The following is a 71,032-nucleotide window of genomic DNA, read 5'->3' on the forward strand; positions in this document are numbered from 1 at the left end:
ACTTATCATCGAGGGGAGCGGATGGAGAGGGGGTGCAGGGTGCCAGCTTTTGCTTTGTCCTCAGTCAGCCTCCTGCTCCCTCATCACCAGGACCCTGAGATCAGGACCTGAGCCGAAGGCAGAGGCTCAACCCACTGAGCCACCCAGGGGCCCCTCAAGTAATTTGTTTTGCAAAGAATTTCTATCTCTTGAAAATTAGCATCTTCTTGCTTTACTATTGTGATATTGTGATTTAAAATAAGAGATACTTTTGGTCTCTGAGCCTTTTCTCTGGCAGAACTCCTAAAACCTTTGAAATTTCTGAAGTCATAAGCATTATAAGGGTGTTTTTGGTTATGTTGATGAAGTGACTTGAAAACCACACCTAAACTGGGGTGGTTGCCAGGAGAACCAATTGTTGACTAGAAGTTTGGAATTTTCAGTCCCACCCCCTTATTTCCAGAAAGGAGAGAGGGGCTAGAGTAGAAACAATCACCAATGGCCAATGATTTAATCAATCCTGCCTATAGAATGAAGCCTCCTTGGGTTCAGAGAGCTTCTAGTGAACATGTGATGTTCACTGGAGAGGGCATGGAAGCCACATACTTTACCCTCCTCATCTTCTCCACCTGAAAGTTCATTGGTAGCCTTTATCCTATCCTTTATTATAAAGTTTATTATAAAAAATTATTATAAAACTTATATAAAGTTTATTATAAAGTTTATTATAAAGTTTCTTGAGTTCTGTGAGCCACTCTGGCAGATTAATGGGACCTGGTAGATTAATGAGAGAATCCATGGGAACCTCTAATTTATAGCTGACAGGTCAGGAGCACAGGCGACAACTGGGATATGTGATTGCCGTCTGGTGTGGGGGCAGTCTTGTGGGACTGATCCTTTAACCCATGAGATCTGATGCTATCTCCAGGTAGGTAGTGTCCAAATTGAGTTAAATTGTAGGACACCGGCTGGTGTCACAGAATGACCTGGAGTGGGAAAAAACACATACACAAAAAACAAAAACCCACACATATGGTGACCAGAAGTGTCAGAAGTGAAGGGTTCTGTGTAAGTAGTAAGGAAAATTTCACAGATAGAAAGCTGGGTTGCCTTTTTTTTTTTAACTCAATTATTCTTCCTTTAAGTAGTGAAGACATCATGAAAGACTATCAGGGAAAAAAATGTTAACACTCAAGTCAAACCTGAATTTAGTCTTTGGCTGAAAGGATCCACACAAAAGGATCCACAGGTCCAGGAAGTATAAATAATGGGAAAGAACATGGACTCTGGCACCAGGTAACTTGTGTTAGAATCCCAACTCTGTCTCGTGTGTGACCTTGGCCTCAGTTTCCAAATCCGAAAATGTAGGTAATAAAAGCACAATCTTAAAAAAAAAAAGTATATTCTTCATTGGGTTGCTGTAAGGCTTAAATTTGATTATAGAAAGTATCTGAAAAGTGCCTAGCACATAATCAGAACTACATGTCTCTATCTCTATGTCTTTGAATTTTTACTATTATTATTATTATTATTATTATTATTTTCAGTCAGTTCCCTGAGGTCACAGGTGAAATTAGTTAAATGGTGACTTGGTGGGAACCTGGGTCACTCAGTCATTAAGTGTCTGACTGCGGCTCAGGTCATGGTCCCAGGGACCTGGGATTGAGCCCCATGTCGGGCTCCCTGTTCAGCTGGGAATCTGCTTCTCCCTCTCCCTGCGTACCTCCACCCCACTCATGCTCTCTCTCGCTATCTCTCTCTCTCTCTCAAATAAATACATAAAATCTTTTTTTAAAAATGGTGACTTGGTGGGCAAATGTTCAGCTTAAATGGTGCTAGTCAAAGCCATGGCCCTCAATGCCTTGTTAGTGGTTTATAAACAAGCATCTACTGAAGTCCTCCCCAGCCCCATAATTGAACCAATACCAACAAATCCAGTGGACATGGAAGAGGATTAAAAAGCAAATCCTTCCATCATTTGCATCTCCAGATTTAGAGCTAGGAATTCTGAGATAAACAAATGGAGTGAATTTGGAAATGATGCATCCAATACTTACTCCTGTGACATGAACAGTGGGAACTATCAAAGATCTGCCTAACAAATGCTAGAGAGACATTTTCCTCCAGACACCAAAGAGGGGTAACAACTTAAGATGACTGAAACCTGCAATCCCCCAGGAAATGAATTGTCACCATTTCAGATCTTTTCAATTTTAACAATTATAGGCACTGAATGCATCGCTGGTATCATTGCAAATGGATTCATTATGGCTATAAATGCAGCTGAATGGATTAAAAATAAGGTAGTTTCCACCTGTGGCAGAATCCTGTTTTTCTTGAGTGCATCCAGAATAGCTCTCCAAAGCTTCATGATGCTAGAGTTTACCTTCAGCTCAACATTCCCACATTTTTATAATGAAGACCTTATATATGACATGTTCAAAGAAAGTTTCATGTTCTTAAATCATTGTAGCCTCTGGTTTGCTGCCTGGCTCAGTTTCTTCTACTTCGTGAAGATTGCTGATTTCTCCCACCCCCTTTTCCTCAAGCTGAAGTGCAGAATTTCCAAATGGATGCCCCGGCTTCTGTGGCTTTCAGTGTTTATTTCTTTGGGCTACAGTGGGCTCTTCTCTAAAGACATCTACAGTGTGTATTGCAACAATTCTTCTATCCCTTCCTCCAACTCAAGTAAGAAAAAATACTTCACTGAGACCAATATGGTCAACCTGGTTCTTCTCTATAACTTGGGGATCTTCATTCCTCTGATCATGTTCATCCTTTCAGCTACCCTGCTGATCATCTCTCTCAAGAGACATACCCTACGCATGGAAAGCAATGCCTCTGGCTCCAGGGATCCCAGCATGGAGGCTCACATGGGGGCCATCAAAGCTACCAGCTACTTTCTCATTCTCTACATTTTCAATGCAGTTGCTCTATTTCTCTATATGTCCAACATCTTTGATATCAACAGTTCCTGGAATATTTTGTGCAGATTTATCATGGCTGCCTGCCCTGCTGGACACTCCATTCTACTGATTCAGGACAACCCTGGGTTGAGAAGAGCTTGGAAGCAGCTTCAGTCTCAAGTTCATCTTTACCTAAAAGAGCAGACTCCATGACCAACACCCACAGAGTACAACAGCACCCAGCCCAACAGCTCTACATTTCCCTCACCCATACTCCTCTCCTTCTACCTTCTTTCTTTCCCAAACCTGTTCCTTTTATCTTCTACCTATGTATTTTTTTAATACAGAAGGCTGATTTTCACTTTTCTTTTTTGCTTCATGTGCACAATCACAGTGATGCTTGACATTATTTACCTGAGCCTTCTATTTCTACCTCCCCTTGCTTCATCTAAAGCAGTGATTCTATACATTAAATCTCTGGGAGAGATTTTTAAAAATACCAATGTCCAAGCCTGACCCCTAAATTAAGTCAGAATTTTTGGTGTTAGAACTGAAATAATTCTTTTAAGTTCTCAAGTGATTATTTTCTAAAACAAAAATTTTTAAGATGGTCAAACTGGCTTATAACAAGAGAAAAATTAAGACTACTTTGAAGTATAAGTTTTCACCTTTCAGATTAGCAAAGATCAGAAAGTTTGGTAACACATATGTGTGATTATGGAGACCAGGCAATCTCGTAAGTTGATGGAAATACTAATTGCTGCTTCCTCAAGTACAGTTTAGTAATACTTCTGAAGGAACATACTTTTAATTGGCAATTTTACTTGGGGGAATTTATATTTCACTACATAAAAATTGGCAGGTACCAGTTATATATTGCAATATTTTGCATCTAAGATAGCCATATTTATTATTAAATATGGAACCACATTGAGGGTAGCAACCAATGTTGAATCACCAATCTATGATAAAAACTTACTCTACTTTCTCTCCCTATCTGTAATAACTGGGTTAAATTCCTCCTGAAATAGAAACATTATTTCTTTTTCTCTTCAATAAGATGCAGAGACTCTTCTTAAAGGGTCTTGTTTTCTGAATTTCTATGTCCATGGGGCTCTAAGACAAGGTAAATAAGGTAAAAGAACAAAATGTAAGGAAGACCTTGAAATTTTAAAATGTTCAATCCGGGAGAGAGACGCCAGCACTTGACTCTATTCAGGGCAGATCTGGACTTTGGGCTGCTTTATTACTCATGACCTGTAGTGGAAAGAGCCACCCTGAGAGAAGAAAGGGTAAACTACCCTCACCCATTTCATAACCAGTCTACAATCTGTAGACATGGACACCTCTGGGGCAGTCCTCACTGGGCCAAGTACTCCTCACATGTGCCGTCCTTAAAAGTTACCAGCAAGTAAATATGACTTGCTACTGAAACCATGAAAGTCTTCCAGGAAGGAACATGACTGTTTCAGCTGTGAGCATTAGATGTTCATCACTGCTTGTCATTTAATCCTTATCAAGTATTTTTTGTTTTAAAAAAAAAAAATGTTTGATATTCAAAATGATGTCATCCTTCCTTGTACATTAACAAATGGATTCTGGAAAATAAACTGAATGCTAAGAAAACTGGTAAACCTGTTTTGTAAACATTCTCAGGGGCTGAAGACATTAAGTCAGTGAGTATCAAAACATAGTTATCAGGGTCCCTGGGTGGCTTGGTTAATCGGCTGCCTTTAGGCCAGGTCATGATCCCAGGGTCCTGGCATTGAGCCCCGCATCAAGGACCCTGCTTCTTCCTCTCCCTCTGCTTGCCATTCCCTCTGCTCGTTCTCTCTCTCTTTCTCCCTCTGTCAAATAAATAAAATCTTTAAAAACAAACAAACAAACAAACAAAAACATAGTTATAGGCAGCTGGAAATAGACCATCAAAGCCATGACCGGTGAGAAAATATTGATGGAAATGATTAGATTGCTCACTGAGCAGCTCCCAAAACCCAGTAACAGATAATTGGGGAAATACATATCACGTGTCACAATTGTTTGTCACTATTTCTGGTAATGTGGTAAGGTTTATTTTCTTGTGAAAGAGCCTGATTGCTACAAAGCTGTCTATTAAAAGCATCTTAACTCAATTCTCATGCCTGGCTTTTTTTTTAATGAGATTGTCAATATTAACAAAAAACATAATACTGTTACTCATTTCTAAAACTCCACCCAAAGATTACAGAATTAAGAAATTAGAATTATTTCAAATTAATTTTTTAAGTTATTATTGTTATCAAAGTAAAATAGCTTTTGGCAAACAAACAAATAAATCCTGAAAAGTTATTTTGTGAAAAGTAAGTCTCCTGCTCACCCTGATTTCCACTTCCCACAAGCAGCAGTTCTATTGATTTCTGGTTTTAGCTTTTGTGGTGGCTACTTTTCTAGCTCAGAATGCAGACACACACATACACGCACGCACGCAGGCATTGTTTTATCTATCTGTGAACAACACCCATTGACTCATCACTGTAAAAGATGAGGACAGAAGTGTCTCTTATATTGTCCTCAACTGTTCCCTTGTCCTCCTCCCAAATTTTGAGAATTGCATTACTACTTTGAGCTTATTCTCATTGCTTTTAAATTATTGAGTGATCATTTTACATTTCAATGTTTCTTTCTAGTATTTATAGTCAATGCCTATCAACTCAGCACTAAATAGTGTTGGTGCTCCTATCCTTCCCTCTACTACTTCTCCCTTTTCTGCCTTCTAACTTCGAAAAGCAACATGCTCTTTTTACACTGTCATATGCTATTCTGTGACTATAGTTCAGTCTTCTGTGCTTTACCTATGAATTTATTTTAAATGTAGAAAAATCGGGCGCCTGGGTGGCTCGGTGGGTTAAGCCTCTGCCTTTAGCTCGGGTCATGATCTCAGGGTCCTGGGGTCAAGTCCCGTGTCGGGCTCTCTGCTCAGCAGAGAGCCTGCTTCCCCCCCTCTCTCTGCCTGCCTCTCTGCCTAGTTGTGATCTGTCTGTCAAATAAATAAATAAAATCTTTAAAAAAATAAAAATAATAAATGTAGAAAAATCAATAAACAGCATTTCTTTCTTTAAAAAAAGATTGTATTCACTTATTTGAGAGAGGGGGAGAGAGAGAGCAGGAGAGCAGGGTGAGAAGAAGAGGAGGAAGCAGAATCCCGGCTGAGCAGGGAGCCTGCTACAGGACTCAATCTCAGGACTCTGAGATCATGACCGGAGCCGAAGGCATAAGCCTAACCAACTGAGCCACCCAGGCACCCCAATAAATAGCATTTCTAATGTTATTACTAAAGCTATTATTGAACTCAGGACCAAAAAGTACTTTCCATTAAGTTCAATGACACAATCCAAAGACCCAAGTAAAAGGAGACTATTTCCAGCATAAAAATCAGATACATTTTATTTTCTGACACTCCATCACTTACTCAATAACATGCAAGAGTTTAGTTTAGATTTATGATAATCCTGCTCAATTGCCTACCTTTATGTTGTTTAGACCACCCTCATCTCCCAGAGATAGTATATTCCTTACACCTTCTCAAAGGAATTCAGTGCTTTAATCATGGTGCTTTCAGCTGGATATAGTCCACTAAGTAATTTCCTCAGAAAAGTCCTTTGGAAAATGGGAAATGTTTTCCTTTTTTCCTCACTTTTGATTGGTAGTTGATTGAAAATATAATTCTAGGTCTAAAATAATTTACCTTAAGTAATTAGAAGAAATTTTGTTATCTTTTCACATTTGTCGTTACTAACTGGAAGTGTGAAAGCAACCTGTGCCTTTTTCTTTTTTCTTTAGAAGTTTTTAGAATCTTCTTTTAATACTTAGTGATTTACCAGGGTTGCACAATTGCATATAACAGAAATCTGACTAAAGTGACCACATAATGCTATTTTTTTTTTTTTACGGACCAAATTTTATTTTTTCACTGTTCCAAGATTCATTGTTTATGCACCACACCCAGTGCTCCATGAAATACGTGCCCTCCACAATACCCACCACCAGGCTCAGCCAACCCCCCACCCCCTCCTCTCCAAAACCTTCAGTTTGTTTCTCAGAGTCCACAGTCTCTCTTGGTTTGTCTCCCCCTCAGATTTCCCCCAATTCACTTTTCCTTTCCTTCTCCTAATGTCCTCCATGTTATTCTTTATGCTCCACAAGTAAGTGAAACCATATGATAATTGACTTTCTCTGCTTGACTTATAATGCTATTTTTTTAATATAACATGAGTTCTAGAGGCTGAAAAAAATGCTCTAGGAAGTCACCAATGACCCAAGATCTTTCAAGCTTCCTTTCCAGACAAATCATACTGCTGAAGTTCATATTCATGGTCACAGGATGGCTGCTACACGCAGACATCACTTCTACATTCTAGGCAGAACTGGGTCATACGGACACCCCCACAAGGAAATTTGTAGAAGTTATTTTTAATTTAAAGTGCACACTTCCACTCTAATCCACTCTAAACAAAATCAGGGTACTAATAATGAGGAAGAGGGAAGAATGATCTTCTCTGAAGATATAAGTTCAATTTTCTTTTAAGTGTTCTTCTTTGATTTTTATTTCTTCAGGGGTCATTTATTTTGAATATTTATCTTGCTCTTTCTCTTTTAGGCTGTGAATTTTGCTCCTATTTCTGATAATCCTTGATTACTAATTCATGAAGGAAAATGAAAGGCTGCCTTTTCAAATAATAAGTAAGAATTATTTCCCAGTAGGACATTCTTTTGACTGGAAAGGCTGATTGGGACCTCCGTTTTGCAACTGGGCCATTCAGTTCATCGGGATTAGCTTCTGATGGTTTGGGGGGGGGGGGAGCATTGAGGTTTTTTTGTTTTCTCTGTGTGTGTGTGTGTTTTAGGTATGTGGGTAAAAAATCGGACATTAGTCTAGAAATCTAAAATGTCATGATAACAAAAGAATTTACTCTCTGCAGACAACTGCACTGGAAGCCCTAGTTCTTCCTTGGAAATGTGTTCAATTTCTCTAAAAAAGAATTGTTAGTATGGGGGCTGCCAACGGTTCTGTGTGCAGTGGTGGGAAAGGGTTGAAAGGATACACTGAAGGAGCTACATGACGGACAGAATTATAGCAAAGACTCTGGTTTTACACCCTGCCTGCCTCACTCCTACGAGCCAAAGCTAGTAGCCAAAGCTAAGAAACATACATCAAGGGACCTCAAGACTATCAGCAAGCTGATCAGCCACCACGTTCCCAGAGGTCCACCATGTGCATATTCTGAGTATCCTCTATGTCACTTCATCCAAAATATGTTTTCGTTGATAGTTCACATCCAAGAGATGTGATGAAATCTCTAGTCTGCCCTTGGCCAACCCCATACCTCTTTCTTAATTATTATGGGATTATTATATTTTTTCTCAGTGGAGTCTCAGAAGAATGGGAACTTAAGTGCATTTGTTTGGTCTAATATTTAAAATCAGAACCCTTCAGAACCCTTATGCATAACATTTTTTTTATTACACCTCTAAGCCTATTTCAAAGTTCAATCTTTGATGTCCACAATGTTTTATTATGGACAATCTTGAATTACCCAAATCTTAATTTAGGGTCATAAAAATCCCTGAAACTGGTTTTCTATAGGAGATTTCTGAACTGGAACATTAGCTCTATGGATAACAGGCTTATCTTATTTTTGTTTTATGCTAGTGTTTTACTTACCCGTTAAGAGACCTGCTAATTTTATTATGTGACTGACACTTTGGGAAGTTTATCAGTCCCTCCAATTGATTAAACAGTGCCAGCACCCAATTCCTTTTTCTTAATGATTTCGTGGAAAATTTCTAGAAAGCTTAAATTGGTGAAAGCTGATTATTGGGCTAGAAATGAGAGACTTTCATCAATAAACTAAGTGGTCAATATACTTAAAATAAAGGAAAACATCTATATGGACCTCCCTGCGTGAACTCCACATAGCTGTGTGCATGTCCTCACCATCATCTTGGGCATTTTTTCATAAGAACAAACACAGAAAAGATAAAAGCAGGGTTTAGTCTATCCCAGCCAACTCTAACTTGCCTGCCAAGTAGATAAAAAGATATGGTAGCTGATTCCCTGGGAAGACTTGTGCCTGTATCACCATGGAGACACTACTTCAACCACCAAGTAATGGGATTCTGTACAACAAACATAACTGAACACAAAGATGGAGCTGCTAGCACCAGGAGAGTGAGCAAGAGAAGGGGCAGGCTAAGGTAGAAGAAAGGGCACCAGGCTGAACATAGGTGTCACAGTGAGAGGAAAGGGGGTTGCAGCAGTGACTGTATATGGGAAGGACATGGCTGGTGACTGGTCACTTGGCTTGGAGACCAGCCCAAACCACCTTCCTTCCATGTTTAAGGAGTAGCCAGGCTCAAAGCGGGAGAGAAAATCTTGAGTGGGCTGAGTGTAACATGAAATGAGTGAGTCTACCCAGAATTATGTTTTCACCCACCAGGTGGATTGGGGGAAGGGGGGGCATGCAGCTATTAAACTAATTACTTTTATTTATTTTTTTAAAGATCTTATTTATTTATTTGACAGAGAGAGAGAGCACAAATGGGGGGGGAGGGGATGACAGGTAAATGGAGAGGGAGAAGCAGGCTCTCCACAGAGAAGGGGGAGCCCGATGCGGGACTCAATCTCAGGACCATGACCTGAGCCAAAGGCAGTCACTTAATCAACTCAGACACCCGGTCACCCTAAACATAATTACTTTTAACATACAAGTTGTTCTTCATTCCCTCGGTTTGCAAAGTTTAAAATTCATTCCTACTTTATGTGGGAGCTCACCCAGGATTTTGAAATATCCACACAGAGCATATAACTCCACATAAGCCAATTCTAACCCTGGACTGGAATTTGGAGTACAAGCATCTCCAGGCAAGGCCCAGCACCAGCAAGAGAGGAGACTAGAGACTGAGAGGTGGTTGAGAACGGAGGAAATGGGCTCTCAGGCACCACCACTGATGTCAGAAACAGGGATGAATTCTAATGAGACTGACTTTAAGAGAGAACAGAATGCTTAAAATGCCCTCAGAGGTCCAAAATGCATCTCTCTATTTCTCCCTACATGCTCTCCCTGAACAAGTCCCTACATTCTCATTGTTCAAGTCCCCAAAAAGCTAATGTCTTCCAAATTTGTGCCTGTCTCTATCTCACTCCTGAACCCCCAGCCCTCTCTATCTCCAGAGTCCCCTTTACTTATCCCCTTTTTGGTCCAGATTTTTGCCAAACTAATGACTCTGTCTCTAACTATCCTCTGCAAATGAAAGCTCTTTCGGTTTTAAGAACTATTATGGACCAGCATTTATAGCTGAGATTAAAAATAACTTTCACCAGACTGCCTGCGTAAGAAGTGATTTCCTGAGAACCTGCAGGCCTTGGGAATGCAAATCAGAATAGGATCCAATTGCCACCAACACTTACCAGAGAAAACTGCCATTTGCATCTGCACTCCAGATCCTGGATGGCTACAAATAAATCAGTGGCTCATTCAAACCAGAACCAGGCACAGATTGAAAGCCCTGGGGGAGGTAGATTTGGAAGGAAGAGTGAAAAGGACACAGCTCTGGAAGTTGGGACTGATGAGTCCCTATCACTGCCAAAATAGAAGGCTGGGCAGTAAGTTCCCAGGTATCTAACCCTAGGCTGACTTTGAATGTTATGGACAGCATTCCTTCTGCTTAGAGAGTGTGGTTTCCAACTGCTAGCCCTCCTGCTGCACCCAAGGATAAGTTCTTACACTTTTGTTAACTACACTCTTTCTAAGGTCATCCTTGCCAGTGGCCTGGATATATTTTCAGGCCTGGAGAAAAACAGAAGTGATTTTACTGGAAACATGGCAATATCATATGATAGTAATACCTACTGCAGGCACAAAGTAGAAAAAAGCGTCCAGTTTTATCTTGATTGGGAAACAGATTTTCCTGAAATTACTTCTCTCCATATGGTAATTCCCTTCCCATAAACCTGTATCTGGGTCCCTAAATATCATTTCATATTATATTATTATGATATGATATATATAATATGATATATATTATACATCATATTATATCATAAAATATCAATTAAAGGATCAAAACCCGTTTCCCTTAAGATTCTAATCTCTCAAATTCTGAGCTGGTTTCCTTGAAAAGACTTTGTGACCTATGTTCTGCTGCTTCTCCAGTCCCTATTAAACCTTCCCCATTTAACAATGCCACAAAGGTTGTCTGTATTGGTCTAGAATAAGCTATGCTATGCTGCAGAACACATGACCCTAATGTCTTTGTTTTTGGGGAACACATTGAAGTAGTTACAGATGAAGGGGCATCATATCTGCAGCTTTCTCTCAAACAGTTCAGAAAAAAGTTACTTCATATATATACATAGAAAGAGAGAGAGAGAGAAGAAACAATGCAGTAAAACAGCAATATTTGGGCAATCTAGGTAAAGGGTATGCAGGAATCCTTTATGCTCTTCTTACAATTTTTCTAGAAGCCTGAAATTTAGTCAAAATAAAAGTCAAAAGAAAGAAAAATTACCTTAGCAGCACAGTGAACTTTAAAGGAAACATCTATGAAAATATGCTCCATAAAGTGCCATGTAAATGTTTTTAAACTAAAAGTTATACTATTTAAGGTATCCGCTTAAATTCATTTTCCTTAAAAATTAAAAAAAAAGTTTCAATGGCTTAAGAAAAAACACATTAAAAAAAAAAAAGAAAGAAAGAAAACACACATTGATTCCTTGCACATTCAAAATCCTCTGCAGGTCCAAGGACTCCAAGAGTAGCTGTTCTCCACACAGTGTCTCAGGGATCCAGGCTGCATAGAGCTAGTGAGCCACCATCACAGAACAAGGCTCCAGGGTTCACCTCAGCAGATGTAACTTGTGAAGTTGTCCCACTTGCTTCTTGGTGCCCTAGGGAGGATGTCACACATCACCTTCCACTCATAGCCCACTGGCCAGAGCTAACCATACAGCCCCAGCTGACTGGGAGCAGGCAGGAAATCCAGGGAATGTCATGCCAGATTTGTGGAGCATTCTTGTCTCTGCTCCAGGATCTCCTTGAGCTCCCATTTTCTGCTGAACAAAAAAACACTTTCTCACAAAATGTGAAGAAGAATGGGGCTCAGACTGTGACTGTTTGCTAAGTAAAGCGAAATAACCAAAAACAAAACAAAACAAACAAACAAAAAAAAAAACACAAAAAATGTGAAGGAAAGGGAGAAGAAAGGTATCTTACATATCTTACTTTATTCCCTCCTTTCTCTTCTTATTGGCTTCCCAGTGCTCCAACCTAGACTCCTTACCTGACTTCCAGTCACAGAGAGGAGGCAGCTCTGCATTCTTTAGGGATCACCCAGACTATGCCACACTTCCTCAGAAATGTGGTGGCTTACACTTGTCAAGATAGAAAATGTTCCTCTTGATCATGGGGATCAAAGACTTCCGGTCTTGACTGGAGAACAAATGAAGACAGCATTAAGGACAACGAAAGGCAAATAGTAAAGAAGCAGCATTTAAGTGTTTTCAAGATCCACAGATATTGACCAATGCCCACTTTACACCTAGATTCTTCACATTTAATATTCACAACATCTCTTATTTACACCCGTCCAAGTTCCAGCCACCTTAGAACAGACCCATTTGAAAATCTTAGTACAGAGCCAAAGGTATTTGTGAAATGAGACCAAAGCAATCTCTCTGGGGATCACAGGATATAGACAACCTCCCCCTCAAAAAAACCAAGTGCAGAGTACAAGGCTAATAATGCCCAGCATGCAGACAGGGCAGAACAAGGCTCCAGGGGGAGGATAAAGGGACCTTAAGGCAGGCCAGTAAATGAAGCAAGCATAGGCTCCTTGGGTTTAACTGTGTTTATGCCCCCAGAGACAGGTGTTTTGGCAGCTCTTGGGGAAGATCTGCATTACCAGGGTCCATGAGCTCACAGGTCACAGGAGCATTTCTCAGCCTCACTCTCAGAATAAGGACAGCTCTACACCCCCAACCAACCACCAACACACACCTTAAATATCTGGCACCAAAGTACCCTCCTTGCTTCTTCTGTCATAACTCAAAGGTTCAGAGTTCCCTGCACAGAGCTAACCTTCTCCATAATCTTCTGTGCTACTTCTGGAAGCAAATCCATGTGACAGAGCATGGAAGGACACACACAGAAAGGCAAGTCTTTATTTCCTCCCTCCTTCTGTCCTTTGGTTTACTCTTCCCTCCATTTTCCCATCCCTCTCTCCTTTCTTTCCCTCTTTCCTTTCCTATTTCTTTCCTTCCTTCCTTCCTTCCTTCCTTCCTTCTTTCTCTTCTTCCCTTTTTCCCTTTCTTCCTCCCTTCCTTCCTTCCAATTTTCCTTCCTCCTACCTTTCCACCTTCCTTCCTTCCTTCTCTTCTTCCTTCAACAGATTACTTATGGAGAGCCTCATATGTGGCCAGGGACAATCTCTTTAATTTAGAAAATGAATCTTTACTACATTCAGTTTAAAAGTAAAAAGCACCTGTGCCCAGGTGGATTGCTACAAATACATGGAGAGAGACAGAATCCAACTTCAGTTGGATACTTCTAACCACTTCTCTAAGGAAAAAGAGGAGAAATCCCAGGTCTTTTTGTTGCCAGACAATCCTGGGTAAGAATCTGGGCATGAAGACAGCATGAGGGAAGCACATAAACAGCATCTGACTTCCAAGATGTGCAGTGAACCTGGAGTAGAGTTTTAAAAGTTCATTCCTATTTAGCATCTAGAGAAAGGTGAAATTCTGCTTAAGGTCCTGCCCCCTCCCCATCTCTCCCCATGTCAGTCTTGGGTGTGGTTCCTCTCTCTGGACATGCAGTTCTTTTTAGGGGTGGGCCCTCTTCTCCTACTTCATAGCTCCCTGAGATCCTGTACTGACATGGAGGACACTAAGTACTCATTTGCATTACTGAATCACCTTCATCACCAGCTCCACTTTATCTTAACTAGTCTACCCCACTCAGACACATCAGTGACTCTTTTCCTGCACAACACACACACCCAGGGGCACCTGGATGGCTCAGTCAGTTAAGCATCCCACTCTTGGTTTCAGCTCCGGTCATGATCTCAGGGTCTTGAGATCAAGCCCTGCATCAGGTTCTGTGCTGAGTCTGGAGCCTGCTGGAGATTCATTCTCTCTCCCTCTCTCCCTCTCCCCATTTGCACATGGACACTTATGCACTCTCTCTCTTTCTAAAATAAGTAAGTAAATCTTTAAAAAAACATACACACACACATTTTTGGTGCTCCATAATCTTCCCCCCTCCTCCAAATTTTTCTTACCCCTTGATAAGTATGTCATTCTTGTATTCTTTAAATGGTCATTATAATCATATACAAATAAACCATATATAATTCAAAATTAGAGGTAATTTTTGTTTTAGCCTGATTGGCACTCAAAGTTTTGAATCTTTGTATGTGGCCTGCTCCACTGTGTGTCCATGTCTCAGGAGAGAAGGAAGCAGGCTCATCCAACCATGAAGGGAGAAACCTGTGTTTGGATATTTAATTGTTGTCCTCAAGAAATCCATGAAAGTTTTCCAGTTACAGTTTTAGGGCTCAGGCAGGTCTTACACTGACACACTGGGAAGCACTTTAAAGTCTGACTCAGAGCCACAGAGCTGCAAGCTGTATCCCTCTCCATGCAAGGGCCATATGCCCCAACTTCTCTTGCCAGCACAGATTTGAAACACTGTCTGCTCAATCTTACCCACACGAACGTTGGTAGTTATCAGCCCAGGTCTGTCTACCTTTTTCCCACTCTTTCCTCTCCTTCCTCTACCTCTCTCCTCAAATTTCTAGGCAAAAGCAAGATCATCCAACATTCCTGGGAGAGTCATGGGTTTCCCGAGGCCCCCACATCTCTTGGCCTGTGGGTACAGACACATTTAACACTCTGCCACCTCTCCCTCTCTGAGAAAAGGATCTTCTCATTCATGGGGTGATGCAATAGAACTTTGAAATCCTCTCTCCCCCAAAACCCTCTTGTAGCAGGTTTATCCAAAGAGCTGGATTCTATGAGGGACTGTGAGCAATGACCTTTTTCTCTCTCCATCACTGCCTTCAGTTTTACTGATTAACAGACTATTTTCTAGCCATGAGTGACCTTCCAGGTAGAGCCTGTGGTCTTCCAGACAAGTGGGGAATTAAAATAACATAATTTTCCATTTAAAAAAAAAGTTCCATCCTACTGTAATCAAAACCATTATCTCCCAAATGACCTCGAGGTCTCTCCCCAGCTAGACCTGAGCACACCTCAGCATTTGGTCCCAGTGATGGGGAGGGGTAGGGTGAGATCTCTTTTTCTCACTTTCTTTTCCCACTTGCTCAACTGCTTCTAGCTCCTGGGAGGAGGCAGAGGGAGAAGGAAGTAGAAAGCCTAGGGTCTTACTTAACTACTGCTGGTACATCTGGCCACTCAGTGTCATCTGGTTGGCATAAGCCCAAATACTGACTGCGGTACACAGAATGCCTTCCCCAAAGATGTCCGCATCCTAATCTGTGAAACCTGTGAATACATTACCTTCCATGGTAAAAGGGGCTTGGCACATGTGATGAAGTTTAGAACTTCCAGATGGGAAGATGAACCTGGACTACCCAAGTGGGCCCAATGTAATCAAAGGGTTTTTATCAGAGGGAGGCAGGAGGGTAAGAGTCAGAGAAGATGTGATGCCATTGCTGGCTGGGAGCAGGGAGTCAGGAACAAGAGCAACATTGAAAAGCTGTCAAGGAAAGGCATTTTCCACCAGAGCTCCCAGAAGGAATGCAGGCCTGCCAACACTTTGATATTAGCCCGGTAACTGGGGTTGCATTTCTGACCCCCAGAATTGTGAGATCAGAAATGTGTTGTTTTAAACCATTTTTTGGCAATCTATTGTAGAAGCAATAGGACACTGATAGGCTGATGTGTGGTTCTCTGTGGGGTTTCTTTGTGGGGCTCCTTCTCAACCAGGGTCAATTTTTGACAGCCCCCTCTCCACGGAACATTTGATAATGTCTGGAGATATTTTAGATATCACAACTGGGGGAATGTCAGTAGCACCTAGTGGGTGGAGGCCGGAGATGCCAACTATCCTACAATGCATAGACAGGCTCCTACAACAAAACATCAGGTCCAAGATGCCAGTAGTGTCAAGGTTGAAAATCCTGATCTAAAGCAGGCAATGAACTCTTTGGCCTATTGTAATCTCTCCTGTCCAACAGACAGTCTCTCCCCCACTTCCAAGAGGGTCCTTTCAATATAGCTGGAGCTTGATTCACTTTTACATTCACACCAGCGATGTGTAAGCGTTCCAATTTATCCAAACCTTGTCAACAATTGTAATTGTCTTTAGTTTTGCCATCCTAATGGATTTGATGAGATGTACTTTGATTTGCATTTCCCTAATGACTAATGGTGCTGAGTGCTTTTTTCATGAGCATATCGGCCATTTGTGTATCTTCTTTGGAAAAAACTCTATTCAAATCCTTTGCCCACTTTTTAAATGGGGCTATCTTTTTATTGTTGAGTTGTAGCAGTTCTTTCTAAATACTAAACTCTTATCAGATACAGGATTTGCAAATATTTTCTCCTGTTACATGGCTTGTCTATTCGCTTTCTTGATAGTATCTATTGAAACACAAAAGTTTTTAAATTTTGACAAAGTCCAATTTCTCCATTTTTTTGTTGTTTATGCTTTAAGTGTCATATCTGGGAAGCCACTGCATAGTCCAAAGGCACAAAGATTTATACTTCTGTTTTCTTCTAAGAGCTTAATAGCTTCAAGTCTTACATTTCAGTCTTTGATCCATTTGAGTTCATTTTTGTATATGGTATGAGGTGGAAGTCTAACTTCATTCTTTGGCATATAGATATTCAGTTGTAGGTGTTCAGTTTTGAAAGGACTATTCTCCCCCCGTTAAATAGTCTTGGCACCCTTGAAAATCAATTCTTTACTTTTTTATGGTAGTTATTATCCGAAATTATGTCATCTGTTTACTTCTTTATTTTCTGCCCTTCCCAAACTCTCTCACTCCCTTTCCCCTCTTCTCCTTCCCCTCCCCTGCCCAGCAAAACTAAACTGCAAAATTCATGAAGACAGGAATTTGTCTGTTTACTATTTCTCTCCAGTGTCCCAGATATAGTAGGTACTTATGTGTTTGTCAAATGAATAAGATTCCAGTTTTGTTTAGAAACAATGGTCATTGTCTGTATCTAGACCTCCTAAGTGCAGGAACTCATTTAAGGGGGGAAGAAAAAGGTTGGTGACCACTGGGTCTAAGTGAGCTTTCATCACCATTTCCTGGATTGGATAGGAGCCTAATTAGTCAGGTAACTATGCATTAGTAAAGAGAGAGCTGAGAAGTTAATAGAAATCCAAAGGCAGGGGCGCCTGGGTGGCTCAGTGGGTTAAAGCCTCTGCCTTAGGCTTGGGTCATGATCCCAGAGTCCTGGGATCAAGCCCCACATTAGGCTCTCTGCTCAGCAGGGAGCCTGCTTCCTCCTCTCTCCCTCTCTCTCTCTCTCTCTCTCTCTGCCTGACTCTCTGCCTACTTGTGATCTCTATCTGTCAAATAAATAAATAAAATCTTAAAAAAAAAAAAAAAGGAAAGAAAGAAGTCCAAAGGCAAGTGTAAAGGGACCACCCAAGAAGCATTACCTGATATTCCAGTAATGAGCGCAACAGGTGAGTGGCCTTGGGCAATTCTCCTCCCTGCTTAAGGCCTGCATTCTCTCATCCCCAACACCAGCTCTTGAGTCACCTGTAGTATTGGTATTCTGGTATTCTGATGTTCCAGAGTCTTTAGAAATAGGCTCTGTAGGCAACTGGAGTTAGCCCATTTAAGGGATACAGTTTTTATTTGCAACTTATCTTTCAAAAGTAAATATTAACCAAAAAAATTGCTTTAAGAGACAATATGAGTTTCCTCATGAAAACTGGCCATGACCATAACTTTGACCCTGAGTATAAAGATTCAGAGGTCTTCCTGAAAGTAGATGGAGAAAACTCTTAGCCAATTCCCCAAAATAGAAAAGGTTTTCAAAGGTTTTCTAGACGCGCCTATTTAAAAAGAAAGAACATGCCCGCCCACTAGTGGAAAAATTAAGTAACTGCCCTATTTTCCAAGGATTCCCAGGCTCCACCTTATGGCTGCTAAGCTTTAGAGCCATCACGTATCTGCCCACACAAGACACACATTGAAGAGGTCACTGAAAACTCCAGGGTCTAAAGAAGCCAGGGACATAAAAGTCTATGGGTAAACATGGAAGAGGTAAGAAAAACAAAACTAGTGCCAGGAGCATAATCAAACTTTATTTTTCTGAACTATGATTATGACCATAGCACATAATGCATGCACATATGATATTCATGATTGCAACATAAATTCAAAATTGGGGGAAAAAACATAAAACAAATATTTTACTTTTAACATTTTCTTTCACAACTTGTTAACTCTTGTTTTGGAACAAGAAATCTGAGGCTTTTTCTTTAGCCTGTCATGGTTAAATCTTGTACCAAGTTCAGTGCCAACGCAGAATTCATCCTTGACCAGCAGCCTTAACTAGGAGTGATACTTAGTCTTACTTCAATAACTGAAAAGAGCTGTTCACAAACGTAGGCATTTCCAAAGATTTTTTTTAACAATCTTCGCACAATTGTTCAGATAGTTGCAGGAGTTTGGTGTTCTGGTGTCCCTGTGCTTAATGTCCAGTCGTGTATCTCACCGTGGATCACCTTCCACACTGCAGGTATGAAGAGATAAAGGAGCACTGGGCAGGGGGAGGTCATCTTCACAGAGCTGGAACCAATAAGCTACTGGGCATGCCATCAGCCTTCAGCCTAACAGAATTCTCATCGCAGGGTTCAGACCATCAGTTACAGTGCTAGAACTAATTCTAGACCAGAAAAGAGGACCAAATAACACTATGCCAGATAACTTTCTCATAATGTTTTATAACTACAGTGGATGCCTTTGCAGGGCATTCAAAGTGTTAGCCAATTATGTGATAACAATCTTTGCTGCTTAGCATAAGCAGAGATTTTATTCCTCAGTGATGAAGACATGAGCTCATTTCAACAGTTTAACACCTCTCCTTAGCTTCTGCGCTGGCTGAGCCTCCTAACCTATGTGCAGTGAGCAGGCCGCTGTGTTAGGTGTCCGATTCATCCAACAGTGCCTGCAATGCTCCATGGCCCAAGCCCCAGGGAGATCCAGCTTACAGGTAGTAAGCTCTGTGTCTGTGATGGGTTCCACTTATAACTTCTAACAGAAAGCAATTCCTGCTGAATAATGCAAATGAGTAGAGGTAAAGTTGTGTCCTTGCATGACTTGCCACATGGAATTTAAGTTTTACTGCAAGTCCAATATTAGCACCATCTATCCCAGGAACATCATCTATATTAAATTTTTTGAAAGTTTCCTCTGTTACAAAAATGAATTTCTTAATTACTTCCTAGTGTTGTGCCTGTCATGGGCACACTGTCTAAAATATTTTCAGTCATATAAAAATTCTCAAACCCACAGTGAATAAATAGAGCTAATTATTACATCTAAGTATTACTAAATATGTACCCTCATCAGCTGCAAAAGCAAATGTCACAATGTTTAAGACTTTTTTCACACAATTTTTCTTTTTAATTTCTCAGCCATATTTCTAGTACATTGAGCAACAGTGTTTCTGATTACACTTGTATTTGCACTTGCTTATATCTTTTCAGGACCCACAATTTCCATCACATTCAAAAGACACTCTTTTACAACTTGCTCTCTGTGAAGAAGGTCATGTCCTGGCAGATTTTTCACTGAAATATATAACTGCATGTTTTATTAACAACCAAAACAAACCTTGTCAACTCTTCTGTCTCTTTGCAGCTCATTAGGATTTGATCACACCTTTCCCACATTCCTGGTCTTTGTACTTATGGTGGTTTGCGTCATAATGGCATCATAATGGCTGTTCTAGTACCTTACACCCTTTGCCAAATAAGCACATAGGAGTGGTTTTCAGTTTACAAAGTAGAAACCTATGACTCTTTACATCTATGTTCTTTTCCCTCCTTTTCACAGAGATCTGAGAAATATTTGCTTTTCTAATACTTTACAGTAGAAGTGACTTTCACAAGGCAAAAACTCAGTTTTGCAAAATATTATAACTGTTCTCTGAAATTCAGCCTCTACCTGATCTCCCTCTACCTGATGGAAGGACATGTCCTCAGTCTTGTCCAGGAAGTCATTCAGTCACCTCTACAGCCATGCTGAGTGCAGGGTTACTGTTGTCCCAGAATTGGCCTTAGAGCCCAGACCATAAACCATGTGAGTAAATACCCAGTGCCCATAGTGGTTCTCAACCCTCCCCTGCTCCCACTGGAATTGCAATGGGGAGCTTCGGAGATGCCAACACTTAGCTTTTCTCCAGAACAATTACTCAGAATCTTTGAGGATGGGACATGGGTATGGATGTTTTTTAAAGCCTCGCAGTGTTAATTCAGGGAACTCTGGTATATACACGATGTTGAGAAGGCCAGATCTAAAACAAGCAGCCAAGGATGGGGCTAGACACTGACCTGCAAAGCTTATCAAGAGGTGGCAATGCCAGCCCTACTGTAAGCAGTGGCAGCCCGTCATCTAGAGCTAGACTTATCAGAGTAGGAGGGAAGGGTGGCTGGAATAAATAAGGACTGACTCCAGTGCTGCCACGGAGCCCTCTAAAACTCCCACATGCTCCTCACGCTACAGCCAGTACACAATGCTTGGCCCTCAGAGGTACACATAGCCAGATGGTGTCAGGACAGCAGTGACAACCACCAGAGAACGCATTTAGTGCAGCAGCCAGTAAAATAAAGAGATAAAATAAATCTGTCCCCTCTCCCACAGCAGCACCCTGGAAGAGGAAGAGGAAGAGACAGGTGTCCCAGACCCATCCAGTCCCCTCTGATCTGAGCAGATGAGGTCTCAGCTCAAACTGTGCTTGGGTAAAAGGGAGATGGTAAAGATTCAACCCACACATGAAACCAAACTGGATCAAATATTAATAACCCCAAAAGACCAGAAAAGATTAAATCTGCCCAAGATGTCACTATGGGTTGGGAAAGGGAGAATCAGCAGCACAGAGCAGGGCACTGTGATTGAAGGAAAGAATCTTGGTCAGGTTTTATCCTGCTCACTGAGTTCACACCACCTTAGGAGCCAATTATACTTTAGTGTTTTCTCAGTCATACCAGGTTTAAACACTATGATTACAAGATTTTCTCAGGATTTCTCCTTCCTGTCCTCCAGGAGGTGACATCCATGTTCCATGATCATCAAACGGAAGTGGAGGGAGGTGGGGAATAGGGAGCCTCTTCCTTGGCCATTCCTCTGTCCTTGCACTGGCTTCATCTGAACCCAAGCTTACAAAGCCTCCTGGCTAAGACCACCACACACCCCTTTAGAATCCACCAACTCCCTCCGCAAATTTCCAAACCCTTTGTGTGAACACAAGGAAGGTTTAGCGACTATCTCAAGTATGCCTGGGGAGACTCAGGAGCAATCCTGCAGCCCCACTCTATCTTTGCCACCCCATGCAGCCCCATGGTGTGCCCCACACAAGGCAGGATGTGGGGTCACTTTCATGGAGATGTTTCAAGATACTCCAACTTGTCCCTGCACTTTTCACCCCTCCCCAACTGAGAAAGCTTCCTAGTTTGCATGGCAGTGCTTGAGAGAGAAGTTAGAGGAAATGATTTCCCTAATAACATATTCTTCCAAATCTGATCTATGCTACAACGGCACCAAATTTTTTGAACCCAATAGCCAAGAATATGAAGCCTTTGGTCTTTGGTTCACCCAGGAGAATTTCCCTAGAATAAAGGAGACTCCATTCTAGCTCCCTGAATGAGAAATGATCACAGTCTAAAAAATGAATTGGCCCCACATCCCTGTTAATATCACACCTGCTCACCAGGCCCCACTGCTCCTGCGTATTAAAATAGAGGAAAACGTGAATGATCATCAACAGAAGTTGGTACCAGAACAGCAGAAATCAGCTATGTGCAAGAACTTTAGGAAGATATTATTTATCAAAAACTTACATAAGTTGAAACAAAATACACAAAAAGATGAGTTTGCTGCATTGGAATTCGTGAAAGCTGCTGATAAATACTACTCTCAATTATTTTTTTTAAGGCTTTGTCTCTTTATTTTAGAGAGAGAGAGTGAGAGCAGGCGTAGGGGCAGAGGGAAAGGGAGAGAATCTCAAGCAGACTTCCCAATGAGCATGGAGGCTGACTTGGACTTGATCTCACAACCCTGAGATCATGACCTGAACAGAAATCAAAGAGTCCAACGCAGGGCACCTGGGTGGCTCAGATGGTTAAGCGTCTGCCTTCAACTCAGGTCATGATCTCCAGGTCTTGGGATCAAGCCCCATGTTGGGCTCCCAGCTCAGTGTGGAGTCTGCTTCTTCCTCTCCCTCTGTCTCTCCCCCTGCTTGTGCTCTCTCTCTGTGTGTGTCTCTGTCCCTATATCTCTCTCAAATGAATAAATAAAATCTTTAAAAAAAAAGAAAACAAGTCCAATGCTTAACCAACTGAGCCACCCACACACCCCAATATGACTCTCTCTATTAGTAGAAGTAACCGAAGTTGATTCTCACTGGATATGTAGAGCTTGTCTAGGAATCTTGTTTCTTGTTTCTGACTATTATGAGTAAAGCTGCTATGAACACTCTTGTACAAGGCTTTGTGTTGACATGAGCTTTAATTTCTTTTAACATTTTTTTCATAATTTTGCAATATATTGCTTTTTTGGTGTTATTTTTACACAAACATGATTTAATAATAAAAGGCAATTTTATAATAAAAATATATCTCTGGCTTTAATTTGAAATAAAATTAATTTCTGAAGGGAAATGCATTTTCACCATCTCTACACTTTTATTATAGAAGTTGTAACAGGGTGGCTCAGTTCACCGTGTTGGAAATCAACACGGTGCCCAACTCTTGATTTCTACTCAGGTCCTGATCCTCAGGGTTGTGAGATCGAGCCCTGTGTTGGCTCTGCTCTCAGTGGGGAGTCTGCTTGAGATTCTCTCTCTCTCTTCCTCTCCCTCTGCCTGCCCCACCCCCACTCATGCTCTTTCTTTTGCTAAAATAAATTTCTTTCTTTCTTTCTTTCCTTCTTTCTTTCTTCCTTCCTTCCTTTTTTTAAGTTATAACAGGGCCATCACACTGGCATGAAGCCTCAGGGTCAAAAGATACTAGGAATTGGTGGATACTGTGACAAACTGAAAAGTACACATATACCTTGTTTAAATGTATAGCCATTGTTCCAATTCACCACACAGCCCCAAAATTGCCCAATCTTCTAATTTTTCAAGGACTGATTTTTTTGTGCATATACGCAATCTCCTAAATTTAAATTGTTGACCAATAAGAAGTATTAAGCACTGGTGGGCTAATGCTGTCCAGGATTAGGCTGTACAAAATAAAACACAATCGCAGGCCAGATTTGGTCCTAAACTCATTAGTATCTAGCCAAGATTTCGGTTCTCAATCTGGTAATGAGCAATACGAACGACTTTTAGCTTTTTAAAAATACAACCTGCCTGGGCCCTATCTCAGATTCTACCTTACTAGATCTGGAATAAGTCCCAGACATCTGCATATTGTTTGAAAATGCCAGGGTTCAGTGTGTTTCACAGTGTGAAGAAGTAGGGAATTAAACTTCAAGATAACAGTGTTTGGTCACATGTCCAAGTTCAGCACTGTGTTCAGCACACCCTGTCACTTTCCCAGGGTAATTCTACCTGTTTCAGTGTTCAAACACTGATGTGCCTATCAGTAAATTATAATTGGTGATACACAGGCAAATAATGAAACTGTAACAAGGCAGTTTTTCTCATCTCTAATTCACCCAAATAGCATCAAATTTTGGTTCTTCTTGTTTGGGTACATTATAATAGCTGAACTTTGTGAAGGAAACTTGATTCTAAGTAAAAATGTCCATATACAAGCTGATGGGAATTTCTTACTCGTAAACATGCTAGCTGTAGGATAAAAACAACTCCACCCCAATAAGAGAGAAAATAAAGGAAGCCAGAGAAGGCAGATCAAAGGAGCTGTTGCATTTTAAAGACAATTTAGCAGGTAACAGGTCTTGTGAGATGAGTACAAAGGCATGGGAACAGTTAAGATTCCTAATCTGGGACTCTTGCCTGTCAGGTGAATATGGGCTTAAAGTAAATAAGGTAGAAAGATGCTGTGATAGGAACCTCTTCCAAGTTTTTTTTTTCCAATGAGCCTCTGCAAGCCCGAGGCAGATGGGTCTTTCTGAAAAATGGAGACAGCCAGTAACAAGATCCTTCCATCATTTGCATTTCAAGCCTATGACTTGTAGACATGCAGCAAGCAAATGAAGAAAAACTGGAAATAACCATTAACTGGGGGAAAAATTACAATAACACCGAGTGAGGGTCAGAAGGTTGCAGAACAGGTACCAGTCCTTGGTGTGGAAACCTGAAAGTGAGGGCCAAGGAGAATGGCCATGGTGAGCACAGATGCCTCAGATATAGACACATCCAGGTGTAAAATCATCCTCACCTTGGTGGTCTCTGGAATAGAGTGCATCACTGGCATCGTTGGGAATGGCTTCATTACGGCTCTCCATGGGGCCAAGTGGGCCAGAGGCAAAAGACTCCCTGCCAGTGACTGCATTCCTCTGATGCTCGGATTTCCAGGCTCTTGCTACAGATCTGGATGATGCTGGAGAATACTTACAGTCTACTGTTCCCTGTCACTTATAACCAAAACACAGTGTTTATACTCTTCAAAGTCGTCGTCATGTTTCTGAGCTATTTCAAACTCTGGCTTTCTGCCTGGCTCAGTATCTTCTATTGTCTTAGAATTGCAAACTTTGCTCACCCTTTGTTCTGCATGAGGAGAAGGAAAATCACAGGGGTCATGCCTTGGCTTCTGGGACTATCACTGTTCATATCCTTATGCTTCAGCTTTCCCTTCTCTATAGATACCTTCAAAGTGTATGGAAATAGTTCCATTCCTATCCCCTCCTCCAACACCACTGAAAGGAAATACTTCTCTGAGACCAATATGGTTAACCTGGTTCTTCTCTATAACCCGGGGATCTTCATTCCTCTGATCATGTTCATCCTTTCAGCCACCCTGCTGATCCTCTCTCTCAAGACACAGACTCTACACATGGAAAGCAATGCCACTGGCTCCAGGGACCCCAGCATGAAGGCTCACATGGTGGCCATCAAAGCTATCAGCTGCTTTCTCGTTCTCTACATTTTCAATGCAGTTGCTCTATTTATTTCCATGTCCAACATCTTCAACATCAACAGTTCTTGGAATATTTTGTGCAAAATCATCATGGACACTTCTCCAGCTGGCCACTCAGTGCTACCGATCTTGGGTAACCCTGAGCTGAGAAGAGCCTGGAAGAGGTTTCAGCACCATGTTCATCCTCACCTGTAAGAGCAGACTCTGTGACTGGAACCCCGAGAACCACAGGACCTGGTTCAACCAGTTCTGCCTCTCCCCACCTAGACCTCTCTCTTCACCCATCACTTCTGCCCTAATCTTGCTCTGACACTTCTTCTCAGGTAACTGGGCCCTTTCATGAAAGGGACACTGAATTTTTAACATGAGATTCTAAGAAAAAGTAGCTAAGCAACTCTAAGATGAATCTGTGAAATCTTCTCAATCTGTGCTCATTCAACTCCTGCCCTGAGCTCCTCCTTGTATCTCCTCCCCTGAGCCTGAAAGGAGAGGTTGGCCAGACATCTCCATTTGCCTGGGATGATCTCAGTTTGTGCCTGTTGTCACTGAGCACCCTTTCATTCTCAAGGATATCTTGGTCTGGATGAAAAATTACATGGTCACCCTAGCTAAGGCACCCTACTGATCCACAGTGAAGAAAAAGGAGGGCTAGTGATGACTGTAGTATGCAACCCAAGAGGTAGAAGGGGAACTGGAATATAGGGAAAAGGGATTCTGGAAAGAAAGGCTGGCCAGAATTATCAAACGCCACAGAGACTTTAAAGAGAATGGAGGCTGCATACACTATTAGTGGCATGACAGGTGGTATTCCGACTGCAGAAGTTTCCAGAGAAGGTGAGGAAAACAGTGAGGGAGTTTGTAAAGACCAATAACTCCAGGACATTGTCTGGAGAGAAACATGAAATACAGGGTGGCAGGTGGGGTGAATGGATGGTCAACTGAATGCTTCATTTTTCCAAATGGTAGGGGGACGAAAGGAGAAGAGAGGAAGACTGAGGGCAAGAGTCGCGTGTGCAGCCACAGAGAGAAAATAGGAGGCATCCTGAGTAAAGAAATGTCTGTTTTGCTGTGCTCCTGAGTCTGTGGCTATGCAAGTGTGGTCTGCCTCTGGCGTTGTCAGTTCTAGGTCTCCTTGAAGCGATGGTTGGTGCAGGGCCAGGTGACCAGGGAGGGCCTGTTTGAGAAAAAGGAAAACATCACACTTCACTGTCACTCTGTAGAAAAATGGCATAAACACTGTCTTAAAGGGCTGTGCACAAAATAGGACATCCCATTCCTAGATATCTTGGAACCAGAAAGTTAGGAACTGGGGGGTTTCTTGTATTTGGTGTTTTTAAAATCAAAATTATAGAGGAAAATGTGAAAAGAAGGCTACTGATCATACCAAGGCTCCCAAATGAAAATGAAACATCAGTAGCAAAGACTAAATGCTGAGTATCTGGGCACTCAAGCACATTTTTCTGAGAAAGTTCCTTACATCTGTGAACAGCAAAAAAATTATACACACACATACACACACACACTCAAGTACATCTCTTTAAAGTTCCAACAGCGTGGGATTTATTCAACTAGAAAAGAAAAGATTCATGAAAATAAACAAACATTTTTCATAGTTTCCCTAACTGATATTTATTTCTGTGACTATTTAAGGCTGGGTTGGTTGGTATGATAAGACAAATCAGATTCCGAAGTGTCATTCCAACTCCTAAACAATAGAGAAATATCTTTTTTCCCCAATAATACATGTATACTTATCTACTGAAAAACAGAGAAAAACAAAATTTAGAGCCACAATGTGATTGATATGAACAATCCCAAGATGAGAAACTATATAATCCCTCCCCATGCTTATTATGAGGAAATATTATGTCATTGTTTTCAAAAGCCAAAAGCAGCAGAGAGCTAACAAGAGCTTCAAGGACAGAGACGTCAATACTCCTAGTTGCCCTACCTTCAACCAGATAAAGTTCCCTCCAGTCCATCCATCCACCCATCCTTCCGTCCTTCCTTCCTTCCATCTTTTCTTTTTCTTTCTTTTTGTACAACACACCTAAATTTCCATAATGAGCCATAACACCCTATCTTCAAATTGGTTGGCTTTAGACAGAAATCAGAAGTCCTAGGATGCCTGGGTGACTCAGTCAATTAAGCTTCTGCCTTCAACTCAGGTCATGATCTCAGGGTCCTGAGATCAAGCCCCATGTTTGGCTCCCTGATCAGTGGAGAGTCTGCTTCTCCCTCCCCACTTCTCACACTCTCTCTCTCTCTCTCTCTCTCAAATAAATAAATAAAATATTGAAAAAGAAAGAAAGGAAGGAAGGAAGAAAGAAAGGAAGGAAGGAAGAAAAGAAATCATAAGTCCTAAAGGATCTGCTTTGCAAACTCTACGTAACAGCACTATATCCTGAGAGCGGTTCAAAAGTTATGGTGTGAAGAGTTCCCTTACCCACAAAGTCACTCTGGACATTCATCCACCATGTGGAGCAGCAGGGGGACTTTGGTTGTCACAGGACTCCCATGTAGAAGGCCCAGAACAGGGCAGGGTGTCACAAACCTGGTTGAGTCCTGGAGAATGAAGACTAGAGTAGCAGCCAGGGCCCATCTAAGAGCTGGGACTTGAGAGGCAAAGAGTTGTTCCACAATTCCACAACAAATGTTGCCTCCTAACACCTCAGTATCTGCTCATTCCCCTGTGGTTCCTGCTTTTCTGGGAATGCACTCTGCAGAAATTTTCTCGTATTTTTCTCTCATACATTCTTTAATTTGGGCTGCTGGGAAAGAACCTTCTATTGAATAAGGGAAAAGGAACTACACATTCAACCAACCAGTGAGTCTTGAGTTGGGGGTTGGAGAGCAGAAACCAAGTGGAAAAATCTGGAGCAATCATGGCAGAATGGGAAGAAAGACTGAGAGTCCCATTAGACTCCTGTTTCTTCCCTCTGGACACAAGTGGACTCCTTAGAAGAGAGGTGGGAGGAATGTTAATTCCTTACACGCTCAGAAGGGTTGCTTTGTGGGAGAAGGAGGAAGGATAAACAAGCTGGGGCACCAGTCCTTAGTGCTGTAAGGCTGAGGGAGCTCTCTGGACCCCTTCACTAGACTGGGGACAGGTTGCTTCAGATACCAGAGGCAAAAGTCAGAGGAAACTGTTCATCCCCATGTTCTCTGAGGAGAGGTGACATGTTATATGATTAGAAACTTCTTCTGGAAGCAGGACAGAAGCATCTTAGAGCCTAGAACGTGGCCCGGGAAGGGCAAGCGGAGGCAGAACAGAGCAGGGGGCAGCACAAGAGGTGTGGCGTGGAAGGCCAGAGCGGAAGGATTGGGAAAGGGAAAGGGTGAAAGTGCTAAGTGCTTGGTTCAGTTGGAAGAAGTACTCTACAGATCCTACCTGGCCCTTGGGAGTGATCCCTGCAAGCAGTAAAAGGTCTTCCAAGAACTTTCCAGAGGAACATTTCTGGGCAGGGCCTTTCAGAGTTCAGCATGCTATACCGACCAGGTACTCTGTGTCTGTGAAGCCAGCCTGTCAGCCAGCCTCACTGCGGGGGAGGGGGGGGCTGGATTTTTTGTAAAGTTTCTTGTTTGTCTCTCATTTGATTTTTCTTTCTTTCTTTCTTTTTTTTTTTTTTAAGCAAAGTGTCTTATAAATATTCTGTCCTATCTCAGTTGTGTCAGGAAAAAAAATAAGAGAAAAGTGATTTTGGAAACAGTTGAAAAGAAAAAGAATCAACAATCCCCTGGGTTGGGTTGGGTTGGGTTGGGTTTGGCTGTGGGAGCAGAAATGAAGGCAATCCAAGGAAAGAATTCCAAGGCAGACCATTACTGGGAAAATCTCGCTTCTGGGCAGCTGCCCCCTCCCCTCCTGCCATGCAGTTCCTGGAATCACAATGACTTCAGTCTGGGGTTGGGCTTTGCTATTTCCTGGCATTTGATGCAGGCATGTTATTGTACCTTTCTGAACCTCAGCTTCTATATCTGTAAAATGGGAATAATAATAATAATACCTCCCTCCTAGAATTATCTATCTCACCCTAAGAAATGAGAGAGATAAAGCACAGCATAAGCTCTCAACAAATGGTAGCTGTTACTATTCTAAAGGGAAGGGATGCCAGGCTGAGAGGCCAGGAGTCTAGAATGAGGATATTTAGAACAGGCCAGTTGTGAAGAGGCCAAGACCTGGGAAGGAGGCGCACAGGGGGCTTAGCCTGTCCCACAGACTCAGGGGAAAATGTGGCACAATCCACAGCAGCTCATTACCCCAAGCAGGGTGGGCAGGGTGGTGCCCTGAAATACTTGGCTCCTGCACACCCTTCTGGCAACACCAGAAAGACATCCAGTATTCCAGAGTTTAATCCCCTGGCAATTTTGAATGAAGGAGGGCACTAGGTCAGGGCTCAGCAAACTTCCTGTCAAGGGCCACACACAATAAATATTTTAAGCTCTTGGGCCACATACAGTCCTGGCCACAAGTCCTCAACTCTTCTGTTGTAGCACATGAGCCACCAAAAGCAACATGTAAACGAACAGTCATGGCTGCACTCTAATAAAACTTTATTCACAGACACTGAAATGTCAATTTCGTACAATTTTCACACATCATGAAATATCCTTTGATTTTTTTTAACCATGTAAACATGCAAAAAGCTTTCTTAGTATGCGGCCTCTACAAAAACAGGCAGTGAGTATAATTTGATCCCCAAGCCACAGTTTGCCAACCTTGTACTTGGTACTTTCTCCAACACAAGGAGGGACCAAAACCCACCACCAAATCCCAGCTACCTTCACTGAAAACCAGAGACACGCATCATGGCAATTTTGCCATGTTTTGAATGCAACTTCCTGAATATTTCGCCACTTTCAATTCCTCCAGCTTTGGCCCACCCCTTGGTGATCCCTAAACCACAATCCTTTCGTTCTTTGTGAGAAACAAACAAGGAGTGCCTAGTCCCTTGCTCCTACCACCACCCTGCTGTTCTAGACATACACAAGGCCCCAAAGGAGTTCGTATCTAAAGCTTTAAAAGATACTACCCTGAAGCTATTCTGTGCGTAACAAGGAGTAAAAATCATTAAACAGGTTCCTGCAGGGTCTTTGGGAACATCTGGAAGGCTACATCTCTAGCTCTGAAATGATCACGGTCCTCCAGACTCCCGCCGTGAGACTGGACACAAGGCTGCGGGTTCCTGAGGTTCTGACCCAACAGGGCAATGCTGACCTGTTTGTGTCCTTTTTGGCTGGTTTATTAGACGACGATGGGAAATGTCTGGAGTCAGTGTGGCACAGGGGAAGAAATCGAGATTCAAAAATCTAGATTCAAGTCCCCACTCTAAGTGATCTTTGGAAGGTCACCAACCGTGTTTTGGCCTCAGTTTCCCCATGCGGAAAACAAAGATGATCATAATATTCACTTCACAGGGTTGTTTTGAGGTTCAAGGGAAATAATATATCTGTGCATAATAAACAACAAGCCACCATAAGAAGGTGAGCATGTAAATTCATTCAACAAGAGTGCACTGAGAGGGCTGCTCACTGAACGATATACCAAGCATTCAAAGGTTAACACAGTTAAACTGTCAATCTCCAATGGCTCAGAGACTAGGAAAGAACAACTCATTTAATTACAAGGTGGGAAACACTTCAGTGGAGGTCCATGTACTGTGGGTGCAGGGATGTACCTCAGACTGCAATGTTCAAAGTTCAAATTCCTCTCAAAAAAAAAAAAAAAAGACAAAACGAAATAGGAGTGCCTGGGTGGCTCAGTCAGTTAAGTGGCTGCCGACTCTTGATTTCAGTTTGGGCTCTGTGCTGGGCATGGAGCCTACTAAAAAATATATAATAAATAAATAAAATACATTTTAAAATAAAATAAAACTGTTGGGGCCCCTAGGTGGTACAGATAGTTAAGCCTCTGACCCCTGGGTTTTGGCCCAGATCATGATCTCAGGGTCTTGAGATGAGACCTATGTCGGGCTCCACACGCAGTTCAGAGTCTGCTGGGGTTTCTCTCTCACTCTCCCTCTGCCCCTCCCTACTCGCGCGCGCGCGCGCTCTCTCTCTCTCACTCTCTCTCTCAAATAAATAAATAAATCTTTAAAAAAAAAAATCCTGATCTTCCTGCTTTCCTTCTCGGACGGGAAAAGGGGAACTTGGGACAACTCTTCTCAGTCCCACTGGGCCAGTTAGGAAAGACCAGGGCCAAGAGAAGAATGTTCCACTGAGCATCCCTAGAAATCCCCACCACAGCCAGAGGATGCAAAAGAGAAAAGGGTCCCAATACATCCAGTCCTCCCTAATGACAGCTGTTGTTTGCATCTCCTCCCTAGAGCCCTCAGAGACCACAGATAAATCTATGGTTTATTCAAACCAGACGCTGGATAATAAATTATTGCTGGTGGCCCTGAGTGCAGCTGGGACCGAGAGTGACAGAAATGCTTAGCAGGGAGATGGGGCAATTTGACTCTCCAAAGACTGGAGACCTTATAGGATCCTGGTCGGGTTTCCTGTTCGTCTTACTTCTCAAGGGAACAGGACCTGACACTCACATTCTAGTCATGAATGCAGAGAGCAAAATTTTCTTCCCTTCTGATTTAAAGGCCAGAGATATGCCTCCAAAAACTCAGTCTAGCCACTTGGAGGTTGTGGTTGTGTCTATCCTGGGCCCTGAAGTCGCCCTCCCCTTCCTCTTAGCCTAGGAAGAATGGCTAATCTGCCTGGAGGACTCTATAGGGACAGGGAAGAGGAGCTGGATTTGGTGACCTTTGCTGAGGCTGGAAATAGGAGGAAACATGACTTCACTCCTAGCTACACCCCCTTACTCCCCACCAACTACCTCCCAACTGCCTGCCCTCACAGTGCATGGATCCCAGATTCCCCACCTAACCTGAGCAGGTCCTGACAGGCAGTGGCATCTGGAAGTAGAACTGGGGGAAGCATGAGTTTTCTCTGCACTCCCAGAGTGTTGGAGATAGCAATGAGAATAAATTACACCAAAGGTAAGCTCTGGCCATAAAGTGACTGAGGTACAAGAAAGAAAAGGCCATGTGACTTTTCGGGTCTCTGGCTGAAGTGTGTCTGAGAAGACAGGGCAATGCGCCAATGAATCAGTGCCTACCCAACTTTGGTGAATAAACCCCAAAGTCCCAACTGCAAACCCGAGACTAGAGAGCCTGGGATCTCACCACTGGGCCGGCTGACAAAAAAAGACATCCACAGTCATACTGGATCTTTCTATTCCCCAAAACCCTTAGCCGAAGACTTCATTCACAGTGCAGCATAGCCAATGCCAAACAGACTCAATTAGTCAAGATAGCAAGTAGGGTTAAGATTACTTGCTCTGGATGGGGCACCTGGGTGGCTCAGTGGGTTAAAGCCTCTGCCTTCGGCTCAGGTCATGATCCCAGGGTCCTGGGATCAAGCCCCGCATCGGGCTCTCTGCTCAGCGGGGGGCCTGCTTCCCCCTCTCTCTCTGCCTGCCTCTCTGCCTACTTGTGATCTCTCTCTGTCAATTAAATAAATAAAATCTTTAAAAAAAAAAAGATTACTTGCTCTGGAGTATATAAGTTTGCTATATATGTTTATGTTTTATATTTATATTTATATTTTGACTAATACTTGCTCAGCTTTATGTGAAATTTAATATAGGAAAATATATAATATGAGAAAAATTAAATCCTGCAAGGGACTGCTTTAATCTTTTTATGAACTGATCAAATTATTAAATGATAAAATGCCTTTGCCTTTGCAGTTTACCTTCTCATGAGTTACTTAACTAATTAATTTCTGGATCTGTATTCTAACACCAAAAAGTACTAATGCAATTACATTTTTGGCACTGATTAATTGTACCTGATGTTTGTTTTGGCTTTGGTTTTATATGGTTTCCAAAGGGTGGGTAACTGAAGAATATGTCTGGCAAGTTCTGATCTGAAGAGGTCATCCTAAAACATCCGATTCTATGGCCTGAGTATCCATCCTCTCCAGTTCTCCATGGCCTGGGGCAACGGCCAACCACCTGTTTAAACCCCCCCCCCCCGACCCCGGGCTTCTGTATCTGTTCAGCTGCCTAGTCTTTATCCTGTTTCCTTACCCATCAAGCACCCTTTAAACAAAGAACCCACTCACAGTTTGCACACTCTCTGTTGCCATCACTAAGGTGACCAACTATCAAGGTTTTAAAACTCAAAATCCCTCATCTCAGGAAACTCTCAGTCTTGGGCAAAACCAGAGCAGCTCATCACCCGAGCACCACCCAAATGACTGAAGCTATATTCAGATTTCAAGTGCTATCTTTCAACGACAGCTATATTAGCTGCAGTCTCATTCCTCTAAAAGCAGACATACTGAGACTTGAACTTCACGCACAAACATACACACACGTGCGTACTTACTACCTGTGTCAAATCCTCCAATGGCTTCCATTACCTATAGACCTGTAGATGGGCTGCAAAGTCCTCCGTACTCCGTCTCAGACCTACCTTTCCTAACAGATTTCAGTGCTCTATTATATTCACTGAACTGAATATAATCATTTGAAAAGCCTGATGGTCTGGAATTGGTTTTTCCTTTTTAATTATGGAAAATTTCAAACATACAGAAAAGTAGAGAAATAGAACAGTGATCCTTATGTATCTTAGGCTTAGCAACTATCAACTTTCTGCCAGCATTGTCTGTGGAAGACTTTCGAAAGGGGTTATTATATGATTCAAGTATTTCTAGGAGCTTTAGCCTAGATTTTGTGGATTTTAAGTTGGGAAGTTACAGCAACTTTGCGTCATTTCCCTTAAATGCCATGGCCACTCTCCATCTGTGATTTGATCCCCTTCAAATTGACATACATGTGTTTGTTCTCTAAACTTTCTTTTTTTTTTTTTTTTAAGATTTTATTTATTTGACAGAGGGAGACACAACAAGAGAGTGATCACAAGCAGGGGAAGGAGCAGAGGGAAAAGCAGGCTCCCCACTGAGCAGGGAGCCCGATGAAGGCTTGGTCCCAGGACCCTGGGATCACGACTGACTGACCAGAGCCTAAGGCAGACACTTAACTCTTTGTGCCACCCAGGTGTCATGTTCTCTGAACTTTCTCATCCTACTTTGCACTTTCCACAATCCTTAAGTAGGTCCCACTGCATTTAGCTTAAGTTCCTCTACAAATGGTTCTGCTCACCTTTCCTGACTCATCTGTCTCTTTGACCATTTTTTTCAGTAATCGCTATGCCCAGTGTGGCGCTCAAACTCAGGACCCCTAGACGAAGAGTCGCTCTCCCCAACTGAGCCAGGCATCCTTCTTCAGCCATGTTTAATGTGTGATCTGCAACACAGACTGTACAACTGTTTTGCCTTCTTTCCTGCTAAAGCAAGTGAGCAACCCTACATTACTCTTCAATATGTCTTCGTTTTAAGGAGTTCTGCATTAGTCATAAACTACCTGTTTCTGTTTTAATACCAAGAAAATGAAAAAGTCCCAAGATCTCTTTATACACTTTTTTCCCCAAAAACCTGCTTTGATTACTTTCCAAATCTCTTACCCAACTTCCCTAAAAAAAGCCTAGGGCTACACCTCTGAATTCTCAGTTCTCCTCACCCAGGGTATGTTGGCAAACCAGTTCTCTGGGAAAGAGTGTGGGGGAGGGAGGAAAGAGAGAGAGAGAAAGAAGAGAGAGAGAGAAAGAGAAAGAATGAGGGCCTGATGTGTGAAGTATTCTGATTTTCATTGTATAAATATTCCCACCGTGATGGAATTTGAACTACCACCGTGACGTCACTGAATGAGAAGTTGGGAAGAGATGCTCACCATCCATGCTGTCTATCTGGTAGGAGCCGACTCTGACACACCACTCTCAGGCAAAATAACAAGCCAAATAACAAAAAGACTGAACATACCAAAGCTATAGCCACACACTGTCAAGATTTCAACATAGTACTAGCTCTGTGACCTTGGGCAAGTTGCTTAATTCCTCTGAGGCTCAATTTCCTCACTTTTACAATAGGGGTCATAAATACCTCTATCTCGTGGGTTTTGCTGTAATGTGCACAACTCTTACAATGGTTCCTAACATCCTGTAGGCACTCTAGTATTTCCTGTTATTACTGGGACTGAAGATCAAATAGTGCCGTGTGGAGTTACTGCCACTAGATGGCATCCTCCTCACTGCCGAAGCGCAATCTCTTTTTAAAGACGAATTTGCAACTCAACATTGAACAAGTCACTAATGGAATAAAATAATTAACTAACAAGACTTTTCCCCTCTCTAATCTCCTGGCTCAAGCTTCCTATTTTCCTTTGAAAAACCCATTAGGAACCCAGCTATTGACCCTTGTGTGCGGCCACCTCTAAAGTTCGATGCAGAAGCTATTTCCAATCAAGAGTGTCTAATCTTATTTAGTAATTACAGGAAATAAATAAATAAATACTAAATTGTAATTTGGTAATTACAATCAAAACAAAAACCACAATCGTCCTTGTGACACAAGGGGTCAACTCTCTGATCTTTGCTCTCCTCATCTCTCTCCTCTCACTCAAGACAATATGGCTTCAAATGTGACATCCATTATCATCATCACATTGTTTCCTGCACAGTCACTTTGAAAAGGGACATAAATCAGTCTAACAATAGTTCAATTCTATAAATACTGAGCTACTGGATACGTGAGATACTGTGCCAGGTAATAAGGACATAAAGGTAAATAGGAATCATAGAAGGAAAGAATTTGCCTATCAACAAATCTAGATCTTTCCAGAAATAAAATATTATTTTTTTATGAACTCAGCAACTTAGTTTAAAACTTACATAAAAGAGGGACGCCTGGGTGGCTCAGTGGGTTAAAGCCTCTGCCTTCGGCTCAGGTCATGATCCCAGGGTCCTGGGATCGAGCCCCGCATTGGGCTCTCTGCTCCGTGGAGAGCCTGCTTTCTCCTCTTTCTCTGCCTGCCTCTCTGCCTACTTGTGATCTCTGTCTGTCAAATAAATAAATAAAATCTTTTAAAAAAAAGTACATAAAAGAATAAAGGCTCTTGAATAACTAATCTCTACCAGGTACTAAGGCATACTACTAAGCTATTGTTAAATATAACAGGAAAATGAGCATAAAATATACTCATTCATACATGGGAACTTAAGATATGATAAAAAGTGAACCATATGTAAGTGGGACTATTTATTAAAAAGTGCTGGTGGGGGCGCCTGGATGACTCAAGTCAGTGGTATGCACACTCTTGATTTGGAGTTGTGGGTTTGAGCCCTATGTTGGGTGTCGAGATCACTTAAGAAATTAAAATCTCTTAAAAATAAAACTAGGTATAATAAAAAGTACTGGGAATGAGGTTCACTGTTTGGAGAAAAATAAAGTTGGATCCTTTCCTCTTACTTTATACAAAGGAAAATCCAAATGGATAAAAGATTGAAATGTGAAAGGTAAGATTATAAAGTTAATAGAAGAAAATATGGAATAATTTTGTCACTATAGGATAGAGAATGGCTTATTAAACAAGAACCTGGAAGCTTGAAAATTGATTGGATTTCCCTTCAGTGAAAGATAGGGATGACAGTCAGGCAGAAGGCATTTACAACAGCCAAAAGCCACAGGAGACCACTAATGAGAGTGTACAAGGAAAACTGGTATACACACATGCACACACATAAATACGAACAGGCAGAGAAAACTCAAGTGGCCAACAGATAGAAGAGGTGTTCATTCCCACTTATAACCAGAAATACACAAGTCAAAACAACAATAAGAGAGGCACCTGGGTGGCTCAGTCCATTAAGCTTTTGACTCTTAATTTCAGTTGATCTCAGGGTCCTGAGATCAAGTCCTACGTCAGGCTCCACACTGGGCATGGAGATTGCTTGGAGATTTTCTCTCTCCCTCCCCCTCTGCCCCTAACTTCCCCTATCCCTGCACACACACACGCTTCCCCCCCCCCAAAAAAAACATAAGATACTATTTCACATTCATCAAAATAGCCAAAAATTACTAAGTGTTGGCAAGGATGTGAAGAAAGGAAAACGCTGATGCTAGCAGGGTGGGAAACTGTACCACCATTCCAAAGACCAATCTGTCAGTATTGGTGAAGTAAAATATTCACAGACACTTTGACTTAGGTCAAAGTGCTCCTAGGGACATCCCTAAGAGAAACTCTAGCACTAGGGACATCCCTAAGAGAAACTCTAGCACCGGACTTGAGGAGACCTAGATAAGGTGTTCCTTGCAGCACTGTTTGTAGAGGGATCGAGCTGTAGGCGCCCCAAACAAGGAGAATGGGTCAGAAAGGTGTGGCAGATGCCCAGGGCAGACCAGCACGCAGCAGTCAGAAGCGGTGTGCTGGACGTACAAACAGCACTGCGGGTATTTCCAAGAGAAAAGCAGAAGAAGCAGAACAACAGAAAAAGGAGGAGGGGGGGAGGAGGAAGAGGAGGGGGAGCAGAAGGAGGAGGAGGAGAAAAACAAAATCCATAGCATGTATCTGGGAGTGTGCACGACACAGTAGTTAGGAGCATGGCTGCTGGAGAAACACCACTTGGATTCAAATCCTGGCCCTGCTGCTTACTGGTTCTGTCGCCTTGGGCAAGTCCCTTAGCCTCTCTGTTTAATCAGTGTCTTCCTTTGGGAAAGGGGAGATCATAAGAGCAAGTACTCTATATGCTTGTGAGGATTAGCTGACTTGATACAAGTACTTAAACAATGCCTGTCAGTTAATGCTCCCTCGCTGTTACTGTTGCTATTATTATCTGTAATAATATGAGAGGGGGATCAAGAGTGGAAGAGAAAAATAAAATTTAAAAAACTACAGTGAGGGGAGCCTGGGTGGTTCAGTCGGTTAAGGGGCAGACTCTTGGTTTTGGCTCAGGTCAGGATCTCACAGTTATGGGATTGAGCCCCACATTGAACTCTGCGTTCAGTGTGGGTTCTGCTTCAGATTATCTCTCCCTCTCTTCTCTCCAGCTCGTTCTCTCTCTCTCTGTCAGTCAAATAAATAAATAAATAAATAAATAAAATCCTAAAAAAAAAAACTAGGCTGGAAACTTGCGTGTACGATAATAGTGAGCTATATATAGAAGGGAATGTTTAATTCAGCTCTCTCTGTACCTGAGGTTAAAATACACACACACCCCTCCCTCCCTGCACCAGCTAACAATACAGGGAAAGACACTGAAAATGTCAGTCGACTGTGATAAGGGCTACGGTAAGAGAATGCACAGGGCAGCACAAGAACCCAGAATAGAGACAAATTAGCCTACAGCTTCACAAAGGAGTTCTGCAGGAAAGGAGTGTTGGGAGGCAGGATGATTTAGAGTTTAAGATTTGGGACTTGACCGGATGCCTTGGTGGCTCAGTCGGTTAAGTATCTGCCTTCAGCTCAGGTCATGATCCCAGGGTCCTGAGACCCAGCCCCACACTGGGCTGTCTGCTTAGCAAGGAGCCTGCTTCTACCTCTGCCTGCCCTCTGCCTGCTTGTGCATACTCTCTCTCTCTCTGTCTCTGACAAATAAATAAATAAAATCATAAAATTAAACTTGAAAAAAAAAAAAGTTTTGGGACCTGAGGAGTGTCTGGGTGGCTCAGTCAATCAAGCATCTGACTCTTAATTTCAGCTCGGGTCAGGATCTCAAGATCATGATCATAATCTCAGGGTCGCGAGACTGAGCGCCTCATTGGGCTCTGTGCTCAGTGGGGAGTCTGCTCAAGATTCTCTCTCTCCCCTGTCCCCCCAGTCCCCCACATTCTCTCTCTCTCTTTCTAACTCTCAAAATAAAGAAATAAATATTTTTTTTAAAAAAAGGAAAAATATTTGGGACCTGAGTTAGAATCACAGTTGTGCCTTTTACTATTCTGTGTGATTTTTGGCAAGTTACATTCCCAGAGGAACTACACCTAGAAAACACTCAGGCCCTAAGAATATATTATTAGAACTCAAAGACCCCAGCAAAACCTCTCTATAATCTCAGCTTTGACTAAGCCTCTCTCAAGTAGTTCATATCTCTTCAAGAACAATCCCCCAAATTGCATATTGCCCAGCATGTACAAGTTATCTAAAGGCCTGAAAATGCATCTGCCCCACTGATTTGTTTAGAGTACATTGTAGAGCAAGCCCTTCCCTTTTTTGTAATTCTCAGCAAAAGAAGGGTGCTAAGGGGGGTGATCACATCAGATCTTGGAAGCAGAAGGGGGTGATGATGGGGCTGGTCTTTAAAATCAGGAGGGGGTAGGGGTGCCTTGGTGGCTCAGTCAGTTAAGCCGTTAAGCTACAGACTCGATTTTGGCTCAGGTCATGATCTCAGGATCTGTGTTCAGCGGGGAGTCTGCTTCTCTCACTCTTTCCCCTCTCCCTCTTCCCCTCCCCCTCCTCTCTCTCTCTCTCTCTCTCACTCAAATAAATAAATAAATAAATAAATCTTTTTAAAAAAAATCAGGAGGGGTGCCTGGGTGGCTCAGTGGGTTAAAGCCTCTGCCTTCAGCTCAAGTGATGATCCCAGGGTCCTGGGATAGAGCCCCCGCATGGGGCTCTCTGCTCAGTAGGGAGCCGGCTTCTCCCACCCCCCACGCCCTCCGCCTGCCTCTCTGCCTACTTGTGATCTCTGTCTGTCAAATAAATAAATAAAATCTTTAAAAAAAAAATCAGGAGTTGGTAATTACTAGTCAGAGCCAGAGGGTGTTTTGAACGACTGGCCTATGAGTGGCCATCAGCCCACAAGCTATTATTGGCAAGTGCACTGCAGGATAGCAGCAGCTGCATTAAAAGGAAATCCAGCAGGCATACACTGATTCAGTAACTACAATGTCATTTTGCCCTAAGAAGGTGGTTCTTGGTCCAAGAAAGGGGACTTGGTCACTGGAGAGTTTACAAATCCCAATTGCAAAACACTTGCTAGTTTTGTTCATTTTTCTCACAGAAGAAAAACAAAAATAAAAATACTTGAGTGGCCTGAAATTTGCTTAGGGAATGACCTTGGAAGTAAAGAAGAAAAAGGACATCATAGACATTCCTTCAGGCACGATTCCCATGGACAGAGCTGAACAACATGTTCTCCAGCAGCTTGAATCCAAAATCAGGTGAGGGAAAGCAGACACGCCTCATTCTTTGAAACTGAGAACAATTTCCAACCTAGGAAGTGGCCACCAAAGTTTAGCGTCAAGGTCACAGAGAGGACTCCAAACCACACGAGTTCAATTACCATCCCCACCACTTACAGGCTTTACGATCTTGTGCAAGTTTCTGAATCTCTCTATGCCCCCAGTTCCCCACCAATAGAATGGGAATCAGTGTGATAATAGTACCTACCTGAAGAGACACTAGGGAATACAGGTTCTATTTCTTTCTTTCTTCTTTCTTTCTTTCTTTCTTTCTTTCTTTCTTTCTTTCTTTCTTTTAAGATTTTATTTATTTATTTGAGAGAGAGAGATTGAAGGAGAGAGCACAGAGGGAGAGTAAGAGGTAGAAGCAGACTCCCTGCTAAGCAGGGAGCCCAACTTAGGGCTAGATCCCAGGACCCAGGGATCATGATCTGAGCAGAAGGCAGACGCTTAACCCACTGCACCACCCAGGTGCCCCAACAGGTTCAGTTTCTCAAAAAGTTAAACTTACCATTAGGCCCAGAAATTGCACCCCAGCTATCTACTCAAGAGAAATGAAAACACATGCCCATACCAAGACCTGAATGCAAATACTCATAGCAGTATTGGTCATAATGGCCAACAATCGGCAAATGCCCATCAACTGGTGAATGGATAAACAAAATGTGGTACTAGTACATCCATATGTGAAATACTATCCAGCAATAAAAAGTAAAAAAAAAAAAAAAAAAAAAACTACTGATATATGCTACAACATGGATGAACCTCAAAAACATACAAAGTGAAAGAAAACAGATGCAAAAAAGCTATACTTCATATGATCCCATTTACATGACATTTTCAGAAAAGGCAAATCTATGGAGACAGAAAGCAGATCAGTGGTTTCCTGATCTTGGGGGTGGGGGGGGGAGAGGTCAGTGGGGAGGAGTGGTTTTAACTGCAATCTGGTCCAAGGGAACTGTTTGAGGTGATGGAAAGATTCCAAGACAGTATCATGGCGATGGTTGCACAACTCTATATAATTAATAAAATTCACTAAATGGTACACTTATAATGGGTGAATTTTACATATGTAAATTATACCCCAACAAAGCTGCTAAAAAATAGCACCTACGTTGTCGGGTTGTTTCGATGATAAAATGAGTTAATTTTTAAAAAGATTTATTTACTTATTTTAGAAAGAGAGAGAGCACGAGCAAGAGGGTTAGAGGGAGAAGGAGAGAGAATCTCAAGTGGACTCTGGGCTAAGCACAGAGCCAAGGCAGGGCTTGATTTCATGACCCTGACAACACAACCCTGAGATCATGACCCTGAGATCATGACCTGAGCCAAAACCAACAGTCAAACGCTTAACCAACTGTGCCATTAAGGCACCTCTAAATGAGTTAATTTTTATAAAGCACAGTTTCTGACATCTAATAAGCAATGTGCATTCTATATGTATTAGCTAAGTAATAAAAATAATTATTTGTGGCTATGTGATTCATCACAAGAGTAAATTACTGACGGTTTTTACATGAGTTCCTACACCACAGGAAGCATGACATCTGAGTACTCAAGCAATGGAATTACTGCTCTTCCATAAAATGTTTTAAAAATCAGGGGGCACCTGGGTGGCTCAGTTGGTTAAGCATCTGCCTCTGATTCAGGTCATTCAGGTTATGATCCCTGGGTTCTGGGATCAAGCCCCAAGTGGTGCTCCCTGCTCAGGGTGAATCTGCTTCTCCCTCGCCCTCTGCCCCTCCCTCAACTTACACTCACTCACTCTCTCAAATTTAAAAAAAAAAAAAAAAACTTAAAAAAAAAGAAATAAAAATCATACTAAGCTGGAGGTCACTCAAGTAGAGACTTTGAAACCTGTCACATGACCTGGCCTCTACCTGTCACCTCCCCAGGCCACTGTCTTCTTTGCCCAAAAGAGCTTCTCTTAGTTCCTCGAGACTCGGGACCACAGGCCGTCTTTCATACCTGTCACTGGCTCTGGATACAAACCTACCTCCACTCCCTCTCCATGGTCTAAATCCTACCTAATCCCTACCTACCTCTCAAGTCTTCATTAAGGGTCACTTTTTCTAGGAAGTTTCATTCTTTTTTGTTACCCCAAGACCCCCCACCCCAACACACACACACATGCACACATACACACTTTATATTGAACCAACTTTATGCCTTTTGATTCCCATATCAAAAGATAAAACAGTGCTTGTATCCGCCCCCAAACACTCGGAACAGTAAGTGGGACATATGGAGCCTTCAAGAAGCACGAGTGCAATGATTCTTAGCCAGCGGTGATTTTGATCCTGCAAACAACATCACTTCAAAAAATCCTCTCATGCCAATTTTCAGCACTCCCCACTCCCACTCCCAGCCTCCAGAGAAACCACTGATCCGCTTTCTGTTTTCTCTGACTATGTCATACAATATGGAGCTCTTTGCATCTGTTTTCTTTCACGTAGCATACCTTATTGTTACAGATAGGGATGGGGGTACTCCTGGCATCTAGTGGGTAGAGACCAGGGAGCTGCTAAACATCCTATAAGGCACGGGACAACCCCCACCAGAATTATCCACTCCAATATGTCAACAGTGCTGACGCTGACAACTCCTACACTTGTGGAATGAAAAGCGTAAAGTAATGAACAAACAGATCACGCTCTTAGGCCTGAAATTAAGGATTGCTCCCACTGCCCTTCCAGATTCTCAAAAAAGTCTCTAAAAATGCAATATCCCTTTCTCTGATATTATTTTCAAAGAACTCCCCAGGATGAGGAACTATCAGAATTATTATATCTGGAGCACTGCGGTGCTCTGCACAGATCCCCCTTCAGACTTGACCCCCAGTTCATGGAGTGCTGCCAGCAGACCGCCCTCTGCTCAAGAGTCACCTCAGCCAAAGCACAGCCCACCTTTCCAGGACGACCCACATCCTGTGACTGACTTGTGAGGGGCTGTAAAGGCCCGGCCAGCTCCCCCAGCTTCGGCAGCTCTGTGAAGCCATCCCAGCTTCACAATTCCTTGTGGGGTTTGCTGAGAATCAAGCATGAAGCCCAATGCCTCCCTCCACACGGTGCTGTGCCCTTCCTTGCCTCCCTTTCTCTCCCCTTCCTTTCCACAGGTGGCAGCTATAACATCAATCCCCAATAAATAAATAAATAAATAAATAAATAAATCCTCCTCTCTGATCTCCATGAGACTTCGCCCCAGCTGTGACACCAGGAAACAGTGGCTCTGGCTTCTAAAATGGATTTTGGAACATGAAGGTTTTTACTGTATAAAAAAATATGCCAACTAATATGTAGGGGCTGAACGATTAGTGCAGGCTGGCCTCTAGTGACAGAAAGCCCCTCAGTGGTTGTTTGGGAACGGAGGGCAGGGATCGCCAAGGGTCTCAAGGAAGTTTGCAGCTATGTTTGCTATCTTGATCATGGTGATGGTTGCAGGGTGCATGTGGATGTCAAAACTTATTAAAGGTACATTTTAAATATGTGCAGTTTATTGTATGTCAGTTATAAGACAACAAAGCTTTTCCATAAAAAATAAAAAAGACATTACCAAAGCCTTAAGTCGAGAGTCTAGGAAATTAAGAAAAATTACGTATAATCCCTAATAGAATTATTTTCATTTTCTTTAGTTTTCACCCACATGCATATGTGTTTTATAAGGGTTTAATGAAAGCACCTATTAGCTGTTCTCAGCTGCAATTGTTGTCACACTGGTATGACCTGATGAACAGTGAACTGTGAGATGTTCCAACTAAGTTTGTTATAGTTATATTTCAAGTACACCAGTTTGCCAAGGTTGATCTCTTTTAATAGAGCACAGCGTTTCCAAGATTAGAACCATAATAATGTCAACCTCACTCTCTTGGATTTTGGCATGATTTATTCAGGGAGAAAGCTAGCACACAGAATTTCACACACTCCTTGGCAAATCCTTAGGAAAATGTCAGGCCTTGAGAACCAAGATGTAAATACTCCGTTGCATCTTGGCAAATATTGTACCTTAAAACTGTGTCACACGTGCTGCTACATGGCCTTCATAACTGAAATTTTCCTTAAGCAAAGCAAAATATACAAATGGCAATAAATCAGATACCTAAGTCTCCTTCCAATCCCCTCCCTGTTCTGCCAGTACAAGTTCCCAAAATCATCTTCCTTCCTTCCTTCCTTTTCCTTCCCTCCTTCCTGCCTTTATCCTTTCCTCCTGCCTGTCTTTCTTTCTGGGTAGATAAGATATTCACTTGGGTCACAAATCAAAGGGTTAAATGTTACATCCAACAAAAACTTTGTCTTGCCCTGCCCCAGACCCCCAGCTTCCCTCCTCAACAGCAACCAGTTTCACCAGTTTCGTCTCTCCACCCAGTGTTACCAACATGCACATATGTGTATATATACACCACACACTTAGAAAGCATGGCAGGGGCACCTGGGTGGCTCAGCGGGTTAAAGCCTCTGCCTTCGGCTCAGGTCATGATCCCAGGGTCCTGGGATCGAGCTCCACGTCGGGCTCTCTGCTCAGCGGGGAGCCTGCTTCCCTACTCTCTCTGCCTGCCTCTCTGCCTACTTGTGGTCTCTGTCTGTCAAATAAATAAATAAAATCTTTAAAAAAAAAAAAAAAAAAAAGAAAGCATGGCAACCCTTAAAAAAACACAGCGAATAATATGCACTGTTTTGAATCTTGTTTTTCACTTATTAATACATAGTATATCATGCAATACTAGTATTTAAAGAGCTTCCAGGGGTGTCTGGGTGGCTCAGACTGTTAAGCGTCTACCTTCTGCTCAGGTCATGATCCTAGAGTCCCGGGATCGAACCCCACATCGGGTTCCTGCCTCAGCAGGGAGTCTGCCTATCCCTCTCCCTCTGCCTCTCCCCCAGCTCATGCTCTCTCTCTCTCTCTGTATCTCTTTGTCTCAAATAAATAAATAAAATCCTTTAAAAATTTGTTTAAAAAATTTTTTTAAAAAATAGCGAGCTTCCAAATTGTTTTTAAAGTTGAAAAATAGGGGCGCCAGGGTGGCACAGTAGTTTAAAGCCTCCGGCTTCGGCTTGGGTCTGGGCTCTCTGCTCAGCAGGGAGCCTGCTTCCCCCTCCCTCTCTCTGCTGCCTCTCTGCCTACTCGTGATCTCTGTGTCAAATAGATAAATAAAATCTTTTAAAAAATAAAAATAAAAAATAAAGTTGAAAAATATTATAATCATGGTGAATTGAATTAGTTCCAGGTCTATGAACATTTAGGTAGTTTCCAAACTTTTGCTATTATAAGTAATGTCATAATAAATAAACCCATAGCCTATCATATTGCATGGAGGCAAACATATTTATGATATAAATTCTTAAAAATGGAACTGCTAGGTCAAAGGGTGTGTATATTTGCAAAATAGAAAGATATTGCTAAACTGCCCTCCTTAAAGGTTGTACCGATTTACACCCCCACCAGTTGCATAAGACAATGATTTTCCACAAATCCCTGCCAACACCCTGAGTCATCAAATTTTTTGATCTCTCCCAACTGGATAAATAAAAACATATCATAGTGTAATCCTGATTCACAACTTTTAAAAGTATATACAAGCACAATTTTTTATGTGCCATATGTCCATTTCTGTCTATGTTCATATCATTGGCCCGTTTCTCCAAGGGGCTTCTGTTCTTTTATTTTATTGATTTTGTAGCTCTTTCTACACTAGGATAATTAGCTTTTTGACTATGAAATGAACCCAAATATTTTTCCCAGTTATTTTTTGACTTACTGGAGTTTGCCAAACAAATTTTTTAAATTTTATGTAATTGAATGTGTAAGTCTTTTAAAGTTTCTACATTTAGTATCATAGCTAACAAAGAGGTCTCTACCTTTAGATTTTTTTTTTTTTTGAAGATTTTATTTTTCTAAGAGAGTGACAGAGCACAAGCAGGGGGAGGGACAGAGGTAGAGGCAGAGGGACAAACAGACTCCCCACTGAGCAGGAAGCCTGATGCTGAGGCTCCATCCCAAGACCCAGAGATAATGGCTTGAGCTGAAATCAGACACTTAAACCACTGAGTCACCAGGCGCCCCAGTTACTCCCAGATTTTTTTTAAAGGTTTTTCCATAAGTTCCTCAGGTACTTTAGAGGTTTCTTTCTTTAAAATAAAATATTCAATCAGGCTAGCCATGTTCCTTGCATAAGGTGTGATGTATGGGTCCAGCTTCATTTCATTTAAACCTCCCAGTTTTCCCAAAACCATTTATCAGACAATCCATCTTTTACTTATTTGGGAAGGCAGTTTATTTAAAGCATTTGTGGTTTCAAATACTTAATTCCAAATTACATGATCAAAGCTCTAATGATGATTCAAATGTAGACAATATCATTGACCATGAAAGATAAGGATTTGGTTTACATATCCCACCCCTTTTCCACCCCTCCTAAGTTTGATAATCACATCATATTTAGTCCCTTTGTTAGTTGCTCTTGCAACTGTAAATGATTGGCTTACACCACTATTTCTTGTTCCAACAATTCTAGTCAGTACCTAGGCAATCCTCTCAGCATGTGTAAAGAAGTGTAAATATTTTTCTGTTGTTCCTACTCAGAGCCCAGTATAATAATAATAATAATAATAGATGGAAGCAGGATGTAGAGACTCAGATCAATGTTTTACCATTGTATGATTCTTAAAATATTCATCAGTTCATATGATATAAATAAATGACTGAATTAATAGATAAATACATAAATGGAACAATTCTCCTTTCAGAATTTCAATTAATAAACGTAGAAGTAACAAGGGAAATAGAAAATCACTATTAGAACACCATAGTAATAATTGCTGCAGGCAAAATCTACCTTACATGAATGATAAAATTGGCAGGTGAAAATTTAAGGAGAAACAGGACGTTTCATAGCTTCAACATATCTCCCTCAATATATGGGTGGTTTTATAAAACAGCCACAAATTCTTTGATGTTCTTCCCTCCAAGAGATGGGCTTAATCTACTCAACCAGTACTCCCACCTCCAAACTAGGCTGTACTTAATGAATGCCTTCCAAACAATAGATTATGGAAAGGCAGAAACAGTGATTCTTCCATAGAGAACCTGACAGTCTTTTCCACCTTACCCAAAAGGTCAAGGTTAACATCATGGCTAATAAGTTATGCTAGTATCAGGAACCCCTGACATAATTCAAGGAGAAGGGCACTTCACCTTTGTGGTATACTTCCATAATATACCAGTCCCAGCCTAGACATAAAAAAACATCAAACCCCAATTGAGGGACATTCTACAAAACACGTGACCAATACTTTTCAGAAGTGTCAAGGTCAAGAAACACAAGAAAAAGTCAAGAGACTTTCACAGATAGGAGGAGACTAAAGAGAAGGACAACTAAATGCTAGGTGGTAGCCTGGAATGAATCCTGGAACAGAACGAGGATAATTGTGGAAAAAATGAAATCTGAATGAAGCCCATCATCTAGTTAATAGTAATGTACCAACGTTAATTTCTTAGTTTTGTTCATCATACCATGGTTATGTAAGGTGTCCCCGTTAAGGAAAGCTGGATAAGGGGTATCTAGAAACTCTCTGTACTATCTTTACAACTCTTCTGCAAATCTAAAAGTCATTCCTAAATATTAAGGTTTTTAAAAATAAGTGATGATTTACTTTTAAAATAAAATATTATTATGGGGCTGAATTTGCTCTTGGATACTTTTAAATTAAAATTACTGGAGAAATGTGTAATTTTTCAGTTTCAGTTATTCCAAAGCAATTAATTCAATTTGCAAGTGGGTGAAAATAGCATCCTTGTTTCATTTCGTATGTTCTACTCTATGTAAAGGTTTACAGTCTTTGTGTTCCAGTAGCTTAAGGTTGTTTTTCTAATGAATACAAATGAGAAGTGGAATCTTTATTGTTATGTTTTCCAATTCATAAAATTAGTAACATTAAGAATAATTTTAAAATTAAAAAGATATTAAAGAAATTATTTCCCTGCCGTAAATGTAATCCCAGTGTAAGAGGATATGACATATTCACAAATAGAAATACGACACACCATTCTCCATTATCTTTCCGATTACCGTGGAAGAGAGGCCTCCTTCTCTCCTGCACTCACTCTCAGAAAAGTACAAAAAATGTATAATTTGGGCACTTCTTACTCTGCCCCGGTCTCAGAAAGTTCCTGCAAGTGCCAAGTCACGCCAATAACTAACATGTATCCACCCTCACAAGGCTGTACGAGGTAGGGGTTATCATCACGTAAGTCCATTTTAAAGAGGAATGACGAAGAAACTGAGGTTCAGAGAGGTACTGGGGCCTGCCAAAGCAGCACAGCTAAGTGAGAGGGACAGTAAACAACTCAAACACCTGCTTGGGCCCCGGACACCGGCGGAGACCAGGAGGCGCGCGGAGCGGCCGGGGGCCGGGATGCTGGCGGGGAGGCGTGTCGCTGGGAGCCACGCCCTCCCTAGGGGGCCAGCCCCAAGCGCCCTTTAGCCAGACTTGGCGCCGGGCGGTTTTCCTCGCGCGGCTGCGCAGCGGAGGCGGGGGCGGTCCTCCGGGGCAGGCCGGGAAAACGGACGGGGTCGCCGTGCGGGCACAAGGAAACGCGCGCTGCTGCAGCATGGGACCCGTGCCGCGCACCCTGGAGCTCTTCTACGATGTGCTGTCCCCCTACTCCTGGTTGGGCTTCGAGGTGACTCCGGGAGCCCCCTTGGCTGGGGCTTGGAGGGCAAGGGCAGAGGGAATGGGGAGGCGGGGCGCGGGGACCGTGGTCTCGTGAAATTCTTGGCGCTGCCAGCCAGGGTTGAAAGTCACTTTGTGTCTCTAAACGCGATACGGTCGCTGGCTCCAGATCGACCCGTTGTAGCCTAAGGCAGTGGTTTCCCACGACGGTTTGGAATAAGGGGGGTAACTCCAAAGAATCAAGGAGAAATCCGTGGCACAGCCACCTCTTAGCCTACTCCGAGGTTAGTTTGGGGGCGGGGGGGGGGTTCCGTGCAGAATAGGATGGTAGCTGTCCACTGAGCAAAGATGCTGGGATCGATTTCTTGGGACGGAGCAAAGTTCATGGGATTGATTTCTGGGAGTGGAGTTTTGCCGTTTAAAACCAAATAGTTTAGGGTGTTCGCATAACCCTTGCTCTCCTGCACTTACAGCCTCTGGCTAAGCAGCTGCCATAGAACACCCCTCCCTCTCCCTTGGCCATTTGCACTGTGTCCATCTTACACACTGGCTTCCCGTCTCCATCTCTGCTCCTTCAGGTCCTGTGCCGGTATAAGAACATCTGGAACATCAGCCTGCAGTTGCGCCCCAGCTTCATTGCAGGGATCATGAAAGACAGTGGTGTGAAGGCAAAAATGTTTGGGACAGGGATTTGAGGGAGGGCAGCTTTCAAAGGTCCAGGGGAACTGCCCTCAAACAGGTCTTTACATCGGCACCAGCAGCTAGTGATTTGCACTCAGCTGAAAACCCGGGTAGGGGTCCCCCCAGGCCTGGGACCCTTAGGTAGGCTCTCACCAGTGTGCCCAAATTTCCATTTGCAGGAAACCAGCCACCAGCTCTGCTTCCCCGCAAAGCCCAGTACTTGAGAAATGATGTTAGGCTCCTGGGACAGCACATCCAGGTTCCCATGCAGTTCCCCAAGGATTTCTTCTCTGTGATCCTTGAAAAAGGTAGAGTGAGATACAGATGGGTTGTCAAGTGGAAGGCAGCAAAGGCCAGGAAGTAGGGGCTGGCAACTACGTGATATGAAACAAAGCGTGGGAGAACACAGGTCAGCGCTGAGTGAGCAGAAGCTTGTGGGGACCTGAGCCGGTGACAACCCACCGGCTATGAGAAATTTAGGTGGGACGGTGAGGGCTGTTGAGCTGCTCTGGGGATGTCAGAAGCAGGAAAGAGCCGGTCCTCCACGGGAAACAAGCTAGAAGAACCCTGACTCTGAGTACCTCTGCCCCACAGGAAGTTTATCAGCCATGAGATTCCTCACTGCTGTGAGCATGGAACACCCAGAGATGCTGGAGAAAGTGTCCAGGGAACTATGGATGCGTATCTGGTCACGGGTGAGTGCAGAGCTCTGGGAACCTACTTGGGAGACCCTGGATAACGTGCTGACCCTCCCCTAGAACCTGATTTCCAGAGTCCTGGTCGTGCCCGTTGTTCACTGGCCTACTGTCCACCCATCTCACCCCTCGCTGCCCCCTTCCTGCCGCGTGTTCTCTTCTCAGGATGAAGACATCACGGAGCCCCAGAGCATCCTGGCTGTGAGTATCCTGGCTCTGTCCCCACCCCTCTCACAGTGAAGCCAAGAATAGCTGACGTTTAGGGGCAAAGAGGACACAGTTTTCATACTGGGTGAAAGAGGTCACAGTTACTTGGGAAGAAAGGATATCTGTATTTGAGAAGCTGAATTCCTGAAAGGTTGGAACTCAGAGGACTCTCAAAAGAATATATCTCATGGTTGAAAGGGAAAGTGCAAAATTCTACATGGGTAGATTTTATTTCATGAAAGAACTCAGTGGGAGGGAGATGTTACATGTTCGCACCCCCAGGTGGGGAGGGATGAAGTATTGGCCCCAAACACTCCCAACACCAGACCTCACTGATACATCCAGAGTAGAAAGCAGGAGACTTTACAGACAGGCTTTAAAAAGAAAAAAGAAAAAAAAAGAGAAAGAGAGAGATAACAGACTCAAGCCAGAATCCCACAGAAGCCTGAGTGGAAACACATGGAAATAGCTCAAAACATTTAAATGTGTGCCAGCCATAGATGGGGGTATAAAAAGTAAGTTTGTCTTTGGGATTAAATCAGAAAATTCAAAACGGTATTTTCCCTGCAGTTTACAAAAGATAGTTGAGGCATATTCAAATTTAATACATAAAATGGCAGATCAACAAAGAATGGCCAATATGTTCCTCCAGTGTTTTTATTCCTGCAAAGTATATGCACAGGCTTGTCTTTCCATTACTAAGTAACAATCATTTTCCATATCATTGTAAATTCTTTGAAAGTATCATTCCTAGTTTCTACACAGCATTCCATTCAGTGGGCCTCCTTTTGCTTACTTAACTGTTTCCCTGTTGCTGAACATTTGGTCTGGGACACAATTCTCTCATGTAGCCAAGTCAAAGACCCTGTCACATCAGAATATACCTCATGACTTCCTGTTTCCCCCTCCAAGTTGAGGAGGTCAGACTACAGTGGTTCTCAACCTTGGCTGTATATTTTAGTCACCTGGAGCACCTGGGCACTGCCTACCAAAAATTATGATGTAATTGTTCTAGGGGATGACCTATGAGTGGGATTTTTTTTTTTTTTTTTAGATTTTTAATTTATTTATTTGACAGATCACAAGCAGGCAGAGAGAGGGGGGGGAAGCAGGCTCCCCGCTGAGCAGAGAGCCCCACGCGGGGCTCAATTCCAGGACCCCGGGATCACAACCTGAGCCAAAGGCAGAGGCTTTAACCCACTGAGCCACCCAGGCGCCCCTGAGTGGGATTTTTTAAAGCCCCCTTGGGAGATTCTAGGATGCAGCCAGAATTGAGAACCACTAATCCCAAATGATACCAACACACCCCAAATAGAAATGCTCATTCTTGTTAAGCCCTGCAGGTGACTGTCTCCCTGTGCCCTGTCAAAAGTCCTCGGGAAATGCCATGAGAATTATAGCCCGGCCCTTGATTTAAAAAAAAAAAAGCACAAGATATTCAGGAATTCTGAGAAGTAAAAGGCAAGAGCCCAGACTTAATGTCAGGGGACTTGGATTCTAGTGTTGGCTCTGCCACTAACAAGTTCTTTAATGCCAACCAAGTCATGTACTGCCTCTGGGCAGCAGTCCCCTCTTGGTTAATAAGTTAGGGAGCTGGTTTCTAAGATGCCCTCTGGCTTTAAATTTCTGCACCCTGTTCTTTCCACCAATCACAAGATTTTAAAGGGGGGAAAAAAGAAAAACAGGCCCTCTTAGCAAAGATAGACCTCTGTGGGTGGGTGAGTAAAGGCCTTACCAGGAAAATGGGAGCAGAAAATAAAGACCAGAGTTTCTTCTGAGCCCTACCCCACTAATACACAGTTGTGTTCCCCACCGCATTCCCTCAGGCTGCAGAGAAGGCTGGCATGTCTTCAGAACAAGCCCGGGGACTTCTGGAAAAGATCTCAACACCAAAAGTGAAGAACAAGCTCAAGGAGACCACTGAGGCAGCCTGTAAATATGGGGTGAGCAATTCTTGATGTGGGTCCCCAACCCCAGTGCTGAAGACGGAGGCCGAGCATCTGCTGGGTCCCCATGCTCCTGTTCTAAAAGTTGCTCCCAACATGAGTCCTCCCGGCTGTCCAGACAACCCTTATCCTTTCCCTTCCTGTCCCAGAGTCCAAGGAAAGGAAGGGAGGGAGCTAGATGGTGAGAGGAAAGACAGAGCATCTGAGAATTAGAAAACTCCTAAAGCTGTGGAGCCTCTTAGCAGACACCTCTTAGGCTGTTTTGCTTATATGACCTCAGACGAGTACCGACTCAGCCTTCTATCCCAGCCATAATGAACACCTGCTCCATCACCTTCCTCCCTGCACTAACTGCTCTCTCCAGGCTTTTGGGCTGCCGATCACAGTGGCCCATCTGGATAACCAAACCCACATGCTGTTTGGCTCTGATCGGATGGAGCTGCTGGCACACCTGCTGGGTAAGTTACAGGTTCATGGTGAGCTGCCCTCAACCCCAGCCCACCCCCATTTATCAGTTGACCAGGACAGATCCAGAGCAAAAAAAAAAATATTCTATGTATTTCCAGCAGTGAAGCCTTATATACAGAGGTTCTCAGGGCTGATTGTGAAAAAAGCCACCTTTACCCCCATAGAAGAGAATGATGCCAAACAGAGCTCTTCTAGAAAATCCCTGGGGGCTTGTGGGGCCAGCCTCTGACTGATTTTCTTCATCTAGGAGAGAAGTGGATGGGCCCTGTGCCTCCAGGTATAAACGCCAGACTTTAAGGATGGCCAGAAGAGAAGCAAAACTATTGGGATAAAAAGCAGACCTTCTGCTTCCCCTTCTTCCACTGTGTCACACTAGGACTCTGGTTTCTCTGATAGAGGTTCCTCTGTGGTCCTGGGAGATGCTGTAGAGGGGGCCGCATAGTACCCCAAACTCTGCTTTCCCTCAGAATAAACATAATGCCATGAAGCATAATATTTCTGGATCTGTGTCCTCCCTGGTGTTTGTATGTTCTTCCTGCAGTCACCTCCTGTCCACTCTAGGTGTTTGCGAATAGCTCTTTCCATGCTCTGAGCCCTGCTGCCCATCTCAGGGCAGCTTATGTGGAAGGGGAGAAAACAGTCCCACTTCAGGGATGGAAAAAAGCCAGATGTATTTTGCAGCTAACCAGTTTGGAGGTTACTGTCTTCTGACCAGCCACAGTGCCTGAGACGGGGCTGGGATCAGAAAAAGCCAGAACTTGGCTGAGCTTCTGCCCAGATATTGGAACCAGCTCCAGCTACACTGACTAGCAGAACCAGAGCAAGGTGGCAGCACAGAGCAGCAGGCTGAAGTTGCCATGCCTGGGAAGTTGCTCACCCACAAAGCAGATCCTGAATAAACCCCAGGGCCTCTCTCCCTGGCCTAGCATAACCCCTGTTCCTTCCCACACAAACCTACAGCTTTCCCACTCCCTCAGTTATCTATTCAAAGGCCCTGCTCTGGATGTGCCAACTGTGCAATAATCAGAAGACCTTTGTTTCCATAGTTTTGGGACCTGGTTGACAATACTCTGAAACCATACTTGGACATCTGTTGGGAAGCAGGTATGTGTCTTTGATGGCTCAATGGCTTCAAAGGCATTAAGAGGGGATTCTTTGCCCCTGCCCTCTGGCTTTTTCTGATCTCAGAGCTCATTTCCCCTCCTAACCCCCATCACTTCCGGTTTTCCTCTTCTCGCCACTTCTGTTATTCCAGCGTACTCCAGGATTTCCAGTTATCCTTACTAGGTTAATCTGCTCACCAAGGCCAGAAGTACATCTCCAAATACACACTCCCTTTTTCAAAGATTTCATGACATGTACAGTTAATATAAATTTAAAATATGGGAAAATGTCCAATTAGAAACATAAGAGCAAATTAAAATGTTACTTCTCATATATTGAAGTTACATATTTAAGCATATAGAAGTTCTCATATATGCTGACAGCATGGTGGTAGAGAAAAAGTTTTATGAATAAAGATGCTTGTCTCAATAGTGTCTGTGATATCAAGTAACTTAATATATAACAATAGGATGTTTGAATAAGTTATGGTACATCCTGGATGTAAGGTTTCATAGCCATCAAAAATTATATACGTTTTGGGGCACCTGGGTGGTTTAGTCGTTAAGTGGCTGCCTTTGGCTCAGGTTGTGATCCCAGGGTCCTGGGATCAAGCCCCAAGTCTGGCTCCCTACTCAGCAGAGAGCCTGCTTCTCCCTCTGCCTGCTGATTCCCCTACTTGTGCTCTTTCTCTCTTTCCTTCTTTCAAATAAATTAATAAATAAAATCTTTAAGAAGGTTTATATATATATAAAGTTTTATATATAGATATAAATAAGTAAATCTCTATATATATATCTTTATATACTTATATATATTTATATATATAAATCTATATATATTTATATATGTTATATATTATAATCTTTATATATTTATATATATAAATCTATATATATAGATTTACTTATTTATATCTATCTATCTATATAGATATCTATATAGATAGATAGATAGATTTATTTATTTGAGAGAGAGGGAGCATGCATAAAAGTGGGAGGGGCAGACAGAGAGGCAAAGAAAAATCCCAAGCAGACTCCCCACAGAGTGGGGAGCCCGACATGGGGCCCGATCTCATGACCCTGAGAGCATGACCCAAGCCGAAAACCAAGGGTCACTCAACTGACTTTGCCACCCAGGCACCCTCAAAAATTCTACTTGTAAAGAATTTCAACATTGGAAATTCTTAGAATATTAGTTGGAAAAAAGATGAAACTACTTAGTATGATCTCAGTTATGTCTTGATGTAATAAAAATACATTATAGAGGACACTAATATAAATCCTGGAATAAAATATGCCAAAATGTTTCCATTTCATTTGTATACTTTTTGAAATGATCATTTATTCTGACATATGAAAGAAATATATAATATTTAAGTGAAAAAGTAAAAGAATTTTTAGATTCACATTTGGGCACAGTTGTTTTTGAAATATTATCATTTGCTTAACTTAATCCTAAATCTTATCCCAGGCTAATGTGACATAATCTTTTATTGTAGATTCGTATCTCCCAGCTCTGCCCAATCTTCCTTCAAGGAGTCCAGCATTCTATTTTCCTAATCTATAGCAAATTTAATCTCTGGAGGAATGAGACAATTTCTAGACTAAACCTTACAAATATAGTTTAGATTATAATGTCTGAACTTCTGCTGAGTAGAATCCGAAAGTCAGGGTTCGCCAAAGAAACAAACAATAGACTATTTATAGGTATATATAAAAGGAGATCTATTATCAGGGATTGGCTCACATGGTTATGGAGGCTGAGAAGTCCCACAGTCTGCCATCCGCAAGCTGGAGGCCCAGGAAAGTGGGCTGGTGGTATAGTTCCAGTCCAGAATCTAAAGGCCTGAGAACCAGGAGCACTTGTGTCTGAGGGCAACAGAACACAGATGTTTCAGTGCAAGCAGAGAAAGCAAGTTGGCCCTTTGCTTTTTTGTTCCATTCAGGCCCTCAACAGATTGGATGATACCCCCACACACACTACAGAGGGCCACCTTCTCTACTCAGTCTGTGGATTCAAATATTAGTCTCTTCTGGAAACACCCTTATGGACACACTCAGAAATGTTTTGTCAGCTCTCTTGAGTGTCCCTTACTCAGTCCCTTACTCAGTTGACACATCAAAGTAACTATCAGTGAGAAAGGGGGAAGCCCCCAAAGGCAGCTACATTTTAAAATAAAGGAACTTTTTTCTAACCCAAAGAGTTTCATACTTACTATTAGTTTCTTCCTCTCCTCCCCTTCCATCAACAGTCCTAGTGCGATGTAAAATTTGCAGTTAATGTCAGTACTCAGAATTCACTGAACCACTTTCTTGCACTGCAGTTCAAATTTGAAGCTTACCAAAAAAACATGCTTCTAAAACAAACTCCTTAGGTAAAGTTTCCAGAATTATATTTTTTACAGGCCCCAAACACAAGCATTAATTAGCAACAGAAGGTTTCACAGGCATGCGGTAAAACAAAAGGGAAAAAACCACAGTACCAAGTGAAAAGTGAAAAGTCTCCCCTTTGTCATTCCCATTCCTACTCCCTGTCTTTTTGTGTGTGTGCAACCAGAAATGTCCATATGTTTTAACACACAAATGTCAGGCATGATTCAGAGGATTCAATCTACCCTTCGTCCAGTTTCCCCAGCGGTAACATCTTGTGCAGCTACAGCCCAGTGACAACCAGGAAATTGACATCGATGCACTCCATCAAACTCTGTTAAGATTCCACCACTTTTTCAAAATGCATTCATTTGTGTGTCCGGGTTTTTTCTGTGTAATGTGTGTGGGACCACCATCACAGACAAGATACAAAATATTTCTAGCATAAGGGGTCCTCATGTTTCCATTTCATAGCTAGGCTACCTTCTGTCCTCCCCACTACCCTAAGCCCTGGCAATGACTAATCTGTTCTTCATATAGTTTTCTCATTTCAAGAGTGCTATGTTAATGGCGTCAGATTGGCTTATCTTCACACGAAAGGTGTTGTGTGTCTCAGTGGCTTGTTCTTTTTATTGCTGAGTAGTATTCCATGGTATGGATGTGCCAGAGTTTGTTTGACCTGTTGAAGGACGTTTAGGGCTATTACAAATAAACCTGCTATGAATATTCTTGTACAAGTTTTTGTGTGCATGCAGATTTTCATTTTGGGGCGTTCAGGAATACAGTTGCTGGGTCATATAGTAAGTGCATGTTTAATTGTACAAAGAACTGCTACATTTTTCCTAAGTGGCCAAACCATCTTAACCTTCCCACCAGAAATGCGTAAGTGATCCTGTTTCTCTGCATCTTCACCAGCATTTGGTGTCATTACTCATTTTTAATTTTAGCCATTCTGATAGGTGTGTAAGTGCTATCTCATTGTGATTTTAATTTGCATTTTCCTAAGAATTAATGAACATCTTTTTGTGTGCTTTGCCATCTGTACATCCTCTTCAGTGAAATATCTGTTCACACCTGCCCATTTTTTTCTTTTTTCTTTTTAAAAATTACTTTTTTATTCCCTCTTTATACTCTTCTGCTCTTTCTTTTTTCTTTTTCTTAATTTCATTTTATGTTTTCAGTGTTCTAAGATGTGTTGTTTATGCACCACACCCAATGCTCCATGCAGTATGTACCCTTAATACCCACCACCAGGCTCACTCCACTCCCCCCACTCCCCTCCCCTCCAAAACCCTCAGTTTCTCAGAGGTCACAGTCTCTCATGGTTCCTCTCCCCCTCCGATTTCCCCCAATTCACTTTTCCTTTCCTTCTCCTAATGTCCTCCGTGTTATTCCTTATGCTTCACAAGTAAGTAAAACCATGTGATAACTGACTCTCTCTGCTTAACTTACTTCACTCAGCATAGTCACCTCCAGTTCTGTCCATGTCGATACAAAGGTTGGGTATTCATTCTTTCTGATGGATTCTGCCCATTTTCTAACTGGATTGTTTTTGAAATATCCATATTGTCCTTAACAGTTTGTTTATAAGTAGGTTTCACACCCAGTGTGGAGCCCAATGTGGGGCTCAAACTCACGACCCTGAGATCGACTTGAGCCGAGATCAAGAGTCAGATGCTTAATCAACTGAGCCACCCCAGAACCCCTTTTTAATTTTTTTTAAGTAGGCTCCACACCCAATGTGGGGCCCAAACCCAACAACCCTGAGATCAAGAATTGCATGCTCTACTGACTGAGTCAGCCAGCCCCTTAATAGCATATTTTAAAAGAATGTACAAACTGTAATAACACATTTTGAGACAACTGGGGGACAATAACATGGACTGGATATTAGGTGATATTAAGGAATTAATATTGATTTCATTAAGTGTGATAATGGCAGGGTGGCTGGGCACAGATTAAGTTCTCATCAGTTGGAAATACATTCTGAAACATTTAGGGTGGAAATGACATGCTGCCTTTAAAAAGTGGGAGAGGTGGAAAGAGTAGATGAAATGTAATTATTGAAGCTGAGTGATGGGTACATGGAAAGTTCGTTACACTGTTCTTTCCTCTTTTATGTGTGTTGGGCTATTTCCATAATAAAAATGTCTTGAAAAAGTACTGACAGGCTGGCTTAGTCAGTACAGCATACAACCTTTGATCTCAGGGTCGTTGCACTTAAGCCCCACAGTGGTTGTAGAGTTTACTTTAAAAAATAAAATGTACTGAGATTTCAATTCTGTGATGTTGCACATTCTCACCATGTCCCCATAGTATTGTGCGTACAAGGTCAGCCCCAGCTTCATGGACTTGCAACCTGTGCACTCACACAGGGCCTCATGACTACTTTGATGCTCTGCCTTGTCTTGAAATTCTTAATGAAGGGCCCTGCATTTTCCAGTTTTGCACCAGACCTCACAAAGTATGTACTGTGCTGCTCCTGTAAGCACATAATACATGCTGAGTAACTGCTTGTTAAATAAATGAGCCAAAAAAAAAAAAAAAAAAAAAGACTATGAGCGAAAGAAAGGAAAAAGAGATGGGGATGGTGAAGGAGATAACTAGGTCAAGGGGGAGATACAGGAAGTCTCAAAGTAGAAAAGCTGAATGGGGACTACAGGAAGGGGTGCTGCTGGGGAGGTGCACAGAGAAAGCAGGAGTCCAGCTGGAAGATGAACCTAGGGCGCACGATTCATCATTCTCGTCAGAGGAATCACAGTGCTTCATTTGACCACAATTCCCATGGTTAAGCAAAAGTGAAAGCACAAAGAAGTAGCCACCTGGACCCCAGGGAAAGAGGGGATTGGTGGCTAGGAGGCCAACTGGACCACTGTTCCTCACGCCTTAATCCCAGAGAGTTCCTTCAATGTCTTTGCAGGCGACTGGGGAAAACTGAAACCCTTGGCTTGCATCAGACCAACTTCCTCCAAGTCCATGTTCAAGGGTATGGCTGGCTCTGGCCGATTGCCAGATGAAAAAGACTGGAAAGGTGGGGAGGCAATTGAGGGAGGATCAAGGGATCAAAAGATCATGAATCATTAACTTAGCAAATATTCACTAATTGCCAGTCAGTGATATAAGTATTTATTATCCACTCCATTCATAATGACGAGATGGACGTAAAAGGACTATAAACAAACCCCATCCGTATCCATGATGCATTCAGATCCCCACCCTTGTCAGCACCGAGTCTCTGCTGGGAAGCACAGCACCACTGTTTTTTGTCACCTTGTACCCTGTCTTACAATTAGTTATGTACACGTCTCTCCTCTTACGAACAGTCACCTCTTTGATAAAGAGTGATATTCCTATCAGATCTACTGAATACACCTTAGAGCATCCTGTGTAGCAAGTGAATAGTAAAAATTTATTGAATCCAAGTCCGTGGGCAAACAGATAGTCCTGCAATGTGAGCGGGAGAGTGAATTTTTATAACTCCTTTTGAGAGCAACTGGCAATATATATCAAAAACTTCACTTTCAGGAATTTTTCTGATTTATACAAGTGAGTAAAAATATGTATATAGGGGGACCTGGGTGGCTCAGTTGTTAAACACCTGCCTTTGGCTCAGGTCATGATCCCAGGGTCCTGGGATCGAGCCCCACATCAGGCTCCTTGCTCAGAGGGAGGCCTGCTTCTCCCTCTCCAACTCCCCCTGCTTATGTTCCCTCTCTCACTGTCTCTCTCTCTCTGTCAAATAAGTAAATAGAATCTTAAAAAAGAAAAGAAAAGAAAAGAAAAAGACACCTATACAAAGGTAGGAATTGCAAAATCCTGGATAGAAACTAAATGGTTATCACTTGGATAACCAAACGGTTATCAGTGGTTATCATTAAATAAATTAATTGTTGTTTCATAAAATAGAAACCATTTTCAAGAGCATAATAGATGGAAAAAAAACAAAACAATAGTTGCCTATGGGGTTGACAGGGAGGGGGCATGAGGGAATTTTCTAGATGATAGCAATGCTTCGTATCTTGATTGGAGTTTGAGTTACACAGGTATAACTCTTTATCAAAACTTATGGAGTGGTCCACTAAAAATCTGTGCTGAACACTGTAGACAAATTTTATTTCAAGAGAAAACATTAACTAATATTTAACTCTAGTTACTTTCATGCATGCAGAAAGATGAAATAGCTTACAGGTCACACAGCGAATAAGCAGTAGGCATGAGATTTGAAACCTGGTCTGCACATCTCTAAAAATATGTGCTTAACCACAACCACAAATACCTCTCTGTTTTCTCTTATTTAGGGACATACTCATGTGGGACTCCTTTGCCGCTATCTGCAGACATCTCATAAACACAATGCTTTTTTTTGTCTCTGGGCAACAACCACACTCAATTTCTCAAATTTGAGAATTACTTTTTGTAGCTTAGTGCTGAATAGCTGAGACGGAGGGACAGCCTGAACCTCATATTTATTCGGTGCATTCCCAGTGAGCTTTGTGCAGTTTTACATTTAGTTGATGAGAGTAAGAATGCGTATTTTTCCTGATGTACTTGAGAATTCATCATTTATGGGAAGCATTTCCATCCCAGAAATACCCATGATGCTGATACACTTCACATTAAATCATTATCCACCTTCCCTACACATTTGAAAGCACTGTGGGTGAGGCAACAAACACAAAGAGAAACACTCAAAACTGAGTTAAAAGGGAAAGACTCTGAGTTTGATTCTAACTAAACAAATCTACTTTCTCTGCTGATTTCCTCCTCTGTAACATGAAAATGATAATCAGACTCGCACACACGATTGTCAAGGATCAAATGAGATTGGGCCAATTCATTTGTACACACACACAAACATACGCTGTATTCTCACCTATACTGTTTTTTAAAAAGTTAACCTGCACATTGGGCTTCTAGAGCTATTCAGGTAAAAGTCTTACTTTTTGTAATCAGTCTTAATTAGCTCATAAAAGATAAACATCCTGATACAGGGGCTGCAACCATAATTTCCCATTCTTGCCTTATATATTGATAACTCTCTTTAATCTTCAGATAATCTCTTTTGCTGCCTTTGCTCTCTAAAGATCAGCCTTAAGATGCCAAACAGTGGGGAAAATAACGTCCAGAAAAGACCCCAGAGATATGATTTTAGAATGTCAAAGGTTTTTTGTTAAATTATCATTACTAAATCAGCCAAAAAGTGTGTTTAGAGTTGGATGACATAACGTTTAAGAGCCAGGTTTCTGGAGTGGGACTACAGGTTCAAATCATGGCCCCAACCTTTATTAGCTATACATTTTCCTCGAATTTCTGATCGCATCTATAAAATGAACATAATAATAGTAACTACCTCTTATGTTATATTTTAAATTACTTAATTTGTATAAAGCATTTAGCACAGTGAGCAATACACAAAACACATGTTGGCTACAAGTATAAAGCAGACTCAGATTCAGAAACACAAAATCACAAGAATACGGAGGTGTACAGAAGTGCTCGGTGGTAGACAACAACTACCTCTCACAGAAGTCTGTCAATTATCTCTGCTTCTCCCCACTTCCCTCCACTACTCCCTCCCAAAACGAGGTGGGCATAGTGGGCCCACCTAGGGCAGCAATCTGACCTCTAACACGGTGGTTTGTAGAGACAGGCAAGTAGAAAGCAGAATGAATGACCAATAGTATCTTTAGCATTTATATTTTGCTGAGTTGAAGAAAAAGTTGAAGAAAAAAGGGAGGTAAAATGTTCGGGGAAAAGTTTGGCCATACATATTCAACAAAAGCTTTCTTTCTCATTGTTTTCATAATATCTCAATGACAACATTTCCTGGAATTCAACAGGAGGAAATAATCCAAAAAGAAGGTAAAACATGTAAGAAGAGGTTCATTGTAGTATCATTCTTTAAATGGCTTTATAGAGGCATAATTCATCCTTACAAAGTGTAAAAAAGTTCAGTGGGTCTTTAAAGCATATTCAGAGTTGTGCAAGCATCACTACTAATTTTTAAGATTTATTTATTTGGGGGGGGGGAGGACAGAGAGAGGAAGAAGGTGAATCCCAAGCAGGCTACACAGAGAGCCCAACGAGAGGCTCCACCCCATGACCCCAAGATCATGACCTGGGCTGAAATCAAGAATCAGATGCTTGGGGCGCCTGGGTGGCTCAGTGGGTTAAAGCCTCTGCTTTCAGCTCAGGTCATGATCCCAGGATCCTGGGATCGAGCCCCACATCGGGCTCTCTGTCCGTGGAGAGCCTGCTTCCTCCTCTCTCTCCCTGCCTGGCTCTCTTGCCTACTTGTAATCTGTCTGTTAAATAAATAAAATCTTTAAAAAAAAAAAAAAAGAATCAGATGCTTCACTGATTGAACTACTCAGGTGCCCTGCATCACTACTAATTTTTAAACATTTTCCTTACCCCCAAAAGAAATCCATTAGCAGTTAATCCCCATTCTTCCCTCTCTCCAGTGCCTGGCAAGCACTAATCTACTTCCTGTCTCTTGACACATTTGATGACCAAAAAAAAAAAGAATAAAATAAACTCAATGCTACTAAGTAACATAAGGTATGTTAAATTATGGTACATCCATTCAGTAAAATACCACGTGGCTGTTAAAAATGACCACAACAAAGACTGTATCAAAAGGTGAACTATATGTGATACAATATTTAATTTAAAAAAAAATACAAAATGGTGAGTACTCTGATTTCAGCCAAAGATCATTTCAACCAGTGTGTGGACAGACTAGAAGAAATGTGTAGAAATTTTAAACAGCCATGTTAGAATAAGGAGATTGTGGATGATATTTTTTTCTCTATAACCTTTAAACATTTTGCAAGATTTTATATTTAACAAGTGGAATTTTTAGGGTTGCCTGGGTGGCTCAGTGGGTTAAGCAGTCAACTCTTGATTTCAGCTTAGGTCATGATCTCAGGGTCTTGGGATTAAGTCCTCACCCCCCACCCCCACAACTGGGCTCCATGCTCAGCAGGGAGTCTGCTTAAGGATTCTCTCTTCCTCTGCCCCTCCTCTCTTTCTCTCAAATAAAAAGTAACAGTATAAAAAATGGAATTTTTAGAAAATCTATTTAAAATTATAGTGATAGAGAATATATTGAAGGCACAGTCCAGCCTTCCTGACTTGGAACTGGTTCTTAACTAGCAAGTCTCTCTAGTGTAGGCTCCTGACAACCAAGAGCCTTATGCTACAAAGATCTCATTCTCCCAACTGCAAATCCTTTCACACTGTAGACATTCAGCCCCCCCTTTGACTCCCTTGCTTCTCAGCCTACACACCCCCCATCTTGCTATCCAGAACGCACTTCTTAACAAAGCCCTCTTACTTGTCATACATACCAATGACTCTTGACCAATTTCCTTCTATTAATATATTAACTGTAGATGTAACTCCTTCTTTTTTTAAAGATTTTATTTTTAAATGATCTCTACATCCACCATGGGACTCAAACTCATGGCCCTGAGATCAAGAGTTGCCAGCTCTACCAACTAAACCAGCCAGGCTCCCCAGATGCAAATCCTTCTGATCCCAGACGTACTTTCTTTATATGAGATGAACAGTATGGAAATTCATGTAAACAAAACAACAACCAGCTCTCCCCCTACTCTCCATTCCCACTTCCTATAGGGACACAGCACATTTGGACTACCACAGACTTCCTCTTACATCTCTTCCCTCTCCTTTATCTGGTCAAAGAATCATCATTGACATTCCACCACTACACACACCTGCATTCCACTCCAGGCACCCTCATCCTTCTTTCCCTCCCTCCCTTCCTCTCTCCCTTCCTCTCCCACTCTGTATGTCTCTGTTTCTCTCTCACACGCACACTCACACACTCCACACATCCTCTGATGCATCAGCCCTGGCTATGCCCCACAACTGTCCTTGGGATTAGATTTGTGCCCCATTATCTCCTACTCCCCTTGGTTTGTCCAATGGTAATACTCCGAAGCCCTGGAACCCAGCCTTGTGTCCTTCTCTGACTCTCAAGAATAAAGTATGCCCATCCTCTACACCTCCCAGTACCTGCATCGCCTAGACTTATTACCATGATTCCCCTTAAAAGAGTGGTCATAGGGGTGCCTGGGTAGCTCAGTTGGTTAAGTGTCTGCCTTTGGTCCCAGAGTTCTGGGATCCCAAAGTTCTGGGATCCCAGGGTTCTGGGATCAAGCCCCATGTGGGGCTCCCTGCTCAGTGGGAAGCCTGCTTCTCCCTCTGCCCCTGCCCCATGCTCATGCTCTCTCTCTCTTTCTCTCAAATAAATAAATAAAAAAAAATTTTTTTTTTTTGAAGAGTGGGTCATGGATCTCCAGGGGGTGGTGAGGCCAGGCAAGATGGCAGCCTTCGAATGAGAGCATTCTACTGTTCAGTGAGCACCTACCAAGTCAGTTGCAGTGATTCAGAATTTATTGAAACAATTACACATTTTGAAAAGCTCACGGTGGAAGAAAGGTACATAAACAGAAAGTTACTATATAAACAGCTAAAGGTTTGAACAGGGGTAGGAAGGAATGCTGTGGATACACTGTGGAGACAGCCTCCACAGTAGGCATCACTATGGACGTGGCTTTTGAAGAATCAAGAGTTAACTGGGCCAAGAAGCAAACACAAAAACGTCTTACAGGTCTGCAGAGAACAAGTTCAAAGAAATGGTACTTTGGCAGCTGAAGCACGACAGGCCATTCCATGCCCACAGCAAATCATGCAAAGCACTATGTGATCTAGAGATTAAATAAACCGTGGCCTCTGCTCTAGGCATAAAATATATTACCTGAATACAAGACAAACTATTCACAATGCAGTGTGCATTGAGAAGAGGAAATTGAATAGAACTCTGGTCCTGAGTACAAAGATCATTGGGGTGAGGGCGGGGACGCAGGAGCACTCTCATTAAAAAGAGGGTGGACGGTGTAAAAAAAAAAAAAAAAAAAAAAAATCAAGGTTCGGCAATAACAAGTCAGTTGTAAACAGAAAGGGGAAGAGGAAGCCTGTGCAGGAACCGGGATTGGAACAGAAAAGTGGGTGGAGCCACTGGGCTCCACCCCCCTCTCCCCCGTACAACCTACTTTCTGCGGAATCGGTCTGGACAGGTGAGGGAGGAATTCCTAACACCGGTGAGAAGGGTAGGAAGGCCATGGGATTGGGGTTAGGGTTAAAGCAGGGGATCTGGCCCCTACCTAGAGTCTGTGGCTTCTTGCTATGCAGAGTTCAGGGAATTTCTAATGGATTGGTTTTGGGGTACAACTGCCTAGGCGTCGCTGCTGTGTTGCAGAGGGAAAAGAAGGCTTCTCCCCACCAGCTTCCTACCCCTTGCGGTAACTACAGGCAGGAAACTTGAAATCTGAGCTTCCTGAGTTAAGGCCCATTGGGTATGGGATACCCTGGCAGATATGGAGAGATCAGGGGTTATCTGGGCCTCTGTCCATTGCCCTAGGCCTTTGTAAGATTCTCATAGTTGCGTCCCTTTGTTGTATCCGTGTGTACTTTCTCCCCCTCAACCAGAGCATGGGCTGAGTGGAAGAAATGGGAAGATGGGGTCAGACAGGGTAAGTGGTATTTCTCCCCAGATTCCCTCCCCAACAGGGTCTAACTGGGAAGATGGGGGTGGGTAGGGTGGAGGTCCAATGCGGAGCAATTACAGAGAAAAGGCAGGGCCTGCCTCATCACCCGGATTCCACAGATGCTGTTGAGCCCTGAGGCCCCAGGCAGGGCACTGGGTTTTGGGTGGTGCAGAAAGAGCTGGAAGGGACATTGCGAGAAGGAAGAAGTTAGAAAGGCAGGGTCATGAAGGCTGCTGGGTTATTTCCTGGCTACTCCACACATGCTGATATCCTGGGGCAGCAGTGTGATCCTAGAGAGAATTACAAAACTGAAGGGAACCTTGAAGATCATATATTTGGGCCATTTGATTTGAGATTGAAGAACCTAAAACCTAAAGGTGTCTAATAGGGTTACTTTGGAATCTGATGCAGCGGACTCCCATCAACTGCCAACTGCTGGTTTAGACATACTGTCTTTTTGCAGGAGCCTGGGGAGGGGCGATGGTGCCAAGCCAGTTGTGGGGGAGACTGGAGAAGCCGCTTCTCTTCCTGTGCTGTGCCTCCTTCCTCCTGGGGCTGGCTTTGCTGGGCATACAGCCAAACATCGCCCCCGTTGCTTATTTCTTTCTCGCCTTGGGTGGCTTCTTTTTGTTTGTCTGCCTCCTGGCCTGTTCTCTGGAATGGGGATTCCGATCAATGCAGACGGAGAACCCAGGGGCCTCAGGCAATGCACGGTGAGTTAAGGGGTGGGCAGAATTCTAGGAATACATGATGGACTCGTTTTCCGTGTGTCCCTCTAATCTCCCAGACATACAGCTCTGCTTTCCTGTTACTTTTATCTATGAAGGAGTGGGTGGGGTCAGGGGTAGGTGGGTCTTTTGCCAATAGAAGATAGTAAAGGGGAAAAGGACTCCTTTCAGGAGGTCACTAGTGACGTGGTTTCTTTTCCCTCAGCGACAATGAAGCCTTTGAGGTGCCAACCTACGAAGAAGCTGTGGTGCTGGAATCACAATGCCGCCCCCAGCAGCTGGATCAACCACCCCCCTACAGCAGTGTTGTAATCCCTCCAGGACTTGAGGAAGGACAGCCTAGCCATCCAGACGGCCCCGACAGAGCCAGACTAGGAAGGCGAGTGGGCTCAGAGGGGTCTGTGACTGGAAGAGTTCCAGTCAGCCTCCGGCTTCGGGGACCCCGGGTCATGTCCACTGCTCCTGATCTGCAGAGCTTGGGGGTGCACCCCACGTTGGAGCCTCTTACTCCACCCCCCACCTATGATGTCAGCTTTGATCAACCAGATGATGATGTTTTCTTTGAAAACAACTGGACACCCCCTTAAAAGACTTTCCCACGATATATCATCTCTGCATCAGACCCATTCATGCATTTGAACCAACATTTTTTCAATTCCTGCTATGTGTCAGGAACTGTGTTTCTGCGAGGGGAAATGAACACAGAGGGGAGTCAGGCTATCATAAGCCTTTTCCAGAGGGGATGTGTGTGGCACAATTTGAGTATTCAGGTAACGTTCAGTGACCTACCCCATATCCGGTATTTCCAGAGTTAAATGGAGGGTGAGAGGAGGAGTGATCCAGAGAATCTGGAGAAGGAAGAAAAGAAACATCTGAGTGACAACTTTGTTGTTTCTGTTCTGGGTGCTTCTCTCTCCCAGCTCAGTTAGGCTTTCCAGCCATATGAGATGTTAATACCCTTATTTGAAAAATGAGGGTTCCAAGGAACAGTGAAGTTTAAGAATATGCACAGGGCACACTGCTAGTAAACAGCATAAAAATTATTTAAACTCTACTCTTCTGATCCCAAATCCTATTGTATTTTCAAATACAAGGTCACCCACAAATCTCTCAATCTTTACCTTGGACAATTAATTGCTGGACAGGGGTGGGAGACTTCCTATAGACAGAATGGTGGAATAGTTGTGTCTACAGGCAGTGTGGGCTGAGTGTGACCAAGTGTGCCCAACCTCCTGGATAAGCAAAGCTGAGACAGTTTCTGCCCAGGGGCTGAAGAGCACTTTCTAGTGCTTGCTAACGGGAAGCGGTGGAGTAAATTGCCCCAGGGGGAGGGGCTTCCGATTTTGAGATGGGTGGATGAGGCTGAGAAAGGAGAAAACAGGAGCCTGGCGAGGGATGGCGGAGGATCTAAGGTTCCCTCTTGAATCACCTATGAAGCGCTGGAGCCACCCGCACGGTGTCTAACCGTGAAGCCTCACCCCTGCGTTCTGACCCAGCCCCCGGTCCGGCTTCCTCGAATCCCAACAGAACACCAGCTTTTCTGGAATCGTGCTGTGGCTGGGATGTAGGTTTTAGCCACTGGGAGCTGCCTCCTCAGGGGTGCGCTCCCCACTTCGTCATTCACCCACTGTGCGGCATCTAACAACGCCTTCTAGTGCTCTCCATCTCCTCCTTACCCTGGCCCTAATAGTTCAACTTCAATAAAATCAAAAGTCTGGCCAAACCCATCTCGGTAAAGTGCTTCCAATAGGCGGGTGAGGCAAGGTGGGAGGTGCCGGAGAGCCAGCCGTGATTTCCGCGGGAACCAACGACCAATCGCATTCCCGCGTAGGACGGAGCGTCTCCGCGTTACCCCCGCCCCTTCCCTTTCCGCCAAGTGCGCTCTCTCATCCCATTGGACGACACGTCCAGCGCGAGAGCTCCGTGCCTGCGCGCGCACCGGCGGCGGGAGGGGCGGGGCAGGCCTCGCGTAGGGGTGGAGCTAGGAGAAGCAATGCGCAGGCGCAGTGTGCGCTGCCGGGCTGGGGAGGGATGCAGAGGGCGCCAGGGCTCTCGGTTTGTTTGGATTGTGGGCGGTTCGCGCACAGCCCGGGAAAAGCGGTAAATGGCGGCGCCGAGCACGGGCTCTCGGCCTGCCTTACAGCGAAAGGCGCTTATGGCCGCTGACAGAGGGCGCCGGTGAGTGAGGGAGGTCCTTCATGGGGCCGAGGGAGGGGAGTGCGGGTCATGGCCCCGGCGTCCCCAGCCCTTGGAATCCCTGGAAGCAGCCGTGTCCGCCCTTGCTGCCCAGGGTGGGAGGCCGGGTTGAGCCCCCGAGGGGCGCGCGAGCGTCGGCCTCCCGTCGGCCTTGTCCCTCGTGAGCCGACCGCCCCAGCCTGCTTTGTCCAACCCGCGGGGGCTCTGAACAGGAGGAGCTCTCCATGTCTGCCAAATCTCGGCTTCTCTTAAAGATTCTCCATCCTTTCTTTCCCCCTGTTCTTTTATGACAAACTTTACTCTGTCCCCTTAAAAACAGACGAGACCTGCAAACCTCGGGATGCTGCCCGATGTGCATGTGACCTGCGTTGAGTATATCATGACACGTATTGCTCTGGGTGTAACGATCAGGTTTTCAAAGCAGTCGACACAGGCTTTGGGGTTTGAGTACTTTGAAAGGACAAGGTGGTTCCGAGACTCGAGTGTGTCTCCGCCTCTGCCCCAGTTATTTGATTTCATGGCAGGCATCACCCTGGATAACATTTTAATGACTCGCGGTCCAGACCTAGAGGATCAGTTCAGGACTTTGGAGCCAGAACCTGCAGAAAGACAGAAGCAAAACTTAAGAATTCTCTTTGTGTCCTTTTCTCCTCTCCTTCCTCCCCTCCCAGCTGTGCCCTGAAGTTCTGGGTGATCATGGTAACTTTGGGAAAAGTCCATATTTGAGACTTTCACCCTAAAGTGGAGTACAGGGAGGAGCAGGTGTGTGGAGAATGGATAATGGCTTCAGATTAAACTTAATAAGTTTCTGACAGAAAATTTAAGTCTAAAACTTGAAAGAGTCAAGAACTGGGAGTCAGTCAGTGAATCCTGTGTATGGATGAGAGTAAATAGGGAGAGGCTCTTTGAGGGGGTTCCTAATGGAATGTCAGCACTTAAGGGCCAGTTAAAGATCTTGTGAAGGAACAGGAACATGGGAGGCAGAGAGAGGAACTGGAGAGAATAGTATTCAGGAAACCAAAGGCGGAGAAAGTTTTAAGGAGAAAACGCTACTGGTAAATTAAGAGAAGAAACTTCAGTAGACCTGCCTCACCAATGATCCGTATCCTGAGGAAATAACCAGCATCCACTTGTTGGCCTAATAACATTTTTACCAGAGTTTCATATATCCTGTCATTGTTACTGCTTTGGCGTTTTCTAAGGTGATTCTTAATTCTTTTTTTTTTTTTTTTTTAATTTCTCTAGATGTATCGTAGCAGGTTTCTACCGAAGGTTTGGGGTCACAGGAGTATTTCTATAGAATAGAAACCTGAAGTTAAAATGGAGTTTCAAACATCATTGTCCCAAATCCCAGATTTAACCCTAGTTAGCTACTTCCAGCCTTGGGAATGTTTTATAACTTCTCTGACTCAGGATCCCACATGCCACCGTGTTGGATCTCTCTTAGCAGTTTCAGGACTCCGCCATTTCCCTCCTCAATAAATCTCTAACCTGGAGTCAAGCCAAGTACATCCTATAAATGCATGGTATCTAAGTAATTTCTAAGATGCCCATTCCCCCCCCCACACATACATATTTTAACATCTTTGAAATCCTTATGCATTTTTAAATAGTTTTTAAGTTATGAACTGTAGATGTTATCTCATCCCTTTCTCACCGCCATTAGGCCCTTACTGTTGTCATGTTTTTGGAAACTAACTAGGCAAGCTGGGGAGCTGTGCATTTATATAAACTAGGCACAGAGATGATAATATGTTGGAAATGGGATTTTTAAAATTCATAAACGGAAGCTGATTATCTTTCCAAACCAATAACAAAACCAAAGAATCCTTGAAATAAAGACACCAATAATAAATTACCAAAACAATTTAGCCTTTATGCTTTAACTCTTTCAGGTGATCTCAAGTTATGTTCATTGTGTTTGTCATGGGTGTTTATCTCCTGTGACTTTGTCATACTTGCTACTTACTCAGTTCTTAATTACAGGATTCTTCTGATCATTTCTAGTGTCATTTTGTGACAGGAACTTAAGTTTGAAAGACCACAGGTATAATTGGTAGAAGTGAGCTAGAGAGTAATGTGTGTGTGTCAGCCAGTCTCATTTATTTCCTATTAAAGCCAGCCATTGGCTTGAGCTTTTGCCAT

At 42.9% G+C, this 71,032-nt stretch overlaps 5 protein-coding genes across 12 annotated transcripts in view; all 5 read left to right on the forward strand.

Annotated features, from left to right (window-relative positions):
- Window positions 1-2,081: 2,081 nt before the first annotated feature.
- TAS2R39 (taste 2 receptor member 39) lies at window positions 2,082-3,098 on the forward strand (the record flags this gene model as incomplete). Its single annotated transcript, XM_080819034.1, is given in 2 exon segments — window positions 2,082-2,120; window positions 2,124-3,098. Coding segments are annotated over 2 exon segments (1,014 nt in total).
- A 21,318-nt stretch (window positions 3,099-24,416) lies between these two features.
- On the forward strand, window positions 24,417-25,372 carry TAS2R40 (taste 2 receptor member 40; the record flags this gene model as incomplete). The annotated part of the gene is given in 2 exon segments (XM_080818231.1): window positions 24,417-24,609; window positions 24,612-25,372. Coding segments are annotated over 2 exon segments (954 nt in total).
- A 23,185-nt stretch (window positions 25,373-48,557) lies between these two features.
- Window positions 48,558-53,415, forward strand: GSTK1 (glutathione S-transferase kappa 1). 3 transcript variants are annotated; one of them, XM_080818619.1, is made up of 8 exons: window positions 48,558-48,925; window positions 49,494-49,575; window positions 49,776-49,904; window positions 50,191-50,291; window positions 50,457-50,492; window positions 52,325-52,441; window positions 52,809-52,902; window positions 53,160-53,415. In XM_080818619.1, the coding sequence occupies exons 1-8, from the start codon at window positions 48,854-48,856 to the stop codon at window positions 53,207-53,209; spliced, it is 681 nt and encodes a 226-aa protein (XP_080674745.1). In that variant the 5' UTR covers window positions 48,558-48,853; the 3' UTR covers window positions 53,210-53,415. The 3 variants fall into 3 exon arrangements, with proteins under 3 accessions (XP_080674745.1, XP_080674746.1, XP_080674747.1); XM_080818620.1 differs by having other exon boundaries at window positions 48,767-48,925; window positions 49,494-49,572; XM_080818621.1 differs by lacking the exon at window positions 50,457-50,492 and having other exon boundaries at window positions 48,767-48,925.
- A 12,044-nt stretch (window positions 53,416-65,459) lies between these two features.
- TMEM139 (transmembrane protein 139) lies at window positions 65,460-67,351 on the forward strand. Of its 4 annotated transcripts, none has more exons than XM_080818294.1 (3): window positions 65,460-65,492; window positions 66,427-66,676; window positions 66,897-67,351. In XM_080818294.1, the coding sequence occupies exons 2-3, from the start codon at window positions 66,444-66,446 to the stop codon at window positions 67,276-67,278; spliced, it is 615 nt and encodes a 204-aa protein (XP_080674420.1). In that variant the 5' UTR covers window positions 65,460-65,492; window positions 66,427-66,443; the 3' UTR covers window positions 67,279-67,351. The 4 variants fall into 4 exon arrangements, with proteins under 4 accessions (XP_080674420.1, XP_080674421.1, XP_080674419.1 ...); XM_080818295.1 differs by having other exon boundaries at window positions 65,464-65,525; XM_080818293.1 differs by having other exon boundaries at window positions 65,478-65,516.
- Window positions 67,352-68,668: 1,317 nt separating this feature from the next.
- CASP2 (caspase 2) overlaps window positions 68,669-71,032 on the forward strand; it is a 16,599-nt gene continuing 14,235 nt past the window's right edge. For all 3 annotated transcript variants that reach the window (XR_013967685.1, XM_080819155.1, XM_080819154.1), the window contains exon 1: window positions 68,669-68,869. Coding sequence is in view for 2 of the 3 variants with exons in the window: in XM_080819155.1 (XP_080675281.1) it covers window positions 68,796-68,869 (74 nt within the window). In the remaining variant the exon portion in view is untranslated. The remainder of the gene's footprint in view (window positions 68,870-71,032) is intronic.

This window comes from Martes martes (genome assembly GCF_963455335.1).
Source record: "Martes martes genome assembly, chromosome: 11".
In the NCBI taxonomy this organism is placed as follows: domain Eukaryota; kingdom Metazoa; phylum Chordata; class Mammalia; order Carnivora; family Mustelidae; genus Martes; species Martes martes.

Bases quoted from the DNA above. Each gene is read 5' to 3' on its own strand.
- GSTK1 (XM_080818619.1), top strand. From the start codon at position 48,854: ATGGGACCCGTGCCGCGCACCCTGGAGCTCTTCTACGATGTGCTGTCC. The intron at 50,493-52,324 runs GTGAGTATCCTG...GCATTCCCTCAG, and splicing joins AGCCCCAGAGCATCCTGGCT to GCTGCAGAGAAGGCTGGCAT. The intron at 52,442-52,808 runs GTGAGCAATTCT...TGCTCTCTCCAG, and splicing joins AGGCAGCCTGTAAATATGGG to GCTTTTGGGCTGCCGATCAC.
- TMEM139 (XM_080818294.1), top strand. From the start codon at position 66,444: ATGGTGCCAAGCCAGTTGTGGGGGAGACTGGAGAAGCCGCTTCTCTTC. The intron at 66,677-66,896 runs GTGAGTTAAGGG...CTTTTCCCTCAG, and splicing joins GGGGCCTCAGGCAATGCACG to CGACAATGAAGCCTTTGAGG.